This window comes from Euphorbia lathyris, chromosome 8 (assembly GCF_963576675.1).
Source record: "Euphorbia lathyris chromosome 8, ddEupLath1.1, whole genome shotgun sequence".
Classification (NCBI taxonomy): Eukaryota; Viridiplantae; Streptophyta; class Magnoliopsida; order Malpighiales; family Euphorbiaceae; genus Euphorbia; species Euphorbia lathyris.
This window is the reverse complement of record NC_088917.1, coordinates 13,178,098-13,250,186: the sequence shown is the minus strand read 5'-3', so window position 1 is coordinate 13,250,186 and position 72,089 is coordinate 13,178,098. Positions and strand designations below refer to the sequence as shown.

Sequence of the window (72,089 nt, the reverse complement as noted above, 5' to 3'; positions counted from 1 at the left end):
ATGAGTGTTAGAATAATATGTACCTTTTGACACCTTATCACAAGGGTATTTATATAGGATTAAGTGATAACCGTGATGGCTCTCTTTTAATGCCTTTAATGAAGTGTAATGCCCTTTTAATGCAACTTAACTCTGATCTTTACTCCTGGGGCCGTTATTGTCTTTAAAGAATCATTAATGTTTATTAATGACGGTGATTCCGCCGCTTAACGGCTTAGTGTCCTGTCTTAGCGGATCGAGTAAGGGCGTACCTCTTTATGTGGCGGACCCCTGATGGCCAATGGCGTATCCCCGTATAGGTATCACTCATCCGCCCTTACGCTAGACATACGTCGTATATCCTGAGCTGGCGAGTCCTTTGTGGCTTTTTTTCCTTTCGATCCTTCCTCCAGGGAATATTCCCAGTGAAGTCCTAATGATAACATTGCTGATGTTATCAGGTTGTTAGTGATTTGGCAGGGAGTTCAGCAGATCCTAACAGTTTATGGAATAAGTGCGGAAGCTCAAGTTGCCTCCTAAATAATTCATTTTAACTGGGATTGCTACAATAATTATCTACCATGTCCATCCAATTTAAAGTGTAGAAATATTAATTTGGAGAACTCTTTGCTTGTGTTGTGTACTTGATGTGTCCCATGTCCATTTATTTAAATTTTGTTTTCGAACAAAAAAAATAGATGGGCACGAGGTGGGTTTTCAATGATAGTGTACAAATTGGATGGGCTTATCTCCTTAAAAAGGACTTAATGTGTATAAAGACTCTTACTTATGGATGAATTTGCTCTTTTGTGTGCTTCTTTTTGGATGATATGGTTTGATCATAATAAGATTACACATGGAGAAAAATACTATGTGATGATGCAATTTTATGTGGTGCTCGGAATGCAATTAATCAAACAAATGTTTCATTTGCTCCAAAACAAGGGGTAAACATTGGGGTTCAGAGATGGATTTCTCATCCAATCGATGTTGTCAAATTAAATTGTGAGACGGCTTTTTGTAGTAGAAGCAATATGGGTGCAGCGGGCTTCATTGCTCGGAATTTCAAATGTGAGGTGCTTATGAGGTGCATGTCACTTGGAAGGTGTTGGGCAGTCTTTCATGTTGAATTACTTGCAATTCTTAATGGCGTGACTTTTGCAAAGAATTGTGGTTCCGTGTGGACCATGGTCTCTTCGGATTGCAAAGATATCGTTGAAGCCATTATGGAGAGCTAAGAGTGTGAGCAATACAGATCTCGTGGTTTCAACTATTCGTGAGGCAACCAACTCGTGTATTGTCTTGAGATTCATTTTCGAAGGTCGTGCTTATAACTCTGCTGCTCACGAACTTGCTAAGTGGAGTATTAGTTTATCCTTCCCTCTAATTTTAGTTAATGGTTTTCCTCTTTTCTCTTATTATGCATTGACTTTGTTTCTTCTGGTTAATACAAGATGATGTTGCTTTAGAAAATGAATTAAATCGAGATCTAAATTAGGAGTGACATTCTCACATAGTAACATGATGTATAAAGACAATTCCAGAGAAATTATTCATTTGATACAAATTATCATTTTCTAATGTATTTATATCATTATGAAATATGTAACGTAAAATGGTTATGCCACGTTAACCTAAATTTATAGGATAAACTATATTGATGGTCATTGAAGTTTAGGATATATTTTGAAAAGTTCATTAAACTTCCCGTTCCTATGCTAATTATGTCATTCATTTTTTCATCCCTGTATTTCTTGATGACATTCTTTTTCCGGATCGTTTAAGTCCCTAATAAGAGCGTTGCAGTTTGATTACAAAAAAAAATTCACTAAACTTTATTTTATTTCAATAAAATAAATTTTCTTTTTTTTAATAAGTTATTAAAGCCAATTGAGATTAAAAAAATCATCAAAATAATTTTGTGAAAAAAAAAAAACTAAGTTTTACGTATAATATATATAGCAATGTTCACATGGATTTTAATCGAGCAAATGAATTTAATAGTTATGTTAAAAATATATATTTTTTATTTATTTAGACAAATGGCTTAAAATTGGCACGTGGAAACAAAAAGTATATAGTTTTATTATTTGCCCTCTGAATTTATTCAAAATGGTTGATTGGCCCCCTGAACATTCAAAGTGTTTCAATAGCCATTTGAACTTGCATAAAATGTTCAGTTAGTCTCCTAAACTTGCATAAAACGTAATCAATTGATCACTTGATTACAAAAAAGTAAGTTAAATGCGAAAGATGTATTCCACATGTCTTAGAATGTTATTACATCATTCAAGAATAGAGTAAAATTGAAGTTATTACTTGCTCAACTATAAACCTTGTATTCTCTAATATTACAACCGCAACACCCGATCTTGATTGTTTTACTTTTTTTAAGACGCGTGCAATACATTTTCCGCATTTAACTTACTTTTTTGCAACCGAGTGATCAATTGATTACGTTTTACGCAAGTTCATGAGCTAACTGAACATTTTATGTAAGTTCAAGGGGCTATCGAGACATTTTAAAAGTTCAGGGAGCCAATCAATCATTTTAAACAAGTTTAGGGGGCAAATGATGTATTAAGCCTAATTTTTATTTTTCTAGCTATACTATCATACATAAAATAATTTTATTAATATGGTTGTTTGTCATGTCACTGTTTAAATAATTGGTACTGTTAAAATTGATAAAATAAAAAATTGAAAGGTTACTAAATTTATTAAATAAAATTTAATATTATTTTATTTTGTCTTATTTATAAAAGTTTAATAACTTTTTTTTAAATAATAATCCAAACTTTTTTTTTTTTTTACAGGAATAATCCAAACTTTCGAGTTTCCACTCCAATCTAAAATATGTACTGTAAAGACGAAGGTAGTTTAGTTGACTGTTAGGTTTAATTCTAGTTAATATCCTCTTTCCCTCTCCTCAACGGTACTCTTCTCCATCAAGCAAGCTTCAAATCTTTCATCCATGGAAGAAGATGAAATCAAACCTAATCCCACTCTATTACAATTCTTACAATCCCTAAAAAAAACTGCAAAAGATCTACAGAACAATTCCATTTTCACCATCCAAAACCCCCAACCCGCCATTGAAGCTCTGTTAGACCTTCAAACTCAAAAACAAAGCATATTTTCTTCCTCCTCCAATCTTTCTCTCTTGTTATCACGCCTAGAAACCCTAAAAAACTCCAATGGCTATGGCCTCAAAGCCCTCCTCCGCCGCCAACTCATCAATTACAGAATCTACCAACTCGCATTCGAAATTGAAGCTGAAGTTCAAACCTTAATCGATCGAGAATGCATTCGAATCCTCGCGAACTTGAATCGAGAAACAGACACCGAGGATGAGAAATTGAAGGGACTGCGAGCTTTCGAGAACCGTTTGTTACAGGGCTTCGACAGCGAGTTTCAAGAGCTGATTCTGAAATCAAAGGGGTTTCCGATTCTCGAAGGTTTAATCGCCGATTCATCTCGCTCTAATGAACTCCGGGAGCAATCGGCGTTCTGTATCGTTGCGTTAGTCAGATTCAACAGAGATGTGTTCGTCGGATTGATTCTGATGGGATCGACTGTTGAATCTTTGATTTCAATGGCTTCCGAAGGTTCAATTCGAGCTCTCTGTTCATTAATCAGATTAATCAAGATACCTCTAATCGACGAACTCGAACTAGTCGGAGAAATCCCTAGAATCATCAACCTCTGTAACTCCATAGATCTGTCAATTCAGGTAGCCGCCATGGATTGTATATGCGAGATTGCATATTTTGCGAGAAAAGAAGTGATTGAAACCATGATAAGAGAGGATTTGATTGAGAAACTGATGGAGTTGCAGAGATCTGGAGATGAGGAAATTGAGGAGACGAAGAAGCCATTTGCGAGCTGTGTGAGGAGATTTGGAGTGCAAATTGAAGTGGGAGAAGGGCTGAATGAGAAAGAAAGGAGAGAGTTTAAGAGGGAAATTTTGAAGAGAGTGAGAGAAGCGGCTGTTTCGGAAGCAGAAGCTGCCTCCATTGTTGCAGAGGTTTTATGGGGTTGTTCTTCTTTGCCTTGATTTTGAGTTTTTGGAATTAGGTTGAAGAAGATGGATTAGTTGCTTAATTAGGAAGTTTAGTGTTAATAATTAGTATTATAAGGGCTGGCTTTCTTCATTTTTTAAGATCCTATACATATCATTAATATATCCAAATATATTAAGATCATATTTTTTGAGGGATAATGTTAAAAAAAAAAATTTGTCAATATTATTGTCCATTAATTAGGGATAATGTAAAAAAAAAAAAAAAAAATCAATCTTATTGTCGGTTGGGAGTAATACTAATTTGGAAAAATTACACAGAAAATTTATATTTTAAAAACTATTTATAATTATATTAAGTTATAATTTTGAATTATATCAAACTAATAAAATTAGTACTTTTAATATATTTTAAGGATTAAAATTTATAAATCAGAAGTCTATAATATATTTTGTAGGGTTTATGATTTATGAATTTGAGTCTATAATTTTTAAAGTATGATGTAAAATCATAATATATAAAGAATAATGACATATTAAGAATTAAGTTTAGTGATATGATTAGTTGTAATTTTGTATTTAATTATGATATTCCTGTATTTGACCCGTCTAATTTTACTTCATAAACATAATACATACAATATTTAACCATAGTGTCTACCGAATGTTTGAATTAATATTAATTACTTTTTTAATACGTATTTATATTGTTTTTATAAGAGATTCATTAATTAGTGAATATAATTAATATAAGGAAAATATAAAAATAAATTTTATGGTTTTACCAATTGCTGGAAACTATTTATGTGGTTTAAAAGTCTGTAAATAGGGATACATGTTCTTTTTTCCGTTTACAAACTTATATTCTTTAAAAAATTGTTGTCGTGCCAATTTACTCTAAAAGTGAGCGACTTTGAATAATTAAAAATATTAATTTTATAATTTATTTAAAATTTAAAATTTAACTTTACAAATTAACTAAATTACGAATATTGTTTAGTTGAAAAATTGATTTTCATATATTTTTTTAACTGTAAAATTTATAAAATACAAACTATTATTTATAAACTTTTAAACTATGAGAATTATTTTTACAAATCCATGGAATCATAATTTTTTTTTTTTTTTGTTACTTTCTTATATAGTATAACAACTAAACTTTGAATCACATCGGAATATGAATAACTATTTACTTTTTTGTTTGGTGTGATCAAATAAACACCTTCTAATGGTAATGGTAGGAAAGTCATTTTATATGTCAAGAGGATGCTACGTAGCTCTTCTATCCAACATGTCTTAAGAGAATCCAACTTTTTCTTCCGACCATGCACTATGTTTTAATATACTGTTTACTTCTTAACTTTTGTTTTATTCAACTATTTAGTTCTTTATAGAATGACTAAACTGTTTAATAATTCAAATATATTTGAAAGACTGGACTTTTAAATAGGACAAAAGTTAGAAACTAAACAATATACTAGTTTTTGGTCCATGCGATGCACGGATTCATCTTGAATGTATAAAAATTAGTAAAATTTTATTGTAATTTAATAATTAAAATAGTTGGATATATAATTGCCTATAAAGTTTGAGGCTTTTATTTTTAAATATGTTGAGCATATAAACAATCGTAGATTGATAGTGGCCGAAATAAAGTCCACATTTTTTTTTGATAGAAAGGAAAGGAAAAAAACAAAAAACAACTACACAGGGATTAGCCTAGGGAAGCTAACCCCAATCTTATCCTCTAAAAGAAGAGGAGAGAGAGCGATAGGGGGAACGGTAAGGGTAGAAACACCTAACACCCCCTCATGGCCAGCCGCCGCCAAGTGATCCGCAACACGGTTCTGCTCTCTGAAAATGTGGCTGACCTCTAAGATCTCAAAGGAGGAGCTAAGCCTTTTAATTGCTCTGATAAGGTTGCGGCTATGGAGGCCCATGGCATGATTATCTGCAATCATTTTGATGGCCTCCATGTTATCTGACTCCACAGAAAGCCTCTTCACACCCAGCCTTCTAGCAAGCTGGATTCCAAAGAGAATGCCCCAGAGCTCCGCAGAGAAAGAAGAACCCAACCCCAAATTCTGGGTAAACCCAGAAAGCCAGGCGCCTCCCGCATCTCTAAGAACACCTCCGGCAGCAATCTTACCATTACTGAGGCAGGAGCCATCAGTATTCAGCTTCACAACCCCCTCTCTTGGCCTACTCCAACTCACGAGGTGGACATCACTACTCTGGGAAGATCTGGCAAGGGACTCTCATTTGAAACTATCAATAATAGAGGAGAGTTTCTTCGAGAAAAACTCAGCTAAGTTTGGCATAAGCACAACTTTATTACCAAAAATCTCCTCGTTTCTCCATTTCCAAACTTGGTGATAGATAATGGCAAAGAAAATGTCACCATGCTCCATATAAGACAGTAACTTTCCACTAATACCAACAGAGAACCAGTCGTCCACTGAATGGGCCATGAAGGAAGAGAAAATGTGTTGTGGGAGACTTTTCTTCCAAACCTCTTTACTCTTAGGGCAATCCCTAAGAGCATGGCACAAAGATTCAACATGGCCTCTACATCTACCGCAAGCTCCAGAGTTCGCCAAGTGCCTTCTGTGCCTATCCGAGTTAGTAAGTAACCTGTCCTTAACGCCCAGCCACAGGAAGCTCCTAATACGGTAGGGGACTTTGAGGGCCCAAATGGTCTTCCAAATATCCGAGGGATGATCAGACCTATTGAGGGAAAAAGCTTCAAAGGCAGATTTGCATGAATAAACTCCATTGTTGGTCAGCACCCAGCAATGCCTATCCATGTCTTCCTCTTGATTACTCACCTTCACTCCCCGAATTCTAAGGAGAGTCTCAAGGCTAAAGAAAGTATCAAATTTAGGCCAGATCCAGTCCCCTTCAGAGTCCACCACATCGGCAATCCTCCAGTTGCGGATATCACTAGACGGGGGGGAAGTACACACATCCACTAAAGGTTTATCCCCAATCCAGGTGTCGAACCAGAAGCTAATGGACTTACCATTACCCACCTCCAGACCAACCCCCGAGCAGAACTCCGCAAACACGGCGCTAAGCCCTTTCCAGAGGAAGGAACAATTGATAACTCTCTCCTTAGGGCCCCCGAAGATCTTATCTTTCCGATACTTACCACAAAGAAGGCGAACCCAGAGAGAGGAGGGGCATTGCCACATACGCCAAAGGAGTTTCATTAATAAAACTTTATTATTATCCTTAGCTCTCCTAATGCCCAAACCACCTGAATCTTTGGGCTGACAAACCTCACTCCAAGGCACCAGATGGATCTTTCTTCCCTCTGCAGCTTCCCCCCATAGGAACCTCCGGTTAATCTTATCCAGATCATTAAGCACAGGATCCGGAAGTTGACAAGCCTGCATGATGTGGTTGGGAGCCGCACAATTCACAGATTGAATTAAAGTCAGGCGGCCAGCGAGGGAAAGAGTCTTGGCTTTCCACGTGGCACACATCATATTGGCTTTGTCCAAAGTATCTTTAAAGGAAACTTTAGACACTCTCTCACTATGGAGGGGAATACCCAGATACTTCCCAAGAGAATTAGTAAGAGGAATACCAGACAAATCACTTAGTCTTTTACAAATTCTCGGATTCATATTCTTAGAGCACATCATCTTGGATTTCTGGATATTAAGTCTCTGACCAGAGGCCAAAAAAAACAATCCAGAATATCCATAATGACACTCAACTGCTCCTCATTACCTTCAAGAAAGATGAGGACATCGTCAGCAAAGAATAAGTGAGTCACCTGGGGACAGAAGCTGTTGATGGCCACCGGGTGGAAACTCCCAATATCAATGGCATCTTGAATTAGGTGGGAAAGCCTCTCCATAGCAATAACGAAAAGGAAGGGACTCATAGGATCACCCTGACGGATGCCCCGGCCCGGAGAGAACTCCTCCGACATATCCCCATTCACCATAACCTGAAACACAGGAGAAGTAATACAAACCTTAATAAGCCTTCTCCAACTGCCCGGGATCCTAGCTCTCTCCAGACTCTCCATCAGGAAATTCCAGTTGATGCGATCATAGGCCTTCTCCAAATCCAGCTTTAGAGCCACAATGGCTTTCTTCCCTTTCCTAATCTTCATAGTGTGCACCATTTCTTGGGCAATCACCACATTATCCATCATTTGTCTACCGGGTACAAAACTACCCTGATTCTAACAAATGATCTCCGGAAGAATGCCCCGGATTCTATTAGCCACAATCTTTGTAACCATCTTATAAAGAACATTACAAAGACTGATGGGTCTCATATGCAAAAAGGAAGAAGGCTTATCAATTTTTGGAATAAGAACCAGGAGGGTTCTATTAACCAACTCAATATCCTTAAAACCATTGAACACTCCTATGATAAACTCATAGATACCATCCTTCACAACATCCCAATGCTTGTGGTAGAAGCCAGCAGGAAGACCATCAATCCCTGGAGCTTTAGACGCCCCAATGCTGAAGATGGCATGGCCAATCTCTTTTCGGGAAATAGGAAGAAAGGCACTCTGACTGATATCCTCACTGATCAAAGGAAAGGTAGCAACAGAGTGAGCCCTCTTCAGCTGGACAGGATCCTTTTTGAACATATCCTTATAGAACTCCAGAGCCAAATTACGAATCACCTCATCTTTATACACCCATTCACCATTAGAATCCTTAATGGCCTCAATTCTATTCCTCTGCCTTCTGATCATAGTAGACAGATGGAAGTACCTGGTATTACGATCCCCATCTCTAATCCAAGATTTCCTAGACTTCTGGAACCAGAGAAGCTCCTCCTGCCTAAGCACAACTTCCAGCTCCTTCTGAAGGGTTCTGAGGAGGCCATCCAAACTGTGATCAAACCTCACCTCCAACCTACGCTGAATGCCCTCCATCCTTTTTAACAACTTATTCTTTCTTCTAATAATATGCCCAAAGACATGCTTATTCCACCCCGGCACATTATTCCTGAACCCTTCAGCAGCTTGCAGGACATTCGAATGAGGTTTCCAATTCTCTTGGACGAACTCCTTGAACTTAGGATGGGACTCCCAAGCCAACTGATACCGGAACGGTCTCTTTCCCCTAGGGCGGTTGCCTCTCAAAAGTCTAAACAAAATAGGACAATGATCCGAATGACGAAACGGGAGATTTAAAACAGAACTCTCAGGGAAAGAAGTCTGGGCAGACACATTAGCATAGACCTTGTCCAAACGAACAAAGGTACTATTACGTTTCCAAGTGAATCTATGACCCGAAGCCCCCAGGTCAGAAAGCCCACATAAATCCATATTATTTTTGTGGTGGAGACAGCGATTAACATAATGATTGGAACCCCCTCTCTGGTCACTCATAAAGGCGATATCATTAAAGTCACCCGCAATAAACCAGGGTTCAGATATGCTGACACTCATAGAAAAGAGAACCTCCCACAGCCGTTTTCGATTAGCTAAGATAGGGTCAGCATACACAAGGGTAGTCAAGAAGGGCGTATTACTGGAAATACTCACTTTACAGTGAATGAACTGCTTATCGATACTAATAATATCAAAATGAATCCGATCTGGCCTCCAGAAAAGCCAAATCCCACCAGGCCGGCCAGTTGCCTCTGATCTAACACACCTCCAGTGTTTAAACTTATTAACCACCTCATCTGCTTTCTCTCCACTAATCTTAGTTTCCAGTAAAGCAAAACACGAAGGGTTAAACTGTTTAATAAGGTCATTAATATGGATACGAGTAGCTTTGCTAGCCGCTCCCCTAACATTCCAGCACAACAAGTCCATCGAAAGGAGGAAACTGACCGCACCAACCTACCTAAGCCAGGTATTTACTAGGGGCTTCTGAGAGCCTCACCGAGGTACCCGCAGGTCCCCTCTTCTCTGAAAAAGCCAAAGAATTCTGGATGCTTTTTTGTTTACCCTTTGGCTTTTTCAAGTTAGGTTTAATAACCCCCATTGATTTTCCAATCCCAGGATCACCACTAAGAATAGAAAAACTAACCTCATTAGTCTCCTTCATCTTTCGGGCTGCCTGAACCAGGGGACCCCCCTGAGCTTCATTCTTGGAAGCAAAGAGGGGATTAACAGAATCAACCACTAGCTTAGAAGGCTCAACAGACTCCAGACCCGACATACTGTGCTCTATAAGCTCATCTCCATGGACAGGCTCATGAACGTCCTCAATAGACAGGGCACCAAACCTGGATCCAGACCTAAGAGCTAAGCTGGTTCCAGCCTCCTCCCTAGCTTTGGGGATAGGCTTCTCCTTCACACTAGGAACAACAATAGGCTTAGAAAGAGAGGAATTCCCCTTACTGGTAATATCAGGAGGAAGATTCTGCACAATAGGAGGTTGAGTCCTACGACGAGTAGTCCTTTTAGCCACCATCCAGGGACCGAAGTTTCCTCCATTCCCTTGGATACCTACAGATTTACTCCCACTCTCCACAACAGTCTCCTTCAAAACACTCTCCCTTTTGGGGCAACCTTCATGAGAATGACCATACATGCCACAATCATAACAAATGTTATGTAAGCCTTCATACTCGATAAAGAAAACCTTGTTTTGAACACAGAATTTAGATAATAAGGGTTTCACAAGATCAACATCCACACAAACCCTAGCAAACTTGCCCCTAATGGCACCAATAGTAGTCTTATCCACATGGTGGACCTTCCCAACCATGCCTCCTATTTTGCTGAGAAATTTCTCACTGTAATACTCAATGGGAAGGCCCGGAAACCTAACCCAAGTCAAGATCCTGTTAATAGTAGAATCATGAGGATTAAAATTTGGAACCCAATGCCGTAAAGCCAAAACATGGTTGGAAATAATATATGGGCCCCCCTTGATCACAGAATTATAATCCTCAACTCTAGTAAACTTGATGACATAGTAGTCATTTTCAAGGTCAGTAATACTGACTTTCCCTTTCCTAGCCCACTGGGCTTGAATCCTTTGGGCAAAATAATTAAAGCCGATCCTCTTCCCCAGCACTTTAACTATCAAAGACACCTTCCACTTCTCTCTGAGTTCCCGCTTCTCTTCTAAGGACAGTCTAATAACCGGACAAAGAGGATCATCCTGGGCACCCTCCTCCTCGTCAGAGTCAGAAAACAGATCCGCAGAATCCCCTACCATCTCAACTTCCTCTAAACACAGCTCCTCCTCAACCACCCCCATAACCGTGTCTTTCCAAGACCCTTTACCTATCCCATTTATGCCAGCTACAGTCCTGGGGGAAGCCGCGTTCCCCTGTCCCTGAACATCACTCCCAGCCCTTGAAGGGCTCTGACTCGAGGCAACATGCCCCCCAATTGCTGCCCCATCCTGCCCAGCGCTGCCCGGGATAAGACAACCAACGCTAGGCACCATGCCGGAAATCCCAGCCCATCGCCCCGCCCCAGCGTCGGCAGGAACCATGCAGTGCCCGGCGCTGTCGGCAGGGATGACGGGCGCCGCGCAATCGGCAGGCGGCATCTTGCTCACCAGGCCATCCGGGACAACGGGGAGCGAGGCGCGGGACACATCCCCTGCCGATCCCGTGCGCCCACCCCCCAACTCGCCGCCAGAACTCCTAGGATGCGCCCCCGGCACCCGTCCGCCCAACCCTCTCTACCTCGCCATCCCCGCCCCCGCCTGCGAGATCCCACCACTCTCTTGCCCTGTCCGCACAACCATCTCCCAACTCAGCGGCCAGATCCGGCCAATCCCCCCCCCCCCCCCCCCCCCGATCCAGCCGGCCTATCCCTCTCCAAGGATCTATCCCGGACCCTATCCCCACAGCCCCGCCTCTCGCCCCTAGAGCCATCCGAAGCCCCATCTCCCGACACGCTCCCATCCCTCGGCCCCAGATCTACCCCCAGCGTCGCCCCCGCCCCCCGATCCCCTGGCCCCTGCCCCGATCGGCCGCACAAACCCTCCCTCGCCTTGCCCGCCGCCCTAGCTCTGTTCTCTCTTTCTTTCGCCATTAAATTCGAATTATAAAGTCCACATTTTTAATATGCTTAAATAATTCTTAAATGCCATCATGAAAAACAAACATAACATAATTCAAACATAGTATTATTATTTCTAAACACACTTTCTGAGGAGTAACTAACCAAACTATATAAAAAAAAAAAATTACAATTTATGCTGCAAACATTCAAAATAGTGAAAATGCATCATTGGAATACTCCCAAATACAGAAGGTTATGCATCCCCTTTAAATCCGACCTTAGCATTCTAATCCCAAATATATCGTAACATTTTTAAGCATATCAAAGTAGTTTTTTTTTTTTATATATAAAAACATGTTAGACATGAAATTGAAAATAATTACCTATATTATCATTAGAAAGCTAAAAAAATTACCCTAGAGCTTAATTGAGGATATGTCGGTTAGATAAAAAAAAAGAGTTCTTTATTTAATTAAATACATGATCCGTGTGCAAAACCAAATCAGATTGTATTATTTGAATTGCAATGTAAGTGATCTATCAAAACCTCTAATAATGGACCAATATCACTCTCGAAAAGAAGGAATCTATCTCATCCCAATTAAACAAAAATTCTGGAGAAGCACAACTTTGGAGGTATTTCTGTTGTGAGCCTACCAGACAGTAGACTGAATTCATAATACTAAAATAAAATCAAACAAAAGAATATAATAAATAGAAAAACATCAAAGCAAGGATGCGTTATAATATTTTAATAAAGGAGACAATTTCAACATGTGATAGAAATTTTAGGAGTTTTATAACTTACGTGTATGAATAAAAATCCAGCAAAATATCAATTATCAAATATTAAAATCTCAAAGCGTTGCACGCAATTATAAACTACAATTCCAATTCTTGTCGAGATCAGCCTTTTGTAATTACTTAAAAAGCTCAAAATCTAGAGTCTTTAAAGTCCATTTTCATAAACACCATTGCACAACTTGCTAAGAAAAGTAGACATGAATCAGAGAGGAAATAAAATCTATGTCGTCGTGAAAAATAATTCATAACCATGACATAGAAATTGATGCTAAAATTAATCATGCTTTAAAGAAACAAATGCAAGCAGAATACACAATTAACCAAATTAAGAAATATAATAGCATTTTGAGTTGAGACTGAAAATTGGTTACAAAAATAAAAACGACAGTTCACATTTGTAGCACATGATTAAGCAAACTACTCTACCAAAACAAACAAAGAAAATCTGAGTTAGGGTAAACCTTGGGAAAAAAAGGAGAATATAAACATTTGGTAGATGACTAAGATTATATATAGATGAGGTAGTATTTATTCCTCTTGGCGAATGGTCTTTGAGTTTGATTCAAATAAGGCTAGATAGGTATTTGCGGCAACAACTCTTATCCTTACTTCAAAAATAACTTCTATCCTTATCTAGTCCAACGTTTGAAAAAAAAACATAATAAATTAATATAATCTTGAGTAATTATAAGGTCTACTATAATAAATAATATAGTATCAGCGGAGAAGGAAAATTAAGCTAGATTTTCCTTGGATAATCTAGGACGGTCACCGGTGCATTTGATGATAAAAGGAGGTTTTTGAATAGTAAAAGATAACTGATTTTAGGTAATGGAATAACATTTGGTAGAGTTTTGACGGAGCTGAACTATATAAAATATTAAATAGATTAATTAAAACAAATAACATAAATAAAAAAATCAAATTGAGAAATTACCTCAAGCTGACACATCAGTAATTTATCTCTAGCTTTTAGTATATGTATAGATTACTAAAATATAAGAATTAAACAGTATGTTAGTTAAAAATATAAGGACTAATAAATTATTTACTCAAACTGTTCTCATTTGATTCAAAGTGTAGAATCAAATACATATTCCCGTGTGATTTTACAATTTTTTTTTCCGATTTATCCATGTATCTTTAGCCGTTTACACATCTTAAATTTAGCTTGATCCGGAGATTCTTCTTATGGTACCGACTTCTTCTTTTTGATAAGATACATGTATAACTCTATATTTTATGATTGAGATGATAAAATATATAAATTGTTGTTTAATAACAAAAAATTTAATTATATTTTATCAAGTTGTTAAACTCTTGGGTGGATTTATTAGGATTTAGAATATTCCTTTTGGTGCTTCCTCACATCACCCATTATTATATATTAGAGATTTTTAATATTTATATTTTGGGTGTAATCATGTGAAATGATTAGGATATACATATTATATTTTTAATAATTATTTTTAATTTATCATTTCTATTAATTTATGTTTACAAATTATTACAATGATAATCTGAACCTTAAAAGAAATGCCCTTAGCTAGATAAATTATTATTTGATTTTGATACATGTTTCATATTAATCAAGAAAATAAAAAGACAACTTTAGTGTTGCACTATGTCTATTTTAGTGGTTTCTGCTACAATTCCATTTACTCATTTGGACTATGTCTAGTGATTAGGGTTAGGTGGGTAGTGTTCCTTATCTATTTATAAACTATTTTATTGGCTTAAATATACAAATTTAATAATAATTAAATAAATTATAAATTTGTGGTGAAGCTCTTAGCCTAGTGGTTGAGAGCTTACTTATGTTTTGGGAGGTCATGAGTTCGAATTACATCCGGGTCTGGTGGGAATTTTTCTTTCTTCTTTAATGTAAGCGCATTGCGCAAAATTTTTTAAAAAATAAATTATAAATTTAATAAAATACAAATAAAATTAATATTCTACAAAATTTAATTCAAAATTTAAGCACTTAAAATTTTAAATAACATAAAATAACAATCAATAAACAATATTAATTATTGAATACTTAATTTTGACCTTCTTTATTTATTCTTTCTAGTTTTTAATATACATTCTTCCAACTCCAAAAGAGGGAGAGATACAAATTAACAAGTTATATTATAACAATAAAAAAAAAACAAATTGAATAACACAAAATACATATCTAAATTAATATATCAACAATTTCTCAATTTTCTTTTTTATTTTATTTGTAAGAAGGGTTTGAAAAAAAATTGAAATAAAAACAAAAATTTCTTAAATTTTATTTGTTTAACTTTTAAAAAGAGTTTGAGAATAATCTTATAATATATAGTGGATATTGGGTATTTAGAAGGTATATTCTTACTCATTACGCAATAATTTTTTAAAATTTTATTTCGTTTCAAATCCTTTTATATATAGGGGTTGGATAGTCCACTAGAATTGAGTAGCGTCATACCCAATTGTCATTCTATTGATAGGATCAAGGAGGAACTCTTGATAACATTTTAGGATATTATCATCACGACTTTAAATAAAAACCAGATCAAACTAGTGAAAGCTGAATTATATAGTGATAGAATAATTTGTTCGGATTAAAGCAATTTGATTTCTACAAAGAAAAAGATTTGATTTAGTTCGTTTAGTGAAAATGCGAGTGTGTTAGAAAATTATAATATTTCAAACTATGAGATTAAATTGAGTGCGTTTACTTATTTCTGAATCAAACTATTGCAATAATAAAAGAGATAAAAAATGCAAAGGTTTTGTAATTAGACCATACAATTTCAAAAAATAGTTGAAGAATAAAATAAAATAAATTCTATTATGATTTGAAATGACTACTATAAAGCCAAGAGAGAAAATTCAAAGGATAAATGAAACAGACAAAAAATTAAACGAACAATGAAATGTTAAAAACTAATGAAATTTGTTGAAGTTTAGAGTTGCTTTATTTGTCTGTTTTTAGAGTAGACGTATGTAGACATTTTCTATCGTAACATTTTCCTTTCATAAATGACGATGGTGATAACTTTCAGGTCTCTCACACGGTCACACTAAATCACGCTTCACATTAAATAACCGTCTCGCTTTGTGTAGATTTCCATAATGGATTTGACGTGTTATAACATCATTTGAGCTTTTATATTACTTAATTAACTCAACTCAGATAAAACGCATTAGAACATTAAATGACCTCGTTTGATCGATCTCTAGGCAAAAGATTCCTCATTTGATTCGTGAATAACTAATTGGAAAATCATGTTAATAATTTTTGTGCATATTACTTTGCGTTCGGTAATTTTGTACTTAAAAGGGTATGTTCGTACCCATTAGAGAGAATTTTTTAGAAATTTATTTCTATCCTAAACCCTTTTATATAAGGTTCATGAAGTGCACTAAATCAAAGTTGTGTGATACCCTCAAAACCCGTACTAGTTGTCATTCTCTTGACATAATCAATGATGAATTCCTAGTAACGTATTAAAATAGTATCATCACAGTTTTTAGTAAAAGTTATATCAAACTAATGAAAATCGAATTATATAATGACAAATAGTCTATTAGGATTAAAGAAGTTTGATTTCTACAAAGAAATAAATTATGTTTAGCTCTTTTGTGAAATGCGAGCGTGCCAAAAAATTATAGTATTTTCAAACCAGATTAGATTGAGTGCATCTATATATTTACATTCTGAATCAAACAATTATAAGGAATAAAAGATACATAAAATTCTAAAGGTTCCGTAATTAAAACGATAACAACCTCATGAAATGATTGATTAACATAATAAAGTAAATTGTACTACAATTTGAAAGAACTTTCTAGAAAGCTAAGAGAGAATTCAAAAGATAAACGAAATGAATAAGAAATTTAAAAGAGCAATAAATTATTGAAGTCTACAAAAAATTTACAGAAGTTTAAAGTTGTTTGATTTGTCTGTTTTTGGAGTATGCATGCAGACTTTTCTACGGTAATATTCTCAATTTTTATAGATGTCGATGTTGGTAACTTTCAAGTCACTCTCATTAAACCATGTTATCAAGAAAGTGCATCGTAAATATCTGTCTCACTTTTCAGATTTCAACAATGAATTTGAGACAATCTAATGCTATTTAAGTTTTATATTTTTTAATTGGCAAATAAAAAACGTGTTAAAATATTAAATGGCCTCATCTAAGTATTATCTATGTAAAAGATTCTAATTTGATTGGTGAATAACTCATTGTAAGATCATATTAATGAATTTTGTGCATCTTACTTCCAATTGTTGGGTAATTTTGTTGCTTATGCTTTCATTTTGTTACTTTACTTTTTTAATGTTATAATCACTGAACTTCTTTTTAATGTTATAATCACTGAATTTTACATATTTTAACATCGGTAGCCACACGCTTTAAAACAACGGTTAACGGCACCAAAATGAAAAATTCAAAGATTTAATAATATTTTAAAAAACTTTAATTCTTATAAAATTCTGTTTTGAAGTCATTTAAATGTTTTTTGGTTAGAAGAGATTGTGAATTTTGAGAGAGAAAAAAATCCAAATGAGGTGATTTTAGAAAATAAAAAACGTGGTTCTGAACAACTTTAATTCTTAAATATTTTCATTTTGAAGTTATTAACTGACATTTTGATGAGTTAGTTAAAGTTTACTAGCCATCAATCTTAAAAAATGTAAATTTTAGCTGCTATAATGTTAAGAATTGAAATTCAATGACATAATTTAAAGGGTAATTAATTTATTAGTCCATATATTTTGACAAAACACACTGTTTAGTCCCTGTATTTTAAAAAATACACGGTAAGGCCCCTAACCTTTTTCTCGATTAACTGTTTAGTCCTTAACGTTTTTCTCGGTGAACTATTTAGTCCCTGCCGTTAGACTCTTATGAAGATTCTGTTAGTCAATTTGGATTAGCAGAAACATCTTTCGTTATCACTGAAGCAGTTGGCAGTAAACATGAGTTGAGAATATGGAGGAAATTAAACTCACCATTGAGAGTAAGAGGATTTCCACCTTTAATTCTAACAGGAAGAGTAAGCGAGAGAGATTTGAGTCGATTTGTACATTCAATTCAAACACGAAGAGTGAGCATGAGTGATTCGATTATGGATTAGGAATTCAATCCTTTCTACATTTTTTTTTGTGAGCGCAAGTTGTGAGAAAAAGATATAGAGGTGTGAATTGCTTTTAACTGATAAATAGTAAAGAGTAATTTAGTCATTTCCATAAACGGTAAAAAAACATAACAAACAGACAGAAAGACTAAACAGTTCATTAAAAAAAAGGTTAGTAACCTTACCGTGTATTTTTGAAAATAAAAAGACTAAATAATTATGTTTTGTCAAAATATAAAGACTAATAAATTAATTACCCTAATTTAAAAAGTTAAAGTTCAGTGTACTATTTACCCCCAAATTTTGTTGTTAATTAGGTAAAGAGTAAGCATTAGAACACAACAAAAAACACAAATAGAAAAGTTTTAATTAATACCTCCACCTTCCTTCCCTCCCTCCCATTTAATACTTTCCATCTTTCTTGGTCATTTACTTTTGGCTTACCTCCATTTTAAGAATCCCTCTTTCTTTTCTTTCTTTACATTCTTGTATCGCACACCACCAAGCTCCATAGTTGCCTGCTTTTCTTCGTTTTTTTTAGAATTGAAGCGCACGTCACTGATCCGCTGACTTCTTATAGAGGATCTGAGTAATTATCATAGATCTCTCCAATTCTCAATCTGGGTTGCTCTCTTTTTTGTTTGGGTTGCTATGAATTTGAAATATAGAGCTGGGTTGTTCTTAATAGCTGCTGTTGTTATTATATGGGTCACCTCTGCAGAAGTTACCCAGGTAGGTTCATCTCTGGCTTTTTTTGTTCTTATTTGAGTTGGAATTTATGTTGTAGTTAGGGTTTATATAATTGAAATGATGGATTGATTTTTTGGGTAGAAACTTAGTTGAATTTGAATGTGTTCAGTTGTTGATTGAAGTAATTTAGGTTGCTCTGTAGCTGTAATTTCATGTGTTTTTCTTGTAATTGTTGATTTTGGTACTTTGACACTTTAATTAGTGATTTCTGTGAAGAAAATTCACATAATCTTAGGTGGGATTAAGTTGAAGTTATTCTCAATTTTTATGTTTTACAAGTAAATGAAGTCAACGAGGGGCGTATTATATATGAAAGGCCTAATACATCACAGCTCCCTGAACTTGTCCTAGTAGATTGGCTACCTAAATTTTGCAAGTGTCTCACCAGCTCCTTGAACTTGATTATCCGTATCACCAACTTCTAAACTTGTCCATAAAAGTAGATTAGCTCCCTAAACCTTACAAGTGTCTCACCAACTTCCTAAACTTGCTATTTCGGTAACAACTAAATACAAAAACCATAATACTAACTCTTAATCCTCATCCATTCGGTCTCTCAAACTTGGAACACTAACTCTTATAATAGGTTGAAAGGTAGGAGGAGTGAAAAAATTAGCTCTCGAATCGATAAAGATGTATTTTTAGAACTTAGGTTTAATAGGTTTTTGTATTTAGTTGTTATGGAATAAGCAAGTTTAGAGAGTTGGTGAGACACTTATAAAGTTTAAAGAGCCAATCTACTATTATGGACAAGTTCAGGGAGCTGGTGACGTATTAAGCCTATATGAAATGATCAAACAAGTAATTTCATCATTGTTATTTTGGGAGAAAACTAGTCCATTACTAAAAATAAAGAGTTTATATACAAGAATGAGGGTAGGAAGTGAACAGATACACTAATCCCTATAATTGCTTCGTGGATTGCTCCTAAAATTCTCTTATTGCAACTAGTTATGTTCACACTTGAATAGTCCCTCTCAAGTTGGAACGAAGATAACAATCTCGCGAGCTTGTTACAGATATAGGTAACTGGGCGAAACTTTAGTAAAGACATTAACTAGTTGTTAGGTGGGATGAGACCATAAGAAGTAATCGGAGGCTGAGACGTGGTTAGACAAAACGCAACTCTAGAAAAGGTGGAGTTAGAGTGGCCGCACCTTAGTGTGGCCTTGAAACTGGCTTCTTTACTCGAATGTGATTGCTCTCTTTGGAAAACCCGAATTTGGCTGCTCTCAGGGCAGACCATTTAATCCAAGATTCAACCCAGACATCTAAAAACACAAACCCAAACCCATTAACTGAACTAGATTATGGTACTGTGTTAATTTGGGAGCTAGGAAGCACCGACACGGGTACTCGTGCAGGTGCGGAAAACGGCATTTTTAAAAAATGAGACACGAATTGATATCTATATATAGAGATAGAGATCATAAATAACATTCATAAGTCATTGTAAGCCATAAACAACATCCATAATAAGTCGTTAGTTTATTAAAAAGAAACACTTAATACTTCAAACTATTTAAACTACCAAAAAAGGGGCAGCTGCTATATTCTTTTATTATTAGGGTTTTTGTTTTTTGTTTTTTCATATATATCAACCCCTCTTTTTTTGTAAAATTATTAAAAAAACCATATGTTCTACTTAATTAACTCAGAAGTCGTGTCCTCAAAGTGTACCCGAAGTGTCCCCATATTAAAAAAACAAAAAAAGAGGGGACACTTATTTTGGAGTGTCGGGTGCGTGTCCCCGGAGTGTCTGACACTCGTACATTAACCTCCTAGAAGTTTTTGGTGCTTCCTAGTTTGGGAGAAAAACTAATCTATTTCACATACTGAAAGGTAAAAGAGTTTATATACAAGAATGAGGATAGGAAGTGTCTGATGGAAACTTGAAATTTATGGTAAGATTATAATGATAGTAAGATAGGAAAAGAGAAGAGAAGATGAATAAATGAGATATCTTATATTGAATTAGGAAAAAAGGAAATAATAAGGACACAAGATGCTAACTAGCATCTCCGAGCGAATTCTTCCCTCTCTCACTAGAAGCCAAAATAAAATAATCAATCCTCCTTTTCTCACCTATTAGCTATAGGTATTTATATAAGAGGTAAAAGAGCTAAACTAGGAAAGCTAATAAAAGCAAATACAATTACTCTTATTAACCATTGACTATTGACTGACTATTGACTACTTGTATCTATTCATAGAGTAACAGCTAACTTAGGCCACCTCACCATTCTCTGCTGCCCTCTTCCTTCTAGAATAAGACATCTTAGGCTTTGGGCCCACTGTAGCACTTCTCTATCACTGTCATAGAACCGATTGAACTAAAAGCTTAAGCTGATAGTTAAGGCCCAATCATATATCTTATATTTATCTCTGACACCCTGCTCACGCGAATGCCCCTTGGGCTTGCACAGGCCCATCCCACCATGTGTTTTTAATTCTACAAATTAATGAGGTTGCCTCGAACCCTCGACGGTTTGGTCCAAGAGGCTTTGATACCATGTCATAGAACCGATTGAACTAAAAGCTTAAACTGATAGTTAAGGCCCAATAATAGATCTTATATTAATCTCTGGCAGGAAGTGGATACATAGACTTATCCCTATAATTGTTCCGTTGATTGCTCCTAAAATTCTTCTATTGCAACTAGCTGTGTTTACATAGGGTCATACTATAACAAATTGTTATTATTAACAATCATCGATTTGGGTTAGTTATTATCTTCATTCAATGGAGATTCAACAACAGATGGTCAATGTTGGACTGCTTAGCAATAAAATGACAAGATCAGCAGTCAGTACATAATTTTTGATATTGCATTTTATTGAATTAGGACTGTCAATTTTTGACACAAAAACACGATTTATAGAGACAACCTGCCTGACACAATTATCAATTTCACAGTGTTTACATCATATTTAATTACATGGAATATATAGCACATAACACGATTGTGACAACATAGCCTGTTTTGACACTCCTATTATTGGTTCCTTATTGAAAGATGTCACTTTTTGCATTCTTTTTCCTGACTAATTTAAATTTCTACAGGATATCTTCACTGATTATAAGCAACCCTTTGCTGTAACGTATCTTGGAGCTTCTTTAATGGTAGTTTACCTCCCAATAGCATTTCTTAAAGACTGGATATGTAAGATACTTAAGCGTCGTTCATCTAAAAGTGGTAAAGCTTCAGGAACCATAAACGAGTCTTCTGATGGATTAAGCTCCCCTCTTAAAATTTTTGAAATGGAACTTCAGGGAACTTTGACTAGAAAAGACAGTGAAGCAGATTTTTCAGCTCAAGAAGAGGGAAAGCCTTTGGTTTCTAGATTCAAAGATGATTCAAATGTGTTGAAACATGACAAAGAGCTCACAACAAGAGAAATTGCTACTTATGGTTTCTATATTGCCCCAATTTGGTTCGTTACAGAGGTATGTTTAATCAGGAACCTTTTTCCACTTTGAATAAAACCACATTATAATGGTCATTTTTGTGCATAATTAAATATATTAGCAATAGGAATCCTCTGCGTGATGTAAATGTAATTAAAAGTCGAATAGCTTATCATTCATAGTCTCTCCATGCATCCATATTGTAGTGTTGCTCTCAGAAATTTGGTTGTCCTGTAATCTATAACTCTCAAGATGATAGATGTTCTTTCCATATATGATATGCAAATGTGAATATCAGATTTCTTAGTTCGTAAATATCAGTTGCGTGAAGTCAGAAGTCTGTGACACTAAATCAGCCCCTAATGGCCTTAAAAGTGTTTCCTAATGCTTGTTGAAGTAGTCATTAACTCGAATATGCTTTCACATGTTCTAAATGATCGAGGCATACATTTCATGGGTTGTTATACGTCATTTCCTATAGGGATAAGGTCCAAATTTTCCCCTAACGTTTTTGGGAAGTGTAGACATACCTTTCATGTAAGAAATGGTAAAATTTTATTTTCAACGTTTTTAACGTGGAGCAATTTAGGCTCATGCAGTAGCGGAGTCAGCTTTTGATTGCTTGGAGTGCAAAAATAAACCCAACCCACATGGGTTGGGCTTAATATTTTTTTCTGCCCCTACCTAGGCTAAAACGACACCATTTTGGCCTGGGCTGGGGCAAAAATAAGAAGATACACAACCCTTCATCTGATACCATGTCATGGAACCGATTGAACTAAAAGCTCAAGCTAATAGTTAAAGGTCCATTTCATATTAATATGTGACACACCCCCATACGCGAATGCCCACTTGGTCAGACTGGCTCTGATACCATGTCATGGAACCAATTGAACTAAAAGCCCAAGCTGATAGTTAAGGCCCAATTGTAGATCTTATATTAATCTTTGACACAGGAATCACCTCTATAAGGGGGGTTTCCAACGGTCAGGGGTGTGCTAGCACCCGGTGCCCCCTTGGCTCCACCTCTAGGCCCAGATAAGAGTCTCGTTTCATGGGTTCTGTTAACTTAGCCTGAAATTGCTCTAAGTTGGAAACGTCAAGGACAAAATTTTACCATTTCTTACATCAGGGGTATATCTGCACCTCCCCAAAAACGTCGGAAGCAAATTTGGACCTTATGCCTTTCCTATACTATCATCGGATGGATATGTTTTGGAAAAAGAGTAAAGATATTGGATTCTTGTGTTGTAAAAGATTTCATATGATAGAATCTGAATTCAAAAATTGATGGTAGTTTCTTGTTCGTGGGCAGTATTTATCAAATGCTGCACTTGCACGTACAAGTGTAGCCAGTACAACAGTTTTGTCATCAACATCAGGACTTTTTACTCTTTTCATCGGTGTGATGCTGGGCCAAGATACTCTAAATGCTGCGAAAGTAGCTGCCGTCTTTGTGAGCATGGCTGGTGTTGCCATGACTACCTTAGGAAAAACTTGGGCTGCAGATGAGTCTCAACTCAATTCTTCCATGTAAGTTTGTAATTCACCTTGCATCATATCAATGTTTGACTTTCCACTTCACTTCAATATAGACAAAATGAACTCGCTTTGTACATAATTTTAATTACATATCTAATTTGTAACTTTTTACCGTATGGCATCGTAAACTTATATTTGGATCTATTACACATCTGAACTTGTCAATTTTGGACTTTCGACATTCTTATTTTCTGACATAGCATGAAATGTGTTTTGGTGTAAGTTTGACTTGGCGGTGCCATGTCAGCGTTGAAATCTTCCAGATCAGCAAATAAGGTGTGCCACAGGTCCAAAATAGAAAAGTTTAGGTGTGTGTTAGTGCCAAGTATAAGTTTGGGTGCCTAACGCTCTTAATGTGTACATGACCGACAGCACGACATGAACCTAACATGAATTTAGTGGTTTAGTGTTTTTATAATAGGTAAGCAGTCATTTTTCGGTTGGCAAATATTTGGTTGGATTAGGTTTCACTTGCTAACTCGAAAATGACACGAATATATAAAATTATTATTATATCCTCTCATGTTTTTACATACCACCTTAATAAAGGTAATAAAATTACAATTGTCATCCAAGAACATGACTTGAACCTCATGTTTTTAAATGTCATCCTTAATAGAGATAGTAAAATTGCACATGAGCTGTAAACACATTACACGAACTCAACATGATATAAGGGGATTAGGATTGCTAATATTTTATGAGCCAAGCGTTAGCATGCTAATCCAAAAATGACATAAATATTTAGAAGTACTGCTATATCTTCCTATATTTTTAAATGTCACCCATTAACAGACGTAGTATAATCACATATGATCCATGAACACGACATGAGAAAGATAAAAACCCAACGTGAGCATTATACGTACCAAACATGAGCATTGACTGTTGATACTTTATGTTCAGGAATGGGAAGCGCTCTCTTGTTGGGGATCTTTTTGGCCTTCTCTCAGCCGTGTCATACGGACTTTTTACAGGTTGGCCTCAACATCCTTTTCTTGGTTGTAGGTATTGGGGTAAAATAGATTTAGACCCTACGTGTAAAACCATTTTATAGATGGTGTAATTTCAGACTCCATTAATAGCAAAACCAACAGAAACCCATTCTCCATTGGGTTCCATGTATGCAGTAGCTAAGCTCCACTAGCGTCCACGTGAAACCAAATATTGTGCTAATATTGTACGGTTTTATACGAGAAGTCTAAATCTGTTCTCTCCCACTAACCAAAGGGCTAAGTTTGTACCTGACTTAGAACCAAATTAACGGGAAATCGACTTCGGTTGTATCTGCAGTTACTGGAGTCTGAAATTGTTCTATCTATAAAACCTTAGTGTTAATATTGCGCGGTTTTATACATGGAGTTCAAATCTATTGCCCCCAATAATCATAAAGCTAAATTTTTATCCCTTTCTTTTTATATGTAGTTACTATTCTTAATATTATTCTTGCAGAATGTTGTGTTTCATTTTACAATTATTGCTGCAGTGCTTCTTAAGAAGTTTTCTGGTGAAGAAGGAGAAAGGGTTGATGTGCAAAAGTTATTCGGATACATTGGACTGTTCACGCTTGTAGCTCTATGGTGGCTTGGTAAGAGTTGCTATTTTGTTTAATGTTCTGTGGATTGGATGAAGTCTCAATGGATCAGATTCAAGAATAACGGGTGGCAATTCGTGTAAATGGGCCGTGTTCTTGTTGTGTCATTTATCGGGTTGACTCATTTGACACTAACCCAATAACTGACACGACCTACTTACACGAATTGCGACCCCCAGAAATCTTCCTTGCCAAAATGTGTTGGCTTCAAGTTCAGTTTTCCTTTTCATGCTTCCAAGTTACTGATTCGGGGGCACTTTGAACTGAATCTTCGTTACCGATTTCTCTCAGTTTGGCCACTGACTGCATTGGGAATAGAACCCAAGTTTACAATCCCTCACTCTGCCAAGTTAGATGAAGTTGTTCTTGCAAATGGCTTTGTCGGAAGTGTCCTTTCCGACTACTTTTGGTACGTTTAAGCATTTCGTCGAGCATTAATTGTTGCTTCAGACACTCACATTGTTGTATCTAAATTCAATTTGTTCTACCTAGGGCATTATGTGTTGTGTGGACAACTCCTCTTGTGGCCACTCTGGGTATGTCACTCACCATTCCTCTTGCTATGGTGGCTGATATGGTGATTCATGGTCGTCACTATTCCGCAATTTACATTCTTGGCTCTGCTCAGGTAATGCATTATCTTAAACATGAACCTGATATCCGAAAGTATATGTTCTCCTTTCCCATAAACATTGGCATTTATCATAGTTGTTAAAGGCGAGCCCGAGGTGCGTCTAGGCACACAAGACACCAGGCCAAGCATCTTAGCACCCCAAAGGCAGACATTGTCACTCAAGCGGCCGCCATATCATTTATGGTTTCATATATTTTTATTCTTTTAGTACGTCTTGTGTCGCGCGTGCCTACCCCTTGTGCCAAGGCTTCATGGCTCCGTTGCGCCTTTAACAACCATGACATTTGTCATTTCTATCATAAAAATAGATGTGATCTTATATGACACACAATTCAGACCAATTTATCAAATTGTCATTCATACGAAGCACAACAGTGTTTCTTTCAGTCATAGTAGATGACTGTTTTGTGCATATTAGCCTGGAAACAGAATTGTTCACTGCTTTTATAATGTCTTGTTCCTGTAAGGCGTGAAAATTCCGGATTGTGGTGTCAAAATCGTGTTATGTTGATATATAGGTCTTGTACATTCCTACTTGTCCAGAAAAGTCAACTCTCCTATACTTTTTAAACGTCACATTTATCTCTAGAACTTGTTTAAAGTGACCCATTGACTCCGTGGCAAGGAGAGACTTTGGATAAGTTGAAGTGTGCATCACTTTAAGCAAATTCAGAGTGTCAATAGAACATTGTAAGCAGTTGGCTTTTCTGAACAAGTACATGGAGTTAGGGATGTATTAAGGCATATATATATATATATGTTCCTAAGACTGTAGTCGAGCCGAGCTGAGCTTTGGCATGCTCATGCTCGGCTCATTAGAAAATTGACAAGCTGGAGCTCAACATCCTGTTCGTGAGCTGCTTGTTTATTTGTTCACCAGCAAACAGCTCGTTAATTTTGTTCATGAACTTTCCTCGCGAATAGCTCATTAATTATGTTCATTTGAAATTTCGCTAAGACAAAACTATATAGTTTTGTAACCTACAAAACTAAAGTATCACGTGAAACTACTTAGTTCTACATTTCCCGCTTCATAAAAGTACTATTATTATTTTTTTGTATCGAACTAAGCTTGCTCACGAGCGTATTCATGAACATTATATTCATGAAGCGTCGAGCCTGGTGACGAGCTTTCGAGCCGAGTTTTGTTGTGCTTAAGCTCGACTTGTTTATAAATCGAGCTGAACACAGTCGAGCTTTTATGAAGCCGAACTCCGAGCCGCTTTTACAGCCCTATATCTTCCATATAGATTATTATGTACAAATAAATGCTAATTATGTCCATCGTGTCAGTCGTGTTGTTTCTGCACATCGTGTTATCCTTTGATGTGATCCCGTCATAGTGATTTTCCGCTTGTGCTGCAGGTTTTTGCAGGGTTTATGATTGCCAATCTATCAGACTGGTTTTCAAGGAAGTTGGGATTATAGCATCTGGTGAAAATTCCCTGAATATTTTCATTCTTTCTGGGGGAATATCTCCACCATTAATTTTGCCTTGATACCACATTGATTTGATCATCATCCACCATGGGTTTATTTACAGAGGATTGATGAAATATAATGATGAAACTGCAGAATTGTGTGTAAAAATGGAGTCTTGAATCAGACTTGTGTGTGGAGCCCTAATTGTAATAAATAGTTTTGTCAAGAAAAGAAATTTTTTTTTTTTTTTTTTTTTTTTGTGGATTTTGTAAATAAACTTCAATTTCTAAGTTGGTGTTTGTTGTTGTTAGGTTATGTAATATTTGATTCAGCTATTTTTATTATATTTAAAAAACTGAATTTATAGGAAAATAGCACTTGTATTTGTTTGTGTACATATATTATTAGTTTATTTTCGAATAAATTTTCCAATTATTTGGTTCAAGGCACGTTAGATTTAGGTGCTGTTTGATAAAACTGAAAATTAAGTGCTGAAAAAATAAGTACTGAATTTTAAGTGTTGAATATTATAAGTGCCGAAAATATTGAGTGATATAATTATTATAAAAATATTAGTTGATAATGTTTAACTTAAAATGTTAAGTTAAATATTTTGACTTACCAAAATAAGTGTTTTTTAACTTAATTTACTAATTTAAGTGGTGGAGAAATAATTGTTATCAAACACTCTTAAATTAAATAAGTGTTTAATATTTTAATTTAAATCATTAAGTGGGTTATCAAATAAGGTTTTAGACATTCTTTAGGTAGATCTTTTTCTGCCAGACATGCTTTAGGTAGATCTTTTTCTAGATACACCGGGACTCGAAAAAGAAAAAGGTGTTTTAAAATTCAATTTGAAATTTGCCTAAGAATTATAACTTTCGAATAACATTTGCCTAAGATTCAATTTGATTAAGCTATTTTTATTATATTTCACCAAAAAGCAAAAGTCAATTACTTAAGTAGAGGTGGCACCGAAGTGGGGATGCATTTCTTATTTCGTCTCCAATATTTTCGGAGAGGTTTCAGAGAATTTTCAAAAAAAAAAAAAAATGGGGATTTTTTAGTCTCAATATCCGTTCGTATGGATGCCCACGGGGACAAGGAATTCTAACCCCCAAATGATATACTAAGATTCTCTAAAATATATATATATATCTCACACCCTTTATTCTCTTCCAAAAATATAATTTGTTTTATAAAAAAATATTATTTATTTGCTATAAATGCGTGAAACTATATAGCTTTTTTGTTGGGGAGAGACGAGGACAGAGTTAAAAAAAACACATGTAGTTTCATGTTTTGGAAACAATAAATTTGAGATTCAGAGACAAGAGGTAGACAAGAGACGTTTGTGGTGGTCTCTTGTAATTTATGCATGCTAAATTGATGTTTTTACATAAAAAATAATTAAAGTCTCGTATATAGTTTTCATGAAATTTTCGACATTTTTCGGCATAAGTGAGTGCTCAATCCCCCTAGCCCCCCATGAATCTGTCCTTGCATGTGGTTTTCGATGTTAGAAGTTTTAGCATCATTTTTTTAAGTTGTAACACGCAATCTGTCCAACCGACTCATAAAGACAATCATCGACTTTCCGTAATTCATCCATCCTTCAATCCAAGTTTCAGTGAGCAAACGCCTAAATTTTGGTGCTAAAAAGGATTTCTTCAACTTATTGAAGGGAAGTTGTGGTTCAACGCTCGAGTTAAACCACCTATAAATATACACTTTTGCATCGGTTTCTGCATTTTAACTAGATGAAGCATAATTACATCGACATCATCCCACCTGACATATTAAGTCATTTTATAATCCTTGATCTCCTTTCTCAAGTTTCTCCACTTAGTAAGCTATGCTGGAATCCGAGGAATCGTGTGTTTCACGGTAGCAATTATTATCAAAAGTAATTAGAAAATGGTTAAACTACTTACAAACACATTTATCAAGAAAAGCACATTTTACTTCAGAACTCTCCAAAAATTATTTTTCATATTATGAAAATTTTATAAAATATTTTTATAATCTGAATATTTAAAAATAAATTATGTAATTTTAAATGATTTATAATATTTAGAAAATAAAAAATAAATATCTTGTTTATAAAAAAATTTAAATAAATACAGAAAAAAGAGAAAATTGCGAAATCGGGTTTAGAGAAATTTGGGGCAAAACGAGGTTCGGAAACTGCCCCCACGTATTGACATGCGCCACGTGGATTGTTTTAAATAATTATTATTTTATTTGTTTGGTTTTTTATTTAGTCTGTTTTTTTTTATTTAGTATGTATTTTATGTTTTTAAATGAAGTTTATTTTTTATTTTAGTACTTATATTCTTTAGGTGTATTTTAAGATTACGAATTTTGGCACTATCTTCAGTAGCTATATTTTCAGGCTAAATACACTAAAAATTCTCTTAAATAAAGACTAAAAATTTATGACACTTTCAACTAAAAATTATACCCTTTCAACCATTTTCATTATACAAATTCATCTATTTCTCTCTTAAGTTTTATTGTATTATTCATAATTGTCCCGATCTCAAAGAAAAAATGTCAAGTTCGGATCGATACAACTTTGACCAATTGAGAGTAGATGCTATTAGAAATATGCGGGACAAAGCAAATAAGCAAATGGAACTCGAGTTCTTGCAACAAATAACACAACCATCCGCACCACTTCGACGTAGATAATATGTGGATCGAAATTGTGAAGAAAGTGTAAAACGTTTGTATAAAGACTACTTGCTGATGAACTACTATACGATGATAACTTTTTTCATAGAGGGTTTCACATGAATAGACCGATGTTCGTACGTATTGTGGAGGCCTTAGGGAATACACAGTGTATTTCCATCAGAGGGTTGATGTAATAAAGAAGAAAGGATTTACTCCACTTCAGAAATGCATAGTGGCGCTTCTTATGCCTGCCTATGGAGAAGCCGCTTATCGTGAAGATGAGTACATCGGAATTGCTGAGCGTACTGCATTAGAATGCCTTGAAAAATTCTATCATGCTATTATCGAGGTGTTCAGAGCAGTCTATACAAGGAAGCTTAATGTCGCTAATGTTCGTCTCTTATTTCAAATGCACGAGGAAACTAATGAGTTACCTAGGATGCTTGGATGTCTTGATTTCATGCACTGGGTTCGGAAAAATTATCCTATTGGGTGGAAAGGACAATACATTAGAGGAGACGCTACACCATAAAACCCCTACTGCAACCAAGTGAAATTGTTGGCTTAGACCCCCTTTAGAGTTGCAGTAGGCCAAAAATAGGTCTAACGCAAAAAAATCCAACTGTTGCGAACGCTCCTATAGCATTGTTTGCTAATGCAACAATTTATAAACAATAGCAACAATTAGTAATTGTTGGATATTTTTAACAAATTTAAAAAACAATGCAACAAGTTATTATTGTTGCATTAAATAAATGCAACTAATTTATATAACTGTGCAACAATTTTAATAGTTTCTGCAAATGTTGCAACTTATGCAACATTTATATTACTATTTTTCAACAATTTTTATGGATTTGCAACAACTTTAGTTCGATTTTGCAAATAATTTGTTGAAATTTTCAACAACTTTAACTGGATCTGGCAACATACTTATTAACCTATGCAACAATTTGAACTAAATTTTAAAACATTTGTAATTGAATTTTGCAACAGTTTTAATCTGCATTTTTTCGTTGCATATTTTTTGAATAATTCAATCCTGTAATAAATGCAAATTTTGACTAATTTGAAAAAATGTAATCTGAAATATGACAAATATATTTCCAAACAATAATCCAAGTCATAAAATCACAATCTCTTACAAAATAAGATAGAGTATCATAATATATGTTCAATACATCTAGATCATGGAGTTCCTACAATCATTCTTGAAACGGTCGCTTCACAGGATCTATGGATTTGGCATGCTTTCTTTAGTGTTGCTGGGTCAAACAACGACTTTAATGTATTGAATATATCACATTTTTTTGAGACAAATTACAAAGAGTAGCTCTAGAAGATCAATACAATATCAACAACAAGATGTACAAGATGAGATACTACTTGACAGATGATATGTATCCCAATTGGGATGCATTTGTGAAAATCTTTTCGCATGCGATTGAACCTAAAAAAGTTCTTTCAAACAGAAGCACGAGAATGCAATGAAGGATGTCGAACGATCATTTAGGGTACTCCAAGCCCGTTTTGCAAATGTTCGTGGACCAGCTATGCTTTGGGATCAAAGTAAACTGCATGATATTATGGAAGCTTGTACTATACTACATAACATGATTGCCGAAGATGAGCGACACCTCTATTCCAGAACATATCCCCTAGAAGTATGTGAACCAGTCAGTATTGAAGACCTTGCACAAGACCTTCTAATAGCTGATGGAAAGAAGGTGAAGATCACCAAAGGATTAAAACCTGATGTGAAAGAGACAATCACCAGAGTGTTAGCTGAATGTGAAGGTGTTTTCGGATGGGAAATAAAATCTTAACAGGGGTAAGCCCGGATATCATCACTCACAAACTGAATAGTTCAATAACATTCAGTTCAGTTCAGTAGCATTCAATTCAGTAATTTATTCTTATTTATTATAACTTATATATAATTTATAATTTAGCATTATTTATATATAATTCATCATTATTTATTATAATTATAATTATTTATATATTATTATTATTTATATATATTTTACTATATATTATTTGTAATTTAGCATTCTTTATATATAATTCAATCATTATTTATTATAATAATTTATATATAATAATTTATTATTATTTATATTATATTATTTATATTTTAGCATTATTTATATATAATTCAACATTATTTATTATACTTATAATTATTTATATATAATTTATTATTTCTTATTATATATAATTTTCATTATTTATAATAATTATAATTTAGCATTCTTTGTATATAATTAATCGTTATTTATTATACTTAATTATTTATATATAATATATAATTTATCATTATTTATTATTTCTATATAAAATTGTTATTTTAATTCGGTTCAATTTACTTAATTTCAATAAAAAATAATAGGACCTAAAAAATGTAAAATAATAAAATGAGGTCCATATTCAACATCTTTGAATATCATTAATTTATTCAGAAATTTATATATAAATTCACATTTGAAAAACTATCTACAATTACGTCAAGTCCTAATTTTCAATTATGTCAAACTAATAAAATAATTACTTTTAATCTATTTTAAGAATTGAATTTTATAAATTAAAAGTCTAGGATATATTGTCTAGGCTTTAGAATTTATGAATTGGAGTTTAGAATTTTTAAATTAGGATGTAAAAGTATACTTTATTTATTATATATGGAAAATAATGACATATTCAGAATTAAGTTTGATAATCTGATTTAGTTGTAATTTTTGTAGTTAATTATAATATTCATGTAACTAACCCTAATTTATTACACAAATTTGAATTCCTCGTGGTTTCTTCTCTAAGCATAGAATGACTTCTTCTAAAGTATTAATGTTTGCAATTCTGATTGCCACTTTGGGATCTAATTGACTTCTTGGATAATGTTACGGTGCAAATTGAACTTCAATCCTCTAAAAAAAACTAAACTTATTAATAATGTAGAATATATGTTAAAACAAATAATAATAATAATAATAATAATAATAATAATAATAATAATAATAATAATAATAATGTAGAATATGAGTAATTCAGTGCGGTTCGATTTTTTAAATTTCAAACCGCACTGAAATACACCAAAAACTAAAACCGACTCCAAATTAAAATGAACCGAATTCAATCAGTTCGGTTCGATATACGGTTTAAACCAAACTGATGCACACCCTTATGTCTAACATATTTAGTTTCTTACTCAAATAATTACAAAAAAAAAAAACTGTTAAAATGGTAATAAATAAATCTTTTTTTTTGTCAAAATATCTAAAATATTTACTATGTTATTAATATAGTTACAAATAACCAACTAAAAATTACAGAACTTTTTCGATTTTTTGAAACCCTTGTTTAAATTATCCAATATGACAATTAAATAATAGTCAAACCAGTCCTTTAAAATTTGTATCATTTCATACGTGAATGTTAAATTTGGCCCTTATCACTCCTGTAAATTTAAAAAAGTCAATTAATTTTTTTTAGATAAGTTTAGAGCAAGCCACATAACTTTGCTTCTAAATGTATTATAACGTGACTTTGCAGATTATAATTGGAGGATAAATATATCAATAAATATATATGGTTAATTTAAAATTATGAATTAGTTATTAAAAAAAATTATAAACAAGCTATTGATAAAAAAATTTATAAACCAGCTATAGATTTTGGAAATTAAAATTACTTTTTTGAAGTATAATATAACAAGCTTTATAATATAACAAGTTTTATGAATTCATCACAACCATATATGATTTATCACAATCATATTTGAGTAAATAATTTTCGCATCAAATTGTTAACATTTCAAAATTAATTTCTTTATTATTTTGATATTATAAAAATAATGGATTTAAGAGCCAACAAAATTTCAGAACAGATAGCTTTTATTTTATTTTTACATTTTTCTTTACCTTCAATTAATTTTTAAGAAATAAAAAACCGGGATCACTTCTGGTTCAGGTTGGACAGTTAGATTCCGAGTTGACTCCACTTCTTACTGGTTGTTGAAAATTAACCTCGTCGTTCTGCATTCTGACCGATCAAAACGGCCTGTGATGAACAGTTTGAACTAAAAGCTTTGATAGTTAAAGCTTCACTTCATATCAATATCTGACATACTCCACCTGCCAATGGCCACTGCACAACACAGGTCCATATTATCATATCCTGCAATTTAATCAACAAATGAGATTGTTAGGAATCGAACTCTTGATCACTTAATCAAAGAAGCTTTGTACAAGTAATTTTACCTTAAGAGTATCCTGCAAAACTGTCTTGGACTTCCTCTTTGTCGGCCGCACATTGTACATAAGGGCTTCGGAGGAGGAGTAGTAGTAATAGCACGAGTGAACCGAGACTGAGTTTCCCTTGCTTGGTTGCAGATAAACATTTTGCTGCTTCATACATGATCTGCCGCAGACTATGTTGTACGAATACTTCTAATTAGCAGCGTTTCTTCGTTTTGTGTTTGTATCTATTTAGTGTCCGTGTCCATTTTTGTTTGTAGGCTATTCTATGAAGATTATATTGTAGAAATAACGTTTCACGTGTCCGTGCAACATAGGCCACAGATGAAACAAACATTGAATGCTCAAGCCCACGAGCTTCATCGAAAGACAAAGCCACCTGACTCATCAAGCTGATCAGAATAGAACTAGCTAACCAGCAGCTTCAACATCATAGCTAACCAGCATAGCTACGCCCAATTATAGCTTTGGCACACAGAATCTCATCCGAACTCGTTTAATCCTCAAATGCGTGCATGCTTATTTTTTCAAGCAGCAATGGCCAATTTCCGCCAAGTTGTTGTGGATTAAGCTCCATGGCAGCTTTAAAATCAAGTTTCGATATAGAACGCCGCGGTCTTTGTTCGTGCATAACTTCTGCTGTTCCGCTATTAGTTTGGGACTTTCTTGGATCATGTGGAGACCTTGCACCTACCAAGTGAACACAAGACCGGATCAACCTCTTCAAGTAAATATCCAACACGTTATTCAACGTATTCGCACATTCCATCGAGACCCCTCCTCCGATACCCTGCAAAGCTGCAATCTGCTCCATTCGTTTCCTCAACGTCTCTGAATCAGACAATTCACCACTCTCATAATAGCTACCGAAATTACTGCTGGTTGCCACTGGCTGAGCTTTGCGGGCGCCACCAACACTAGCTGAACATAGTGGAATTCTGAGCGGGGCAAGTAGTGGCCTACTAGAGAAACTCAAGTGTTGTGCTTGTTCTTCCTCTTCCACGTCTTCTTCTACAAATACAATCTGATCTTTGCTCTGAGTGCGAGGTCTTTTAGAGGGCCGTTCAGCTGCTGAACTTCCCTTTTCGTACTCCGATGGATCAGCAACAGCTTGAAGATGTTGCACTGGCCTCTGATAATCACATTGAGGCATCTTTCCATTATCTGTTATTACTTTACTGCCACACTCTTCACCACCAACACTAGCTGAACACATTGGAATTCCGAGCGGGGCAAGTAGTGGCCTACTAGAGAAACTCAAGTGTTTTGCTTGTTCCGCCTCTTCCCCGCCTTCCACAAATACAGTCTGATCTTTGCTCTGCGTCCGAGGTCTTTTAGAGGGCCATTCAGCTGCTGCTGACCTTTTCCTTTTGTACTCAGATGGCTCAGCAACAGCTACTGCAACAGCTTGAAGATGTTGCACTTGCCTCTCATAATCACATGGAGGCATCTTTCCATTATCTGTTATTACTTTACTGCCACACTCTACAGCACCAATCAATTGGTGTGAGCCAGAATCAACTTTCCCTGTTGGCCCAAGGGGGCTAGGTCGGTCTCTGGGCTTACGACCACGTATACGTGACCTAACCTTTCGTGGGAACATCGGTATAACTCCATTTGACCAAATAGACACATTCTGATTCTGATTGGGAAGAAGAGATCCACTATGTTCAACCCCATCTTCTCGAGCAGCAGGAGAACATTTGGACAGTTGAACTACCGGTTTCGTGGGGCACACGTCATTGACCGGCGGAGCTGTCTTGGCCTGACACGCGTTCTTCAAAATGGAACGGATCAACTGATTGTGCAATGGAAGATTCTCCCTTCCGAGCAACCGAAAACATGACTTATCAAAGTCACTCTTGGTCAGCTTCTGACTCAAAAACCTATTCAAGTAATAGAAGTACTTCTTGAACCGCTCAACCCCAGTCTTCTTCACTATGCGAGCTTTCAATTCAGCCAAATCAATTCTGGATCTTTGTTGAGGTTCCATGTCTCAACAAACAGATTCATACACCAAAAAAGACAAGTTCAAAAATGAAAACCAAATGTCATGGAACGGATTGAACTAAAAGCTCAAACTGATGTGCCTAATTATAGATCTTGTATTAATCTCTGTCACAAACAACCACAAATTGATCACTCCATCCACATATCTATTTCAATGCAAATCAATTTCTCAACCTCAAGGAAACTGATCAGAATAGCATGAACAGAAACCCTAGAGATCAAACTCAGTCATTAAGCTTATCCAAAACCCCCAAATCAAGCAAAATCAAATTCAAAATACGTAATAAATCAAAACCCTAACTTCGAATCACCAATCTCAACGGGTCGGAGCAACAGGAAGTGTAAAATTATATCATTGCACCATTAAACCCGGAATGAGAATAGGATGAAAATATAAACACAGAATTCAAAAGCTGGAAAACTCCAAATACGGGAAAATTTGAGGTTATGATACCGAGATCAGTAGAGCTAGGAGACTGAGTTAAGAAAAAAACACAAAGGAATTCGGTATTTATAGCAAAAGGAAAGAAACGCAATATTATAAGAAAAGGAAAGAAACGCAATGACAGAGAGTAAAATAGGTAACTGCAAGATTAACGCATTTGAGACATTTATTGAGGTCTGACCTTGACCAAACTTGCAGAGAAATCAACGGAAAGTCGCGTTTGGGCTTTCATAAAATGTTGAGTGCTTTGATTGTTTCCTATGCTTATCTCTGTTTCTGCATTCTAATTCTGATGGAGTAGCTTTCTGAATGATTAGTATGGAGAAGACTCTTCTCCTTCTTCTTCTTCTTCTGGAACTGAGATTTGATAAAATCAGCAAGAACATCGATGATAATCTCAGAATCAGCGACATCAAGTTGATGAAAAACCACATAATCGGAGAGACCGGCATCTTTGAGGTTTTGAACAGCTCCAGTCACCACTGCATACCTCTTATTCTCTTTTGCCATTGATGATTAACTTTAATTAGGAGCTAAATATCAAACAAGCTTTTCTAAGTTTTTTAGTTTGATCTGGTTTTTCAGTACAAGCTGTGAGCTGTGGACGATGAAGAATTTAGTAAAAAAAAATAAAAAATTGTGCTTTTACTTTTTGTTACTGAGCATTTCATTTGCTAATGATATGACTATTACCGAAAACAATGACAATAAAATTAAAATGAGTATTTTTAGATTTTAATTTTGAAATGTTATTTGATCACAAGAGAAAAAGTGAATGTTTTAGAGACTGAAAGTTTGGAAAATAGAGAAATTTTAGAATACGTCAATAATAATATGATTTGGTATGCCTGGCCAATAAACAGAAGACATCTGTTGAAAAAACAAGAAGCTAAAGATTAATACGGTTGCTTCCTCCCCTTTTTTTCACTGGTTTCCACTTCTGCCCCTGGCCTTTCCCACTTTCTTTCCTTCTCCTCCGCCAACCGCCTGTGTCCTCCATCGCTGGCCAGCACTAGTTAGTTTCATTTGAAGCTCCGACATATACATCGACATAATTATATAATTATATGGTTTTGTTTGGATACCACCACTTCTCAGTTTTAATTCAAAGCCAAATCCTCCAAATTTGTTAAGATTTGTAAAAATTATTTGGTTTTACTTGGAACCCATATCCCCAAATTTTTCAAGATTATTTGGTTTTGGTTTGAACTCATATCCACAAATTGAAAAGGGGTCAGAAAAATAAGAGTTTTAACTGCTCCAGATCTGGTTTATGTATGCCTCATGACCTGATAACGAGAATGGATGATGCTTTGGGTGATGGATTTTATTGCAGAAAGAGCACTGCTACTGCTTTTCCTAAAATCAAACTATAACGATTTTTTTTTTAATCACTGGCAACTGGCCGGAGAAGAAGTGCGGCCGGTGGAGGAGAAAGAACGAGGGTTGGAAAGAGCAGGGGTAGGGCAGAAGGGAAACCCATTAAAGAAAAAGACAATATCAATTTTTAGGTTTATTTTTAATTAGATGGCCTATGTTTATTGGTCGGGCATACCACACCACATTGTTGAAGTGGTATGCCCGGTATATTATAAAATTTCTCTTCGAGAATAATGATTTTGGAAAATAAAAGATTTGATTCCATGTACTAAATAAGTTTAATTCTTACAATTTTTCAATTTAAGCTCGTTAACTGTCATTTTTAAGGAAAGTAGATATTCTGTCGGAGATAATAGGAAGACGAGGAAAAACCTAAAACCTCTCTGGGAGAGGGGATTTCCGTGGATCTGGATCTGGACTGCTCCTTCTTCAAGGCTGCCGGCGACAACGTTTATCGCCGTCTGTCCACCTTCATCGTTTCATGGATTAGATTCATTCCGAGAAAACCCAAAGGCGATTATTAGTCGACCGAGATCTGGATCTTCCAAAGGTTGCCGTCGACGATTTCCGTTCTGCCTAACCGCTGTTTCCGTTCGTGCCTCCTTCGCCGTCTGTCTGCGTGGCTGTCGCCATCTTCTGGTGATAGGCTGATTGAAGAAGGCGATAATTCCAGTGAGGGACTTTGATGGATGGCTTGAATCTACAATTTGTATAATCTGAGATAATATATAATATAGTTTGACTTAAAAATTATTTAATTAATTAATTTGAATGATAGGGTTCAATTAGTTCCACTTTTGAGGAATTTGATTGGTGGATTCATAATTGGAGTTCTCACATCCGGTTTAAACTTCATGGATTACTTAGATAATTATCTAAGTATTGGGGTTTTATTCAATCCTAAGGCTCATGTTCCGCAATTGCAAAGAGTTCCACCGTTGCAATCAGGATTGAACTCTCTGGCGCTGCAATTGGGATTGAACACGGATAAATCAAATTCCTGGGTTTTGGGAAGATCATTTGCAAAGGTTGTTGCTGGGAATTTGGATTCGGCACCCATCTCAACTGCTGTGATCGAATATTGGAGGTCTTAGATCGGTAAGAATTAATCAGTCTGCTTATGATAGACGGGCTGCTGTGTGTTCGTCTTCTCTTATTGGTAGGTTAATTCTCAACAAGGGGGACGTCCCATAGAAGGCCCCTGCTTTGAAAGAGACATTAACAAAGCTTTGGGGTTTGAAGAATCCTTGGCGTCTAATTTCCATTGGGAGAGGATTTTTCCATGTTGTTTTGGATTCTCAGGAGATTAAAAATCAGCTGCTCGTGCGGGGAATTATTAATATTAAGTCGGGAACCTTTCGCTTACAACCATGGATTCCGGACTTTGACCCTTATGTTGTGAAATCAACGAATGCCCAGGTTTGGGTTAGATTATACTCTCTTCCGTGGGAATACTGGGATCCCCAAATTCTGTTTGATATTGCTAAGGGCATTGGTGGGCTTATCAGATTTGGGCATTATGCCAGGATGTTAGTTGATGTTGATGTTGATTAATGATTTACCTGTTAAGCTGGGTATTGAACGAGAGGGTAAGCAAATATGGATTGATGTTGTGTATGAAAGGCTCCCGAGCTTTTGTAAAGTATGTTCAAATATTGGTCACATGGCATATGATTGTAGGAAAAATATAAACCAATTGGGGTTCGGAAGGAGCAAGAAAAAGCTTCAGAGGCTGTGATCAGTGAAAGGAAGCATGCCATGGTTTCACAGGATAAGACGCTGGGGAAAAAGCCAAATCATGTGCAGAATGTGGTTTCGGTTCAGCATGTCACTTCTCGGATTATCTCAGAGCTTGGGCCTTCTGTTGCTGCTCAAACCCTTGTGGAGGAGGTTGATTCGGCTTTGTCTGGCAGTCCGCAGATCAGAATGGAAGATGAGATTATTTGCGATGATGCTGATCGGCCAGCATCTCCTGGGATGGATAATATTCTTCCTGTTTGTAAGGGTGTCGATTCAACGTCTGAATCATCGCACTCTAAATCATGGGCTGATATGGCAGAGGAGGAGGAAAATAGCTGGAACACTGTCATCACTAAAAAAGGAAGGCGCAGGGAAAGAATAATGACAACAACGGAGAATTTGCCATCTCGCAATAAGCGAGCCAGTAAACCTCCGGTTCGTTTTAAATGATTGTTCTTTTTTGGAATTGTAGGGATATCCAAAATAGGGATACCCAGGGTTACTTATATCGTTTGTGTTTGCTTTATAATCCGGATTTTTTCTGTTTGGCAGAGCCTATGGTGGAGTTCAATTCAGTGTGTGATGCCTTTTGGCAAAAACTTGGTTTTTCTTTAGTGGCGATGAATAATAGGGAACTTCCTACTCTTTGGGTTTTTGCTAGGAGTAATTCCTCTCTTGCTTCTAGCATCCATGTTAGGCATGATCAATATGTTATCCTGAGTTTGCCGACTTTGAATACTTTTGTTTGTTTTGTTTATGGAAGTGTCTGGGCAAATCACCGTTTTAATATGTTTGAGGATATTTTGGTTCATCAAAGTAGATTAAAAGGGAATTGGATTCTCATTGGTGATTTTAACGCGGTCCTTGGCTCTCATGAGAAATCTGGTCGGCCTCCTGCTTCGCGACCGTGTAGAGAGTTTCTTGAGTTTATTGACTCAGGGATTTTTGTTGATCTTTCTGCGCAGGGGGCGTTTTTGACATGGTCTAATGGCAGAGCTGGTTTTGCGAGAGTTGAAAGTCGTCTGGACCGTGTGTTGTTATCTACTTTGTTCACGAATTTTTGGGATTCAGTTAGCTGCAATGCTCTGCCGCGTCATCATTCTGATCATTGTCCTTTATTGTTTAGCTGTTCAAAGGGTAATCAGATTGCTTCTCGTTTTAGATTTCAATCTATGTGGACTATGCATCCGAGTATTAGGGAGGTTATTGCTAATTTTTGGAATGGGACTCATCCTAGATTGCCTCCAATGCAAGCTTTGTGTGATAAACTAAAGAGGCTTCGCCCTGTCCTTCGCCGCTGGAATAAAGAAGTTTTTGGGGATATTGATGTCAATATTACTGCTGCTGAATCTCAGTTGGCTCTGATTCAGGCAGATATTTCTGAAAATGGACACTCTTCTGATCTTCATCATGCTGAGCTTAATGCACATGCTCATCTTGATAATGTTCTGCGCCAAAAATAGGCTTTCATGCGTGACAAAAGCAGGGTTAAATGGCTAAAAGAGGGCGATCGGAACACTAGCTTCTTTCATCGTATGGCTTCCGCTCGCGCTGCGGCCTCTGGGATTTTGGTCCTGCAAATTGGGGATGAAATGGTCTCTAATCCACAAATAATTGGTACGCATATTGCTGATTTTTACTCAAATTTGTTTAAAAATGAGGACATCATGCCACATAATTATGATTTAGTTTATGATATTGTTCCGCGTATGGTCTCTGACTCGGATAATGAATCGCTAATTAAATGTCCGGATATGAATGAGGTTCGCTTGGCTGTTTTTTCGATGGATAAAGGCAGTTCGCCTGGACCTGACGGGTTTACTGGGGTTTTCTTTCAGTCTTTTTGGGATATTGTTGGATCAGATGTCTTTGCTATGGTCAGAAGTTTTTTTTACGAGTGGTTTGCTTCATCCTGGCTTGAGTTCAAGCATTATGGTCCTTATTCCGAAAATTGAGGGGGCGCTTTCTTTAGATCATTTTAGGCCCATTGCTATGAGCAACTTCAGCTATAAAATTATTGCAAAAATTTTGGCAGACAGGCTGGCTTTGGTTGCTTCACGCATTGTATCACAGAATCAGTTTGGTTTCATTCCTGGAAGGAGTATTCATCAATGCATATCCCTGGCTTCGGAGGGCACTAATATGCTTCGAAAAAGATGTTTTGGTGGAAATTTGGCTTTAAAGGTGGATATCAAGAAAGCATTTGATACGATAAACTGGAATTTTTTGTTGGTTGTATTGGATGCGTTTGGTTTTTCTTTACAATTCAGGGATTGGATTTTAAACATTTTATTGGCTGCTCGGATATCAATTCTCAATAATGGTGTCATCAGTGGCTATTTCAAATGCTCTAGGGGGGTTAGACAGGGTGATCCCTTATCTCCTATTCTATTTGGAATTGCTGAGGACTTTCTTAGTCGCTGGCTTCTACTTCTGAGTAGCACTGGACGTCTGAATCCGATGCGTTATACCTCATCAAGGGTCTTTCCCACTCACTTATTATATGCGGATGATATTCTTTTATTTTGCAGGGCTTCTGTGAATAATCTTGTTGTTATTAAGGAAGTCTTTGAGATGTATGGCTCTATTTCGGGTCAATGTGTTAACTGGAATAAGTCAGAGCTTTTCCTGGGTTCTTTTGTCACTGCTGGACGTGGGAATCATCTAGCCAGTATAATTGGAATTCGTCAAGGGAAGATTCCTTTTCGCTATCTTGGTGTCCCGTTATTTTTTGGCCGGCCAAAAACTTCACATTTAAATTGTTTGATGGACAGGGTCCTTGCCCATTTTACTAAATGGAAAGGCAATTGCTTATCAATGGCTGGTAGAGTTGCCCTGGTAAATTCTGTTATCACTGGGAGCTTTATTCATTCTTTTATTATTTATAAGTGGCCTGCTGCGTTGCTCCGCCGTATGACTAAAAGTACGCGAAATTTTGTATGGTCCGGTTCAATTCACTGTAGGAAGCTGGTAACGGTTCCTTGGAAAGTATGTTGTCAAAATCTCAAAGATGGAGGGCTTGACATCAAAGATTTGTTTCTTTTAAACAAGGCTCTAACTGGGAAGATGGCTTGGGGCTTAATTCAGGATAGCTCGCTATGTTTTAACTTGCTGAGAACCCGATTCTTAAATAAAGCGGGACAGCCGCGTCATTTGGTTTTGAACTCGTCTGTTTGGGCTTCGGTTAAGGGCATTTATTTGGAAATTTCACAACATTGTCTCTGGTGGATTGGTCAGAACTCGATCTTAAACTTTTGGAACGGGGGATGGATGTGTCCCTCACTGGCTGCTCAGGTTGGGTTAACAGCTCGACAACAACGTTCTTGTTTGGATTCGGTTGAAAATTATCTGGATGGAGATAGTTGGAATAACCTGCTTGTGCTTCCTTCAGACGTTGAGGGTAGGGTTTGATGCATTAAGCGTGGAAATGACGCGGATGATAAATGCGTGTGGAAGCCTGCTATCAGTGGGGTTCTTACTGTTAAATTGTTGTATGTTTGGCTTAGGGATCCAGTTGATCAGCAACAATGGTGTCATTTCCTTCGTCATCCGTGTGTTCCTCCTGCACATTCGTTGGTCGCATGGCGTGCCTATCTCGGCTATTTGCCTACTCACGATAAGCTGAGATTACGTGGATGTTTTATTATCTCACGCTGCAGATTATGTTTGTCTGATGTGGAATCAATTGATCATCTTTTCGTCTCATGCCCGTTTGCTAAAATTATCTGGCAAGGTATTAGCTCGTTGTTTGGACGCCGGATCAACACAAGCTCGACACTTAAATCTCTCATAGGTGATGCCATTGTTCAGCGCTTTAGCTCTCAAATTTCTGAATTATGGGCAGCTGCAATTGGAAATTCTATTTGGGCATTGTGGATTACTCGGAATAGATGCATTTTTGAGGATGAAAAACCGAAAACAGTAATGGTTTTAAGACGCATTTGGAGAGCCTTGAGAGAATCTTCTCATACAGGCCAGGGTACTACATGGAATTCGTTAGTGGAAACACAAATTTTGGGAGAGCTCGGGATTCCTAAAAGGCTTGCTAAAGGGCCACGAATCATCCTGGTTGTTTGGCAGCTTCCTCTGAGGGATTGGACGAAGATTAACACTGATGCCTCTGTATCGGGTTCCCCTGGACCGGCGGGGTGTGGAGGAATTTTTCGCTCAAGTACTGGTTTGTGTCTGGGAGCATTTGCTTTTCCAATCACCAGTTCGTTTGCCTTCCTTGCTGAGCTGTCTGTGGCTATTCATGCTATTGATTTGGCTTACAAAAAAGGTTGGCGGATGATTTGGATTGAAAGCGACTCTATGTATGTAGTGCAGATGCTGAAATCCAAATCCACATCGGTTCCTTGGGTAATTAGACAGAATTGGTTAAATTGTTTGACACATGTTAAAGCTATGAACTGTGTTATTTCTCACATTTTCCGCGAAAGCAATCAGGTTGCTGACTCGCTTCCAAACTTTGGACGGACGGCTTCTAGTTTTACGTGGTGGGATGATATTCCGAGCTTCTGTGAATCGGCTTTTCTTCACAATAGGGGAGGGCGGTGCTCTTACCGTTTCTCTTGATCATGTTCTGTATTTTTTATTCTTCCATTCTTTTGTATTCGGATGTTTTATTTTTATTTTTTCTTTTAATAATATTGGTTCGGGGTCTTGGGGTTGAGGTCGGGGGTGCCAGCATAGCTGGGATGTCCGTCTTCGGCTCCTCCTCGATAACCAGCCTTTAATAAAAAAAACTGTCATTTTTAATATCAAATTAAGGAATACTCATTTTTACCAAAACGAAAACCTCAATCCGTGTTTAGACGAAAAATAATTTAGATACCAATTTGGTAAAGAAAAAAAGATGAAAACACATAGATTATTTGTGGACTTTATCATTTATATAGTTTTTAAAATATTGGTCAATAATAAAGACCATAGTTTAATAGTTATTACATACATACTAGATATGCACTGAGTTAAATGTATCATTACTTACTGATGTTATATGATTGTCTCGATAAAATCACTTAACTTTGAGTTTTGTCTCAATTATGTTACTTTGATAATTTCAATGATTAAAAGGAATAAGAATGATGACGTGAGTGACATGAGTGACGCATCAGCACGAGTCAACTTATAGATACCTAATCGAAACGACACATGTCAGCCACATATCCACCACCTGACAATCGTGTGTCAGTTAATTTCATGAAGAAAAAATAAAACTTAATTTTTTTCATAAAAATAACCGGCAGTGGCTACTCTATGTCGTTTCGGTCATAAATGTGAGCTGGTCACGATTAAATGGCCAAAACATGGAGAATTTAGTAAAAAAAGAAAACTCGTGCTTTTTTTGAATGAATGAATGAATTAATATAAATCAGAAAGAATAACATCGATAATCATTGGTGGTGGTGAACATGCCCACTCACCAAAATCAGAACTAGAACTAACAGGAAAACTCGTGCTTTTACTTTTTGTTAAAATGGTAGCTCGATTTTCTTTTTTCAAACAAAGAACTAAGCTTTTCCTTTGCGAATGACTGCTTCACTAAAAATAATCACTTCAAAATTAAAATGAGTATTTATGACTTTTAATTAAAATATTTATATAAAAAAATTTAATTTTTTAATTTTTTAATTTTGAAGTCATTTAGGTATTGTTCGGTAACGATAGAGAAAGTAAATGTTTTAGAAAGCAAACACTCTAAAAACGATGATTTTGGAAAATAAAAAAATCCAATGTGGTACTAAACAACTTTAGTTCTTGTAATTTTCTATTTTACAGTCGTTAACTATTATTTTTATAATGTCAAACTAAGGTGTTGTTTGATAAAACTGAAAATTAAGTGCTGAAAAAATAAGTACTGAGTTTTAAGTGCTATATATTATAATAAGTGCTGAAAATATTGAGTGATATAATTATTATACAAATATTAGTTGATAATGTTTAATTTTAAATGTTAAGTTAAATATTTTGCCTTATCAAAAGAAGTGTTTTTTAATTTAATTTACTAATTTAAGTGGTGGAGAAATAATTGTTATCAAACGCACTTATATTAAATAAGTGTTTAATATTTTAATTTAAGTCATTAAGTAGGTTATCAAACAAGACTTAAACAGTCATCGTTTTTAGCAAAATGAAAACATATCGCTGTTAGGACAAAAAAAAAATTCACATACCAATTTGATAAAAAGTGAAAGTACAAAGGTTCTTTTGGACTTTACCCCTTTGGCAAATAGTTGTTATCTGATTTGACTAGCTTATTGTGTAAACTTGTTTAATAAAACTTAGCTGATTGCTAATAGATGTTAGTATAAAATGACAAACAAAAACATGATAAAGCTTTTATTTGGGGTTAAATGGTAATAATTAAGAGTAAAAATGTCATTCAAAAGAGATAGAACAATAAACTAATTGAAAAAGCTCGTAAAACCAGTTCTTTCAAAATTAGCTTTTCGGACTCAATAAGCTCTTCCAAACCTCTTTTAACCAAACATAATTATTAAACGTTTAACTAGTTAAAACCTCTAAAGTTACTCAAACCTCTAATTTTACCTCAAAAAACGTTTTACTAAATAAGACCTTTATATAATGAGTTTACAGTGTTCTTCAATTCTTAAATATAAACTTTGGCTGTCTCAAGCTTACAGAACAGACGAGTGAAGTCATCATGCATCGATGTGAGCGGTAGAATCGTTCTTCTTTCACGCCAAATAGGCATCTTTGTCCATTCGACGCTGAGCAGTGGTGCCTTCCTCGAGCACAACCATGACTGTTTCCAAGGTGTCTAGAACCTCTTGTTCTTCCAGCACATACTTAATCTTAATTTCCCATACATCATAGTTACCCCATTCAGTTTCAGGTCCTTATTTAGTTCAGCTACGATCGACTTTCTAGCTATTGCCGTTGTTGATAGGAGATCTATAATGGAATTGCACGTCTTATTAAAAAGTTCTAAAGATTCAATACATGTCATAAATTCTCTTAGCAACCTATGTCTAACTGAAAAGTTTAATACTAAATTTCAATTCGAACTTGAAACCATATAGGAATGACTCAAATCACCTTTTGCACTTTAATGGTTATTAGGTAGATATTTATGCTTAGTGAATTTGTTTTTTATGTTACCTTGCGTAACAAGTTATTGTAATCTTTTTACAATGGGTGGTTATTTATGGAATATGATGACTTTGAGTTCATATTAAAATCGCATGAGCTTATCTCACATCCTTATACCACCCCCATCTTAGGTATAAGATTTGAGGAATAAGAGGTTTATCCCTCATCTGTCTCACTCTTCTATCTCCCAAACAAATACGGGATAACTTATCTCGTGTTTTTTTATCCCTATCTCACCTCCTCCCTTCTAACAAACACCCCGTACTTGTTTTTACTCTAACGGTCCAAAAATATAATTATTTTTGTAAAAACATATTATTTATTTTCTATAAATGCGTGAAACTATATTGCTTTTATCTCGTGTTTTTTATCCCTATCTCATTTCCTCCCTTCTAACTAGACCTGTTTATAAACCCGTTGGCCCGCCCAGCCCGTCCAAGCCCGCCCTCTATGGCTTGGGCTTGGATATGTATATTTATCATTTGGTCCAGCCCGGCTCGAACCCGTACAAGCCCGCACTTAAAATGGATTGGGCTTGGAATTTGCTTTGAAAACTCGAGCTAGCCCGGCCCGGCCCGGCTTTATATATATATATATATATATATATATATATACATATATATATGTAACAGTGATTTAGATTTTCAATTTGTTATAGCTTAAATGAAATCAAAGTTCATTTATTCATTCATTTGTGATAAAAATTGGTTTTGTTAACTAAAAGTAAATATAAGTTTCTGTTTTAAAAAAATTTGAATATAAGCTGAGTTCTTCAATTTTTGTTGTTGAAAAAGGGAAAAGGAGAGGTAATATATATCCTTAAATATTAATCCATATTGACCAGAAATCTCTATAAACAAGAATTGGAGTAGAATGGAAATAAAGTTTTCTTCCACATTAATTAATTAAATTTTAATTGCATTTTTGTTTTTTATAATTATAATTAATATATATTATGTTGGGCGGGCTGGGTTGGGCTTGGGAATTAGTTTCTTTAACTCAGTCCAGCCCGGTCCGAGCCCGGTGTGAATCTAATGTGGGCTAGGCTGGGCTTGGACAAAGTAAATATATGTCAAGTCCGATTAGGCCCAGCCCGAACCCGGCCCGGACGTAGAGCGGGATTTCTCTTTCTTCTAAGAAACTGAGCGTACCAGTCTTCTCTTTTCATTCTGTAATCAGCTGAGCGCGTACCAGTCTTTTCTTTTTACGAAAAAGCTCTTGCCGCTTTTCATTCCTCATGCACTGAGAATGAGAAGTAGCCCGGGGACGGAAGATGGATTTGAAGTTGAGGGAAATCTAAAGGACAAAATAAAGAGATTCATTTTGAGATGCGGATTCCCCCCCGCCCGCTTCTGAGCCCCGATGATCTCCAATTGAACCCACACTCAAAGGAGGACCACAAGCTTGGGGATCGACGAAACAGAAAGTATCAGCATTAAGAGGGTTAGCAGTGAAAGAAAGAGCCCGGCATTCATTTCTTCATGAATATTCATAGCGGAGTCTACTAAAAAAGGGAGCAGACCAGCCTCATCTCCGGCCCGGCCCGGTCCATGAACATGTCTACTTCTAACAAACACCCTGTACTTGTTTTTACTCTAACGGTCCAAAAATATAATTATTTTTGTAAAAACATATTATTTATTTTCTATAAATGCGTGAAACTATATAGCTTTTTGTTGAGGAGAGATGGGGGCATATTAAAAAAACACATGTAATTTCACGTTTTGGGAACTATAAATGTGATCAATGACGAATTTGAGATTCGATTAAATGGTGTTTGTGGTGGACTCTTGTGATTTATTAGTGCTAAATTGGTGTTTTTACATAAAAAATAATTAAAGTCTCATATATAGTTTTCATGAAATTTCGATATTTTTCGGCGATAAGTGAGTGTTGAAGCCCCCTATTGCATGTGAATTTTGATGTTAGAAAAAAAAATTAGTAAAATTGTTCAGGTTAGAGGAAAGTTTTAGCATCATTTATCTGTCCAACCGACTAATAAAGACAATCATCGACTTTTCGTAATTGCTTTTGTGCTTTTGGCTTGCGCACGGGTTGGGCAAGGGTTTGCCATGCTGCACACGACATGCCAATCACAAGGCAGCATGTGCTTCCCACCATCATTTGACTCCCAAATTTCACATAATGATGTGGTTCGTTTGTTCATACGACACTCGGAAGGTGGGGTTTATGAATCACGCATCCTATGTCGAGACTAGAACAATACAGATTCCAATCCGAAAATTCCTAAATCGCTAAAATCAATCTATTTTAGCGATTATGATCTCATTAAACCTCTTAACCAAGCATAATCCAAAAAAAAAATCAACAATTATAAACTCAAAACAACTACTATCTTAATTTTATTCAATAAAACAATGAACATCTTCATGTTCGCGGATCAAGAACTTACAGAACACGAGATTTGTGGCTCTAGATACCAATGAAGGGACCATCGCATAACAATCCCAATACGAATACATGTTTAAGACTTACTCTTGTAGAGTAGGAACTCGTTGAGAAGATTACAGCGGAAGAACAGATCACCATGATCTCATATTACCGGTCACAAATCGCCCACATCAAGGCTAATCGGGAGATGAAAATGATAAGTTTACGAACTAAGAACGAACGGTTGGGATCAAGAGAGGGCGACGTAAGGAGGGAATTGAAAGGAGCCAACTGATTTGTCTCGCTTAGACTGAATATATAGCTTATACTATTAGCTTTTAGGTGACATAAGCTATCTATTTATAGCTTAAGGATTATGGTAAACTCTAACCCTAATCCTCTATCTATTTAGATGGATGCGACCCATTACTATTTCGGGCATTATTCAAAACCAAGGATGCTTGGACCACCTAGGTCCTTTCTAGACGCTCGAAATTGAGAATATGTCTCGATTTTCTCTGATTAGTCCCACAAACGTTTTTTGGCCTCTAGGCAATTTTTAAGCATTTGGACTCTGTCTAGGCCACCTCGACACTGCCTAGACTGCTTAAGCGACGATGAACAAAAGTATTTTTAATTTATTAATTATTTTTTGCTTTATTATAATTCATTTTTGAATTGTTTCAATGATATTGTTGTTGAAATGTTGACGTTTGTACATTTTTAAAGATATATGTTATAAATATACGTGTTTTTCTACGTTAAATAATTTTATATTATTATTTTAAATAATATGTACATATTGAATTTATATAACAATTTGTTGGTAACAAATAAAAATATAAAAATACAAATCCGATTAATCCCCGATTAATCCTCACAGGCCCTGTCCCATTCGACTAGCATCTAACATTTTTTACAACCTTATCCACGTCACGAATAATATTAACATGTACCCAACTTGCCCCCAAATGCTTAGTGACCCTCAAAACATTCCAAATGAGTTTTTCACCACCTTAAATTTCTTAAAATGAATTTTCAACCACCTTAACTTGTTGAAAACGGCCCTTTGCTACCTTACCTTTCCATCTAGACCATTCTGGTAAAGTCTCTATTAATGTTGAATCTCTAAATACACATTCGGTTGATGAGTGAGCTTAAGTAATTGAACCTCAAGAGCAAGCTGTTGGCGGGTCAACAACGATGTTAAAGTAGAATAATACACTTGAATTTTTTTTATACACTAGTTGGTTGACAATTGCAAACGGCGAAATCATGGATACAAATCAACAAATGAGTGATTTTTGAAATAGAATCACCAATCACTACAACATTTCCAAGTCCGAAGGTCATTCTTTAATAAAAGAGAATACGAGTTCAACAAAATTTTACAAAATTAGTAAAACAATAAGTGATTTTGTTGGGTGCTATTCTGCATTGTCCAATTGAAACCGAGAGGACATTTAGATTCACAAATTGTTGAGAAAGACGAACAATTGTATGCTTAGAGGCATGACTCCAAATTTTCATTTTTTCGTTGTTGGTAGATAATGAAAGACGAATCCAAAAGGTTCGTTTTTAAAGAAAGACACAATGAAGAAGATTTTTCAAAAAGAATGAAGCTTTCATATACAGGAAAATATAGTTCACCTATTGAATCAATGAAAAATGTATAATCGTTTCCTCAACATTCAATGGGACAGAAAGCCGATAAAAAGTTGCTAAAAGAAAACAAAATGCGGGTACATAACTTGCTAGATAAATAATTTTCATAGAATTACAAAAGGAAAAAATTATAACAACCCTATTATTAGTGGAACAAGAGGTAATATTTCTTCATAATTAGACCGAAGTGATTAGGGTGAAAAATTTCAAATTTTTCGAGAAAGATATGTCGGATATGAATCCAACAAATGTACGCATACATTATATCGAAGTATAGTTGCTTTAAATAATTATAATTCTATTTGTTTTAAATAATTATTATTTTATTTGTTTGGTTTTTTATTTAGTATGTTTTTATATTTAGTATGTATTTTATGTTTTTAAATGAAGTTTATTTTTTATTTTAGTACTTCTATTCTTTAGTTGTATTTTAAGATTACGAATTTTGGCACTATCTTCAGCAGCTATATTTTCAGCTAAAAATTTATGACACTTAGAATTCTCTTAAATAAACACTAAAAATTTATGACACTTTTAACTAAAAATTATACCTTTTCAACCATTTTCATTATACAAATTCATCTATTTCTCGGGTAAATTTCATTAATGGTGTACAACCTTTGACTTATTTCATACTTTGGTGTACAACCTTCAATTTGTCTCACTCATATGTACGAACTTATAGATAACCTCCTACTTTAGTGTAAAGCAGGTAAAAATGACCGGTCAACGCGACACGTCAGCTTCGACCGGTCAAAAAGTAAAAAAATTGATCCATCGCATGTGTTATTATTAAAATACCCCCATTTTTAAGTCTTCCTCCTAAAACCACCATTAAAGGACCTTATCTTTCTCTCTCTTAGCCTTTCTCTCTCTTAAATATAATCTTAGGCAAATTAACGTCTCTTCATCTAGCTTCATACCTTAGATCAAATTAATTTTTGTCCTCGATTCATCACGATTCACGCCATTACCATCTTCTTTCTCTCCCTTTTGTTATTTCTCTCTATTCTTTTTATCCAAAACTGAACCCTTTAAATCTAAACTGAAAAAAGAGCTCCCAGGAAGAGATTGAAACCGATTATATATGAAGAAACAGTTGTAAATCCAATTGTTTATGTGGGAATAAAAAATGGATTATCAATTAAGGAAACCAAAGATAATCCAAACCAAAATGTCTAATTCAAGTATCATATTTCAATTTGCAAAATCATCTGTTCGTAAGAAAATGAAGAGTATAAAGGCAATGATTGTCTTAATACCAAATTAGTTTGAAGAGCACCCAACCCACAGCAGCAAGCAATCAACAGCATAAAGGTAATGGATTATATATACAAATTTTTTAGTTGACAAAATCGACAAAACTCAAAAAGGAGAAATTGAAAAATAAAAACAATATCAATGTATTGGATATGAGAAACGTTGGAGCAATAAATCCCTCGTGAAAAATGATGAACTCTTACGGAAATTAGTAGAGATACACATTTATCCTTCTTTCTCTTGCTAACATAATTTTAATTGAAAGCTTTTGATAGAGAGAGAGAGAGAGAGAGAGAGAGAGAGAGGAGTTAGAGAGAGAAGAGTTGTAAGGAAGAAGAGGATATGGAAGCCAAAGAGATGGGGTATTTTAGTAATTGAATATATGGTGGGTCAATTTTTAACTTTTTGACCGGTCAAAGCTGACATGGCGCGTTGACTTCGTGTTGACCGGTCATTTTTACCTGCTGTACACTAAAGTGGAAGGTCATCTATAAGTTCGTACATATTAGTGAGACAAATTGAAGGTTGTACACCAAAGTGTGAAATGGAATAAAGGTTGTACACCATTGATGAAATTTACCCTCTATTTCTCTCTTAAGTTTTATTGTATTCTTTATAATTGTCCCGATCTTAAAGAAAAAATGTCTAGTTCGGATTGATACAACTTTGACCAATTGAGAGTAGATGCTATTAGAAATATGCGAGACAAAGCAAATGAGCAAATGAAACTCGAGTTCTTTCAACAAATAACACAACCATCCGCACCACCTCGATGTAGAAAATATGTGGATCGAAATCGTGAAGAAGGTGCATAATATTTGTATAAAGACTACTTGCTGACGAACTACTATACGATGGAAAATTTTTTCATAGAGGGTTTTACATGAGTAGATCGTTGTTCGTACGTATTGTGAAAGCCTTAAGGAATACACGGTGTATTTCCAACAAAGGGTTGATGCAATAAAGAAGAAAGGATTTACTCAACTTCAAAAATGCATAACGGCGCTTCGCATGCTTGTCTATGGAGAAGCCACTTATAGTGAAGATGAGTACATCATAATTGTTGAGCTTACTACATTAGAATTCCTTGAAAAATTCTATCGTGCTATTATCGAGGTGTTTAGAGTAGTCTATATAAGGAGGCTTAATGTTGCTACAAGGAAACCTATAAGTTCCTTAGGATGCTTGGATGTCTTGATTTCATGCAATAGGCTTGGAAAAATTATCCTATTGGATGGAAAGGACAATACACTAGAGGAGATCATGGAGTTCCTACAACCATGCTTGAAACAGTCGCTTCACCGGATCTATAGATTTGACATGCGTTCTTTAGTGTTCTTAGGTCAAACAACGACTTTAATGTATTGAACATATCATATTTTTTTCGAGACAAATTACAAGGAGTAGCTCTAGAAGATCAATACACTATCAACAACAAGATGTATAAGATGGAATACTACTTGACAGATGATATGTATCTCGATTGGGCTGCATTTGTGAAAATCTTTTCGCACGCAGTTGAACCTAAGAAAGTTACTTTCAAACAAAAGCACGGGAGTGTAAGAAAGGATGTCGAATGAGCATTTGGAGTACTCCAAGCCCGTTTTTGCAAATGTTAGTGGACCAACTAGGCTTTGGGATCAAATTAAACTAGATGATATTATGGAAACTTGAACAATACTGCATAACATGATTGTCGAAGATGAGCGACACCTCTACTCCAGAACATATCCCCCAAAATTATGTGAATTGGTCAGTATTGAAGACCTTCGACATGACCTTCTAATAGCTAATGGAAAGAAAGTGAAGATCACTAAAGAATTAAAAAGAATTAAAACCCGAAGTGAAAAAGGCAATCACCAGAGTGTTAGCTGAATGTGAAGGTGTTTTTGCATGGGAAAATAAGATCTCAACAGGGGTAAGCCCGGATGTCATCATTCACAAGTTGAATAGTTCAATAGCATTCAGTTCAGTAATTTATAATTATTTATTATAATTATAATTATTTATATATAATTTATAATTATTTATTATAAGTTATCATAAGTTATCATTATTTATTATAATTATAGTTATTTATATATTATTTGTAATTTAGCATTTTTTATATATAATTCATCATTATTTATTATACTTATTTTTTTTGGTAGAAATTATTTTTATAAAATTTATAATTTATCATAATTTATTATAATTATAATTATTTATATAATTTATTATTTATTATTTTATATAAATAATTTATTATAATTATAATTATTATATATATATATATATATAATTATCATTTCAAGTATTAAATTCAATGTTCAATTCAGTTTATTTAATTTTAGTAAAAAACAATATTACCTAACAAAACTTTGTTAATTGTGGAGTAAAAATTGTAAAATAATAAAATGAGGCTCATATTCAACATTTTTTAATATCATTAGTTTATTACACAAATTTGAATTCTTCGGGGTTTTGTTTCTAACCATAGAATGACTTCTTCTAACGTATTAATGTTTGCAATTCTGGTTTGCCAGCATAGCTGGGATGTCCTTATCTGACCCTTCCTCGCTAACTAGATTTCCAGTAAAAAAATGTTTGCAATTCTGGTAGCCACTTTGGGATCTAATGGACTTCTTGGATAATGTTTAGGGTGCAAATTGAACTTCAATCCTAAAAAAAAAACTAAACTTGTAATATTTATTATATATAAAATAGTGTAGAATATGAATAATTTGGTACTGTTCGATTTTTTTACATTTCTTGTCAACTGAATCGAAACACACCTAAAACTAAACCGACTTCAAATTAAAATGAAAAAAAACAGAATTCAATCAGTTCGGTTTGATATGCGGTTTAAACCGAACTAATGCACCCCTATGTCTAACATATTTAGTTTCTTACTAAAACAATTACAAAAAAAAAACTGTGAAAATGGTAATAAATAAATCTGCCAAATTTAAGTTAATCACAATTTTTTTTTTTGTTAGAATAACTAAAATATTTACTACGTTATTAATATTTTTTTGATAGAAATTGAGACGAGACAAATCTTGAGCGGGGAGAGCACCCATGGCCCAAGAACGGCCAAACCCACCATATATTAGAAAAAGAAAAGGTGAATGTTTGAACAAGAGAAGAGGAATGAGAACAAACAAAAAGAAGGGGAATGAGAAAAGTTTGAGGAAAGGTCAAGAAAACCGCAAATGAAAAATATTACAAATGTCATCATTGATAAACCTGTGACAAAAAGCAGGAGCTGAGGGCCACCAATTGATTACTGAGGAAGAGACTCCAAACTTTGCCAAAGCATCAGCAACGCGATTTTCTTCCTTAAAGATGTGTGTAAAAATAATGTTCATCCTAGAGCAAATGCTGAGACAATGCAACCACTCTTGACGAATGCTCCAAGGAACATCCATGGAACGAAGTCGAAGCAGATTAACTACGTACATGGAGTCTGACTCAACCCAAAGTTGATGCCAATTTTTCTTCCAAGCAAGTTCAATTGCGAAAATAGCTACTCTCAATTCAGCCATATAAGCAAAAGAAGGAGTGGTAGAAAAAGCAAAACAACCTTTGGGAAAGCCGCGATAGTTACGAAAGATACCGCCCGCTCCCGCCTTGCCAGGAGTACCAAAAGCATAGCCGTCCACATTCACTTTAACCCAGCCCAGTGGAGGTTTAAGCCAATGGACCTTAAAAATGTTGGGAGCAGGAGGCGGCCTTGGAGAAGCCAGAAGAAGGGATTACTATGTTATTAATATAGTTACAAATAACCAACTAAAAATTAGAAAACTGTTTCGATTTTTTGAAACCCTTGTTTGGATTATCTAATATGACAGTTAAATAATAGTCAAACCAATCCTTTCAAATTTTTAAAAATGATATTGAAGGTTTAATTTGCATCATTTCATACGTGAATGTTAAATTTGGCCCTGATCACTTCTGTAAATTTAAAAGGTCAATTAATTTCTTTTCGATAAGTTTAGAGCGAGCGACATAACTTTGCTTCTAAATGTATTATAATGTGACTTTGCAGATAATAATTGGAGGATAAATAGAAAAATAAATATATATGGTTAATTTGAAATTATAAATTAGTTATTAAAAAAATTTATAAACAAGCTATTGATAAAAAAAATATAAACCATCTCTAGATTTTGGAAATTAAAATTGTTTTTTGAACTATAATATAATAAGCTTTCTGAACTCATCACAACCATATTTGATTTATTACAACCATATTTGAGTGCCAAAAAATTTAATTTTTTGAATATAATATTTTGATATTATAAAAATAATATAATTTTTGAATCAAACTGTTAACATTTAAAAATTAATTTCTTTATTTTTTTTTGGTTCGTAAGTGTATTTACCGCCGACAGCAGTGACTATTTACTTTCGCAGATGGTTTGCATTTACCACTCTACCACAACCCCGTGGTTACCAACCGACTAATAAAGACAATCATCGACTTTTCGTAATTGCTTTTGTGCTTTTGGCTTGCGCACGGGTTGGGCAAGGGCTTGCCATGCTGCACACGACATGCCAATCACAAGGCAGCATGTGCTTCCACCGTCATTTTACTCCCAAATTTCACATAATGATGTGGTTCGTTTATTCATACGACACTCGAAAGGTGGGGTTTATGAATCACGCATCCCATGTCGAGACTAGAACAATACAGATTCCAATCTGAAAATTCCTAAATCGCTAAAATCAATCTATTTTAGTGATTATAATCTCATTAAACCTCTTAACCAAGCATAATCCAAAAAAACACCAATTATAAACTCAAAACAACTACTATCTTAATTTTATTCAATAAAAAAATGAACATCTTCATGTTCGCATTTGTGGCTCTGATACCAATGAAGGGACCATCACATAACAATCCCAATACGAATACATGTTTAAGACTTACTCTTGTAGAGTAGGAACTCGTTGAGAAGATTACAGCGGAAAAACAGATCACCATGATCTCATATTACCGGTCACAAATCGCCCACATCAAGGTTAATCGGGAGATGAAAATGATAAGTTTACGAACTAAGAACGAACGATTGGGATCAAGAGAGGGCAACATAAGGAGGGAGTCGAAAGGAGACAATTGATTTGTCTTGCTTAGACTAAATATAGAGCTTATACTATTAAGCTTTTAGGTGACATAAACTATCTATTTATAGCTTAAGGATTATGGCAAACCCCTAACCCTAATCCTCTATCTATTTAGATGGATGCAACCCATTACTATTACAGGCATTATTCAAAACCAAGGCTGCTTGGACCACCTAGGCCCCTCCTAGACGCTCGAAATTGAGAATCTGTCTCGATTTTCTCTAATTAGTCCCTATAACATTTTTTGGCCCCTAAGCAATTTTTAACCATTTGGACTCTGTCTAGCCCACCTCGACACCGCCTAGACCGCTTAAGCGACGATGAACAAAAGTATTTTTAATTTATTAATTATTTTTTGCTTTATTATAATTTATTTTTGCATTGTTTTAATGATATTGTTATTGAAATGTTGACGTTTGCACATTTTTAAAGATATATGTTATAAATATACGTGTTTTTCTATATTAAATAATTTCATCTTATTATTTTTAAATAATATGTACATATTGAATTTATATAATAATTTTTTGCTAACAAATAAAAATATAAAAATACAAATCCGATTCGACTAGCGCCTAACATTTTTTACAACCTTATCCACGACAAGAATAATATTAACATGTACCCAACTTGCACCCAAATGCTTAGTGACCCTCAAAACATTCCAAATGAGTTTTTCACTACCTCAAATTTCTTAAAATGAATTTTCAGCCACCTTAACTTGTTGAAAACGACCCTGTGCTACCTCACCTTTCCGTCTAAACCATTCTGGTAAAGTCTCTATTAATGTTGAATCTCTAAATACAAGTTCAGTTGATGAGTGAGCTTAAGTAACTGAACCTCAAGCACAAGCTGTTGGCGGATCAACAACGAGGTTCAAGTGGAATAATACACTTGATTTTTTTATACACTAGTTGGTTGACAATTGCAAACGATGAAATCATGGATACAAATCAACATATGAGTGATTTTTGAAATAGAATCACCAATCATTACAACATTTCCAAGCCCGAAGGTCATTCTTTAATAAAAGAGAATACGAGTTTAATAAAATTTTACAAAATTAGTAAAACAATAAATGATTTTGTTGGGTGCTATTCTGCACTGTCCAATTGAAATCGGGAGGACGTTTGGATTTACAAATTGTTGAGAATGATGAAGAATTATACGCTTAGAGGCATGACTCCAAATTTCCATTTCTTCGTTGTTGGTAGATAATGAAGGACGAATCCAAATGGTTCGTTTTTAAAGAAAGACACAACGAAGAAGATTCTTCAAAAAGAATGAAGCTTTCATCTACAGAAAAATATAGTTCACCTACCGAATCAATGAAAAATGTATGATCGTTTCCTCAACGTCCAATGGAACAAAAGGCCGATAAAAAAGTGCTAAAAGAAAACAAAAGGCGGGTACATAACTTGCTAGATAAATAATTTTCATAGAATTACAAAAGGAAAAAATTATAACAACCCTACTATTAGTGGAACAAGAGGTAATATTTCTTCATAATCAGACCGAAGTGATTAGGGTGAAAATTTTCAAATTTTTCAAGAAAAAGATATGTCGAATATGAATCCAACAAATGTACGCATACATTATGTCGAAGTATAGTTGCTTTAAATAATTATTATTCTGTTTGTTTTAAATAATAATTATTTTATTTGTTTGGTTTTTTATTTAGTATGTATTTTATGTTTTTAAATGAAGTTTATTTTTTTTATTTTAGTACTTCTATTCTTTAGTTGTATTTTAAGATTACGAATTTTGACACTATCTTCAGCAGCTATATTTTCAGCTAAAAATTTATGACACTTTCAACTAAAATTATACCCTTTCAACCATTTTCATTATATAAATTCATCTATTTCTCTCTTAAGTTTTATTGTATTCTTCAAAATTGTCCCAATCTCAAAGAAAAAATGTCAAGTTCGGATTGATACAACTTTGACCAATGGAGAGTATATGCTATTACAAATATGCGGGACAAAGCAAATGAGCAAATGAAACTCGAGTTCTTGCAACAAATAGCACAACCATCCGCACCACCTCCATGTAGAAAATATATGGATCGAAATCATGAAGAAGGTGCATAACGTTTGTATAAAGACTACTTGCTGACGAAGTACTATACGATGGCAACTTTTTTCATAGAGGGTTTTGAATGAGTAGATCGTTGTTCATACGTATTGTGAAGACCTTAGGGAATACACAGTGTATTCCAAACAGAGGGTTGATGCAATAAAGAAGAAAGGATTTACTCAACTTCAAAAATGCATACCGGCGCTTCGCATGCTTGTTTATGGAGAAGCCACTTATCGTGAAGATGAGTACATCAGAATTGTTGAGCTTATTGCGTTAGAATGCCTTGAAAAATTCTATCATGCTATTATCGAGGTGTTTAGAGTAGTCTATATAAGGAGGCTTGATGTTGCTACAAGGAAACCCATGAGTTCCTTAGGATGCTTGGATGTCTTGATTCCATGCAATGAGCTTGGAAAAATTATCCTATTGGATGGAAAGGACAATACATTATAGGAGATCATGGAGTTCCTACAACCATGCTTGAAACAGCCGCTTCACCGGATCTATAGATTTGGCCTGCGTTCTTTAGTGTTGTTGGGTCAAAGAACGACTTTAATGTATTGAACATATCATATACTGCATAACATGATTGTCGAAGATGAGCGATACCTCTACTCTAGAACATATCCCCTAAAAGTATGTGAATCGGTCAGTATTGAAGACCTTCGACAATACCTTCTAATAGCTAATGGAAAGAAAGTGAAGATCACAAAAGAATTAAAACCCGAAGTAAAAGAGGCAATTACCAGAGTGCTGAATGTGAAGGTGTTTTCAGATGGGAAAATAAGATCTTAACAGGGGTAAGCCCGGATGTCATCACTCACAAGTTGAATAGTTCAATAACATTCAGTTCAGTAATTTATCATTATTTATTATAATTATAATTATTTATATATAATTTATTATTATTTATTATAACTTAATCGTAATTTATCATTATTTATTATAATTATAGTTATTTATATATTATTATTTATATATTATTTGTAATTTAGCATTCTTTATATATAACTCATAATTATTTATTATACTTATAATTATTTTTATATAATTTATAATATATATATATATAATTTATCATTATTTATTATAATTATCATTATTTATATATAATTTAGAATTTATTATATATAATTTATAATTATTTATTATAATTATAATTATTTATATAATTTATTATTTATTATTTTATATATATAATTTATTATAATTATAATTATTTATATATAAAATTATCATTTCAAGTATTAAGTTCAATGTTCAATTCAGTTTATTTAATTTTAGTAAAAAACAACATTACCTATCAAAACTTTGTTAATTGTGGAGTAAAAATTGTAAAATAATAAAGGGTAAATTTCAAAAACAACCCATGTGGTTTCATGTTGTTCAAAAAAACCCATGTGGTTTGTTTTTATAAAAAAAAGGACCGTGGTTTACGCCGTTACCCGAAAAACGGAAAAGGGTTTAACACCGTTAAAAGTGCTGACGTGGCAAGAGGTAAAGTTGGAAAAATATTTTATTATTTTTTTTTTTATTTTTCTTTTTTCTTTTTATTTTTCTTCTTCTTCTTCTTCTTCTCTCTCTTCTCTTCTTCTTCTTTTTTCTTCTTCTTCTTCTTCCTCTCTCTCTCTTCTCTTCTTCTTTTATTTTTTTTAATTTCTGAACTCCAAACGTTACGTCTGAAATTCATCACTCATGACACAATTAGAAGAAGAAGAAGAAGAAAAATAAAAATAAAAAAATAAAATAAAATATTTTTCCAACTTTACCACTTGCCACGTCAGCACTTTTAACGGTGTTAAGCTCTTTTCCGTTTTTCGGGTAACGACGTAAACCACGGTCCTTTTTTTTTGTAAAAACAAACCACAGAGGTTTATTTTTAACAACATGAAACCACATGGGTTGTTTTTGGAATTTACCCAATAATAAAATGAGGCTCATATTCAACATCTTTGAATATCATTAGTTTATTACACAAATTTGAATTCCTCGTGGTTTCGTCTCTAACCATAGAATGACTTCTTCTAATGTATTAATGTTTGCAATTCTGGTTTGCCAGAATAGTTGGGATGTCCTTATCTGACCATTCCTCGCTAACCATCTTTCAATTAAAAAAAGGGTAAATTCCAAAAAAATTCCCTGTGGTTTCATGTTCTTCCAAAAAAACCATTGTGGTTTGTTTTTACAAAAAAAAAACCCTGTGTTATACGCCGTTACCCGAAAAATGGAAAATGGCTTAACAATGTTAAAATGGATGACGTGGCAAGGGGTAAAATTGGAAATTCTGGATTTTTTTTAATTTCTTCTCTCTCCTCCTTCTCTTTCTTCTTCTTCTTCTTCCTTCTCTCCTTCCTTTCTTCTTCTTCTTCTTCTTCTTCTTCTTCTTCTTCTTCTTCTTCTTCTTCTTCTTCTCTCTTTTCTCTTCTTCTTCTTCTTCCTCTCTTCTCTTCTTTTTCTTTTTTTCTTCTATTTTTTTAACGTTTCGATTCTAGGAAGAAATCTGGAAAATTTCCAGAAATTTGGAAATTTCCAGATTTTCGGAAATCTGGAAATTTCCAGATTTCTGGATTTTTTCCAGAATTTTCCAGATTTCTTCCTCTCTCTCTGTCTCTCTCTCTCTCTCCATCAAATCTTTTAAACATAAAAGCCATCTCAAGTTCGTTTTTTCCTTTTTCCCCCCTTTTTAATTTCAAAAATCGATTTTGTGGATTCAAATTGTTCTTATGATTTTATGTTTCAGATTCAGAAGATAAGGGATCAGTAGCGAAATCAAGAAGAAGAATCAGAGGAAATTCAAATAATGAACGTCTGAAATGCAGAATTTTGGAAAAATTCCAGAATTCTGGAATTTTCCAGAATTCTGTTAAATTCCAAAATTTTGGAAAATTCCAGAATTCTGGAAATTAAAAAAAAGAAGAAAAAAAATGAAAAAAAGAAGAAGAAGAGAAGAGAAGAGAGAGAAGAAGAAGAAGAAGAAAAAAAAAGAAAAATCCGGGAGACGAGCATTGGATTGCCGTCAAGAACATTCTTAAGTACTTGAGAAGGACTAAAGAAATGTTCCTAGTGTACGGAGAAGGTGATCTGAAAATAGAAGGATTTTCAGACGCAAGTCATCTCACAGATGAGAATGATTATAAATCCCAATCAGGATACCTGTTTATCTTGAATGGGGGCGCAGTCAGTTGGAAGAGTTCCAAGCAGGGAAGCGTAGCTTTCTCTACGACCGAGTCAGAGTATATCGCAGCTGCGGAAGCAGCAAAGGAAGCGGTTTGGATTAGAAAGTTCATTACAGAACTAGGTGTGGTGCCTAACATTGTCAATCCCATTACACTGTACTGTGATAACAATGGAGCCATTGCGCAAGCAAAGGAACCACGGTCTCATAATGCATCCAAGCATTACCTTAAGCGATACCACATAATTAGAGAGATTGTGGCTAGAGGAGATGTGAGAATAGAAAGAGTACCTACAGAGGACAACATTGCAGATCCATTGACAAAGCCTTTAATCCAGAAAATACATGATCGTCATTTAACTTCTACTGGGATAAGTTTTAGAAACAATTGGCTTTAGTCCAAGTGGGAGTATGTTGGGGTTTAGTGTCCTATAGACAATTGTTCTAGGATATAAACTTAATGTAAATGAATTGTTCTTTATCTCATTTGTTTAATGAGATATATGTTTTTATAACTATATATAAAGGCAATCCCTTTTAAGCACTAAATAAATTCTAATAAAAGGAAATCCGTAAGTTTATTTAAAGTGATTATAAAGTGTTCATACAAGCATGAAGTGAGACAAAACTTTATAGTAAACTGATAAACTTAAAACCACCCCAAGTCAAGTGATATGTTTGGGATTGACATATCACTGTTGAGACTTGTATATAACAATGTCTTCTGTCCGACAGAAAGCTGATCTCACAAGCTTCATATATACAGATATCTGGACAGTTACATAGATCCGATGAAACGTTGTTCATTAGGATTGGGGATCCGATTTGAGATAACAGGATGGGTAGATTCATCCTTGTCATCTGTTCATCTCATTGGTATTAATAGGTATAACTAATCCTCAGACTCAAAGGAATATTAATTGGTATTCTGGATTACGGAATGTGATGCGTTGACTCTGGTGTAACACGATCCTTAACAGAGATGACTCTGGAGTGTGAACAGTAGACGTTGGGTATCACAGGAAGTGATTGCGGAGTCGTTATATATTGGATTTAGCATTTATCACTCCCGATAAATGGGAGATACATCCATGGATCGCTTGTGGAAGACTAGACTCTAAATCCTTGCAAGGTGATAGCTTAAGAGTAAGAAATACAGATTTCACTTAACCTATCTTTTTGAGTTGACTCGGCCTGTACAAGTAAAACGAACGTCTCGCTATATGTGACCTGACATCACCCATAGTCATAAGATTCAGTTCAAGGATGTAGTTAATAAAGGATCGAATTATACTGTAACTAATACGAAAAGGTTAACGACAGAATCAACCTGTCTTCTTATAGCTCTGGGGGAATGATTACGGACTTGCTAATCACATACTCTGTACATCATTCTGTTATACAAAGATTAAATATAATTCTTTGAAAATTAATTTAATAACGTTGCATACGGCTAGAAGCAATAAGAACCTAATGGATCACACATAAGACTTGGAACCTAAAAGAGAGATAGATGTTAATTAATTGATAGAAGCCCAATTGAGCCCAATAAGGTCCATGGACATAAGGAGGTCGAAATTCATGTAGTAATATACATGAATAATTAATTTGATTTTGTTAATCCTAATTAGATTAGGAATATGAATTAAATTAATTAAGAGATAATTAAGTTAGGAGTTTTAATTAGATTAATATACTCCTATTATTATCCAATAAGGTTATTATTATTATTCTTAATATATTAGATGTATAGTGAGATAATAATTAGGAATTCTATTCTGAATGGAATTCCTATTCAGTAACCTAATTCTATCTAACTAGGGATTAGATACAAGAGATTATAAATACCCCTTCCCTTGAGATTTTTGAGATCTAAGAAAGCTATACCCTACTGTGATTTTTGAAAATCACCTAGTCCAAGAGAGAGAAAATTCGACACCCCTAGTTCGAGGACGAGATTTCTCTATGGCTTCGTTTGATCAATTGATTTTCATCTATTTCTTTTATCCTTGATCTTATGTTGATTAATTAGAGGCAATCTACTTTGGTTGCTATTCAACAGTTGATTCCAAATTAATCTTCCCGTGTTTTATTTCGTGTTTGGGAACTCGAAGAAGAAAAACAAACAAAAGGGAGAAATTCGTTTTACTACTCCTACATCAGGTCAGTTCACGATTTCGCGGATTTCCGGAGATTGAACCGTCGGATCGTTGCGATTTTTGGACAGGAGCTTCTAGACATATTCTTCCACTTTTCCACCGAAGGGATTGTCGTTCGGAGGTCTGGAAGGTCTATTTCGGATAGGGGAAGATTGGTAGACAGTTTCTATCTCTTTTGAAGTTGTGGGCACTTCGTTTGCAACGGTAGATAGAACTTCTAAAATGTATTTCTTCTTATCCTTCTTTATATGAAATAACGGTTAACGGATCTTGTGGTTAAATGGAAATAGGTTAAAATTTTTATATTTCCGCTGCTATACCTTAGCCTAATTTCCAACAAATATCATCTATACTTGTTTATATTTATACTTGTTATTTTTTGTTCATATTTATACCTAGTTATATATAATTCTTTAAAACTTCTATACTTGTTCATATCTTTTGTATTTGTTCATAACTGTATACTTTTACTTATCAACTTTTGTGCTAGAACTTCACTTTTTCTCAGCATTCTCTGATCAATGAATTGGCAAGAAAGAGTCGAGTGGCAAGCTCAAAAGTTTACTATCCCATCAAGACAATACATTCATGCCCTGGAGAATGAGGCTCCCAATCCCCCCATGGCCGACTTAAATAAGAAAATGGATATCTTGATGGCGAAACTGAGCCTCAACACTAATGAAAGTGTAAGTTTTGTGGGTAATCACCAAAGGTATAATTCTAACCCCAATTCTTACAGCTTTTATGGTAGTGATTGGAGGAGACCTCAACACTCAAATCTGTCCTACGGGAACCCTAACATGTTGAGGCCTCCAAATAGGTTTGTTAATGAGCACAGGGAAAACGAATTGGGAATGTTCCCTTACGAACAAGCAAGCCAAGTTCCTCCACAACCCTCTAGCTCACGAGATGAGGTGCTGTCCCTTTTGAAAGGAATATCAGCCCGACTTACACTCAACGAGGAGGTTTGCAAGGACTTGAGCAACCAATTGGCTCAAATAAACCATGAGATGCAAGAGCAATCCCGAGATGCTCTCCCAGGCATAAAGGAAAACATAGAAATCCCACAAAGGGAATCAGCTCAAGCCATCTCCTTGAGGAACGACAAAAAGGTAGAACCAAGCCCACTGTCACATGCATCACTCAAGGTAAGTGAGGAACCGGAAGCGGTAAGCAACCCCTGTTCAAAACCTAAAATCCTAAATCATGTGATAGAAATAAATGATCAGATCGAAGCTTGTGTATATGAACTACATTTTCCTCAAAAGTTAGAAAAGTTTGGATTTACTCCTTGTTCAGAAGTTTTCATTCTCTTCGACCTACCAAGAGAATCCAAAAGGGAGCAAACCAAACGTTTTCATAATCTGTTTAAATTCGGCCTCTTGTTTTTATTTAACTTATTTGAGGCTCTTAATCCGTTTTGTAGATACGGATTATTTGTTAAGGAATTCGAGTTCCTAACGCAGATAGAAGCTTATACTTAGGAAGGAACTCTATGTCGAGCTAACCGACTATAAAAGTAGCGCTTCTTGGGAGGCAACCCAAGTTTGAATACAACTTTCAGGTTTTTACTTTTTAATAAATTTTATAGATATACTTTTAGGTTTGTTTAGTTTTCTTTTACGTTTTTTTAAGTGCTCGGGTTAAAAAAAAATAAAAAAAAAATTTCCGGACCTTCTGCCTGCCAGCTCGCGACGAGCTAAAAAAAATCGTAATTTCGCCCTGGGAGGCCCAGCTCGGTGAGCTGGGCACTGCCGCCCAGCTCGGGCGAGCTAGGCACCCCAGCTCGGGCGACATAAGCAACAGTTCAGGATTTTTTCCCGAACGGAGCTGAAAAAATATAAATAGATAAATAAAAAAAAATAAAAAAAAATGGCACCGCAAATCATCAAGTTTTTGGCGATTGCGATAAAATCAGTAAGTTGTCTTCTCCACCCTAACTTTTTGCACATACGCTTGATGGTTTTAGATGCAATGTTGGAACTTATTGCATATTTTAAGTGTGAGGAGTAGGGGTAGACAAACTTACAAAAATTGGTATAATTTTTAAATTTTTGCGGCGTCGTGTCTAATTTAGTTTAAACGTTTTCGGGTTTTATTTATGTTTTTGCATGTTTAGGACCTAAAACCGTGAACCTCCTTCGAATCTAAACTTCGTTATTTGTCCTTGAGGGCTGAGAACCGAATCTAAGATTGCATGACAACTAGTTTAGGAGTAGGACACAATCCTTGTATCTGTAAAAGCATGAGCTAAAGTTTGCATTTAGACCCTACTTTTGAAGAAATGCTAAAATCATTACTTAGGTAGATAACTTAAGAATTGAAGGCATGTGATATTAAACTTGAGTTTGGGGAGAACTAGTAAGCACAAATTTGAAACCCAAGAACTGTGAGTTGAATTTGAGCCCAAGAGCGAACATCAAAAAGCTCTTTTTCTTGACATTTTTGTGTGAATGCTTTGACTTGTGGAAAGATTACAGATTTTGCACCTAATACTGAGTTGAACCTACATGCGATGATTTGAGATGTTAAACGATGAATCAGCCTCACTAGAATTAACCCTTTTCTTTACCTTATTTTCTCTTTTTCATCCACTCTAGGAAGCCCATTTGAGCCTGTATTTTTGTAGTTTGTAGATTTTTCTTTCGTTCTAACCCAAATTTTTGCAAACCATCACTTGGTTTGTTACTTAACCCAAGTTTTTGCAAAGCTCACATTGAGCTTTTGTTTTCTTCTAAGCTCTTTATCTTTGTTTATGACATCATAGTAGCAAGCCAAAAGGCTAAGAAGTGAATGAGCATTACTATCTAAAGAAAAAAAGAGAGAGAAGAAAAACAGAAAAAAAAGAAAAGAAAAGAGACGAACAAAAGAATGAGAACTCTATCTCCCAGTTCTTAAAATTAGAACGTCTCAGAAAAAAATATGTGAATAAAAAGCTCAATCACTTCACAATTTGCTAAAGCCATTTTTTACTTTGTTTTTCTAGTGCTAGAACTCCTAACCCTTGTTGTACCTTTAACCCTCTAACCACATTACAACCCCAATTCGAGGCTGTTTTTGATATCATCAGAGTCATATAGCATAGTAGAGGAACTCGGATGAACGTGCAAAATCAACGTAATCCTAAGCAAGAACATAAGCCGAGAGTAAAACACTTTAGCCACCAAAATTGTGTGAATTGAGTGAACTACCTATGGTGAGGTGTTTTACTTAGCTATCCCCTTAAGCTCGTTTAATTGAACATGTGTCCTTTTTCTTAAACATATGACCTGTGATAATTGAAATGCGGCTTTTGGATATCGTGTCTCTACTTTGTATTTTCGAATGCATGTAATTACAGATGCTCGAAATTGTGTCAAGCACCTAGTCAAACCAGGAGGTTTTCTAGCTTGCTTGTGATTGCGGGTTTAGTTTTTTAGTTTACTTGGGGGCAAGTAAAGTTTTAAGTGCGAGGAGGTTTGATAGGAGTCAAAAACCCCTATCTTTGGGTACAGTTTTAGGACGGTTTTTAGCATTATTTCATGAATAAGCGAGCAATTCTCGCATTTATATGCTTTTGTGTGAGTTAGTTAGAAATTGGAAATGTTTTATTTACTTTTCGTTGTTTAGGCTCGTTTTTTTGGTTATTTTAGGCAAATATGGCCAAAATAGCATGTATGTTAAAATTCCATTATCTTTTATAGCTAATTGATCCGCCAAAAGTCGCACCAAACGGAGTGCCTGCTCAAAATGAGCAATTGGCGGGTCAATTTAGCCTCGGAACTAATGTTATTTGGAGTTTTCGTGCATGTGCAGGCTAAAGTAGGAATGAGTTCGGGTGAAAATTGCGTCTCGGGGACCCCCGGCAATCGCTCGGCGAATTGAGCATCGGTGAGCAGCCCAGGCGGTGCTCGGCACGCAGCCCAGGCGCTGCTCGGCGAGCTGCCCAGGCACTGCTCGGCCGAGTAGGCCCCTGGAGGCCAGCTCGCCGAGCTGGCGCCTGCTCGGGCGAGCTGGCTTTCGGGAATTGGTCAAAAATCCCAATTTTGACCCCACGACTCCATGACCGGTCCCACGACTTCCCACCTGCATAAGGACACGAAATAGGTCAAAAAGAGGGCCCGAACTACATCTATAAATAGAACTTTTCCATTGTAAATTAGATATTTTTCATTATTGTAATTTACTTTAGCCTTTTCCCCTTGAGAAATCCTCTCCACCTCTTCCATCTTCTCCAACCTCCATTGAAGAAGCTCCAAAGCTCCGCATCTCCACCGAGGATTATTCAAGGTCCGTCCTTAAGACCTAGGAAGCCGGCTGCAGAGTAGACAGGTTCCCTGAAAGGGATTTTCGTATCTCCTTTTATCTTTCCTTGTTTGTACTCTTTGATACAGTCTATGAATCCTAGGCTAATTGTATCCTGTTACATTGTTCTTCGTCTTTAATAATATTTTAGCTCTTATTTTGTTCTATAATTATTTGTTTAATCTTTGTCTTACGCTTTATTCAATTGGTTTAACTCATTCAAAAGCCCCAAAATCTAGTAGGCACATATTGTGAGCTGAATCTGACCTAGTCAGAGCCTAGGAGATTGACGACCTCTTAGTTGATTAAGCCCAAATTGCTGAGCCTTAGACCTAGTTTCGGCCTTACAAGGGAATCACGCACTAGGAACTTCAGGAGGGTAAGTAGGGTTAATCGCCTTGAATACAAGTGACTTAGATTAGGTTTTTAATCAATAGACCTAATAACCTAACTTCATTATTATCGTTCATACCATGTTCCTTCGGGTAATTGCACTAGTGAAAGATCACCTAGGAGTAGTTTAACTTAATTAGGGGTAGAGTAACTTAATTAGGCGTAGAATAACTTAGTTAGAATTAGATAACTTAGCTAGGAGTAGTATAATTCAACCTAGGAGTAGATTAACTTAAGCAAAACCAAACTCAAAACCCAAAAGCCTAGATAACATCTGAAACCAAGTAGTTCGATACTTGTGGTAAATAAGTCCTGTGGATTCGATACCTGGACTTTCCAGATTTATTACTTGATAACGACAGGGTACACTTATCCCTTAGTGAGCCTTTCACCGAAGGCGCATCACTGAGCCATCTGAGTACGAAAGGAAAATGTCAGCAACAGCTGAACGGCCCTCTAAAAGACCTTGGACGCAGAGCAAAGATCAGACTGTATTTGTGGAAGGCGGGGAGGAGGCGAAACAAGCAAAACACTTGAGTTTCTCTAGTAGGCCACTACTTGCCCCGCTCAGAATTCCACTGTGTTCAGCTAGTGTTGGTGGCCCCCGCAAAGCTCAGCCAGTGGCAACCAGCAGTAATTTCGTTAGCTATTATGAGAGTGGTGAATTGTCTGATTCAGAGACGTTGAGGAAACGAATGGAGCAGATTGCAGCTTTGCAGGGTATCGGAGGAGGGGTCTCGATGGAATGTGAGAATACGTTGAAGAATATGTTGGATATTTACTTCAAGAGGTTGATCCGGTCGTGTGTTCACTTGGTAGGTGCAAGGTCTACACATGATCCAAGAACGTCCCAACTAATAGCGGAACATCAGAAGTTATGCACGAACAAAGACCGCGGCGTTCTATATCGTTACTTGATTTTAAAGCTGCCATGGAGCTTAATCCACAACAACTTGGTGGAAATTGGCCATTGCTGCTTGAAAAAAATAAGCATGCACGTATTTGAGGATTAAACGAGTTCCGATGAGATTCTGTATGCCAAAGCTATAACTGTGCGTAGCTATGCTGGTTCATGATGTTGAAGAGTCAAACGGCTCTGTCTTTTGATGAAGCTTGTGGGCTTGAGCATTCGATGTCTATTTTGTTTGTGGCCTATGTTGCACGGACACAGAAACTGGCATGGACACAGAAACAGACACGTGAAATGTTATTTCTAAAATATAACTTTCATAGAATAGCCTACTAACAAAAATGGACACAAACACTAAATGGATACGAACACAAAACGAAGAAGCGCTACTAATTAGAAGTATTTGTAAACATAGTCTGCAGCAGATCATGTATGAAACAACAAATTGTTTATCGGCAACCAAGCAAGGGAAACTCAGCCTCAGTTCACTCGTGCTATCACTACTACTACTCCTACGAAGCCCTTGTGTACAATGTGCGGCCGACAAAGAGGAAGTCTGAGACAGTTTGGCAGGATACTCTTATGGAGCTAGCTTGGGAAAGGTAAAAATTACTTGTACAATATCTTCTTTTTTGATTAAGCGGTCAAGAGTTCGATTCCTAATAATCTCATTTGTTGATTAAATTGCAGGATATGATAATATGGACCTATGTTGTGCAGTGGACCTTCGCATGCGGGGTATATCGGAGATATTGATATGAAGTAGAGTTTTAACCATCAAAACTTTTAGTTCAAACGGTTCATTATAGATAGTTTTGATCGGTCAGACTGCAGAACAACCAGGTTAATTTTCAACAATCAGTAAGATTTGGAGTCAACTCGGAATCTAATAGTCCAACCTGAACTAGAAGTGATCCCGATTTTTTATTTTTTAAAATTTAATTAAAGGTAAGGAAAAGTGTAAAAATAAAATAAAAACTATCTGTTCTGAATTTTTGTTGGCTCTTAAATCTATTGTTTTTATAATATCAAAATAATAAAGAAATTAATTTTGAAATGTTAACAATTTGATGCTAAAATTATTGACTCAAATATGATTGTGATAAATTAAGGGTGTTACTATTTACCGCTTCTATTTGGACAATTTTACCTTTTTAATAGAAAATTTTTTGAATTTTTGATACAAAAAACGCCAATTTTGGCCTAAGCGGGTGTCGGATCCGCCCATCCATAGGGCTGGACGGATCCATCACCCGCCAAGCCAATGGCGGGGGCGGGTGAAACTCCCGCCCAGCCAATGGCTTGGGCAGATATAGCATCTGTTCAAGCCATTATCTGGGCGGGTGATGGATCCATCCCGCCCTATGGATGGGCGGATCCGACACCCGCCTAGGCCAAAATTGGGCCAAAGCACAAATTTAATATTTTTAGTGACGGAAAATGTTAAATCGTTTAGTTTTTTGTGATGAAAAATATAAAATTCTCTAATGTTTTGTGACGAAAAATGCAAAATCGTCACAAAAAAATGCATTATGATTATGATTTTTTTGAAAAAAAAATGTAAATTTTAATGTTTCCGACTTATAATCATCTATTTTCGGGGTTCAAGTTGTCACATATCAATTATTTTAATTATTGTTGTTCGGGTTCGTGATTTTGGAGAGAGAATTCTCAGTTTTTGATCAAAATTATGAAAAAGGACAAAAAAAAGTCCAAATAAAGGCGGTAAGTAGGAAAAGAGGGCGGTAAATAGCAATCTACAATAAAATATATATATTAATTTCAAATATACATAATATAAAT

The 72,089-nt window shown here is 35.3% G+C and overlaps 2 protein-coding genes across 2 annotated transcripts; one reads left to right on the top strand and one right to left on the bottom strand.

The window, feature by feature from the left end:
• Window positions 1-18,266: 18,266 nt before the first annotated feature.
• Window positions 18,267-27,542, top strand: LOC136203406 (uncharacterized vacuolar membrane protein YML018C). Its single transcript, XM_065994559.1, has 8 exons — window positions 18,267-18,614; window positions 21,696-22,079; window positions 23,356-23,573; window positions 24,489-24,559; window positions 25,069-25,170; window positions 25,468-25,585; window positions 25,669-25,804; window positions 27,176-27,542. The coding sequence occupies exons 1-8, from the start codon at window positions 18,534-18,536 to the stop codon at window positions 27,236-27,238; spliced, it is 1,173 nt and encodes a 390-aa protein (XP_065850631.1). The 5' UTR covers window positions 18,267-18,533; the 3' UTR covers window positions 27,239-27,542.
• A 6,239-nt stretch (window positions 27,543-33,781) lies between these two features.
• LOC136202173 (uncharacterized) lies at window positions 33,782-38,683 on the bottom strand. Its single transcript, XM_065992675.1, has 2 exons — window positions 34,171-38,683; window positions 33,782-34,087 (listed from the first exon to the last, which is right to left on the bottom strand). Exon 1 carries the CDS (start codon window positions 36,158-36,160, stop codon window positions 34,664-34,666), a length of 1,497 nt encoding a protein of 498 aa, XP_065848747.1. The 5' UTR covers window positions 36,161-38,683; the 3' UTR covers window positions 33,782-34,087; window positions 34,171-34,663.
• Between the last annotated feature and the right edge of the window lie 33,406 nt (window positions 38,684-72,089).

What these genes read in the sequence shown, in the direction of transcription:
- LOC136203406 (XM_065994559.1), top strand. Translation starts at nt 18,534, where the DNA reads ATGAATTTGAAATATAGAGCTGGGTTGTTCTTAATAGCTGCTGTTGTT. An exon ending in GTCATACGGACTTTTTACAG is followed by an intron (nt 24,560 to 25,068) that starts GTTGGCCTCAAC and finishes TTATTGCTGCAG; the next exon opens with TGCTTCTTAAGAAGTTTTCT. An exon ending in ACATTCTTGGCTCTGCTCAG is followed by an intron (nt 25,805 to 27,175) that starts GTAATGCATTAT and finishes CTTGTGCTGCAG; the next exon opens with GTTTTTGCAGGGTTTATGAT.
- LOC136202173 (XM_065992675.1), bottom strand. Translation starts at nt 36,160, where the DNA reads ATGGAACCTCAACAAAGATCCAGAATTGATTTGGCTGAATTGAAAGCT.